General features: G+C 41.4%; 2 protein-coding genes across 5 annotated transcripts; one reads left to right on the plus strand and one right to left on the minus strand.

The window, feature by feature from the left end:
• Nucleotides 1-10270: 10270 nt before the first annotated feature.
• On the minus strand, nt 10271-18333 carry RIDA (reactive intermediate imine deaminase A). Its single transcript, XM_081258986.1, has 6 exons — nt 18143-18333; nt 15765-15870; nt 14145-14199; nt 12768-12836; nt 11798-11853; nt 10271-10849 (listed from the first exon to the last, which is right to left on the minus strand). Exons 1-6 carry the CDS (start codon nt 18205-18207, stop codon nt 10787-10789), a joined length of 414 nt encoding a protein of 137 aa, XP_081115112.1. The 5' UTR covers nt 18208-18333; the 3' UTR covers nt 10271-10786.
• Nucleotides 18334-18422: 89 nt separating this feature from the next.
• Nucleotides 18423-55141, plus strand: POP1 (POP1 homolog, ribonuclease P/MRP subunit). Of its 4 annotated transcripts, none has more exons than XM_081258987.1 (16): nt 18423-18506; nt 21866-22006; nt 23709-23876; nt 25234-25409; nt 26864-27112; nt 30800-30887; nt 31710-31897; nt 32587-32843; nt 32968-33079; nt 35245-35356; nt 35891-36010; nt 42914-43029; nt 45079-45270; nt 46369-46523; nt 53047-53388; nt 54345-55141. In XM_081258987.1, exons 2-16 carry the CDS (start codon nt 21868-21870, stop codon nt 54997-54999), a joined length of 3069 nt encoding a protein of 1022 aa, XP_081115113.1. In that variant the 5' UTR covers nt 18423-18506; nt 21866-21867; the 3' UTR covers nt 55000-55141. The 4 variants fall into 4 exon arrangements, with proteins under 4 accessions (XP_081115113.1, XP_081115114.1, XP_081115115.1 ...); XM_081258988.1 differs by having other exon boundaries at nt 32968-33067; XM_081258989.1 differs by having other exon boundaries at nt 32968-33061.
• Nucleotides 55142-56147: the final 1006 nt, after the last annotated feature.

Genomic DNA, 56147 nt, shown 5'->3' on the forward strand with positions numbered 1-56147 from the left:
GTCCAGTGGTTAAGACTCCACACTCCCAATGCAGGGGGCCTGGGTTCGATCCCTGGTCAGGGAAGTAGATCCCACATGCATGCTGCAACTAAGAGTCCACCTGCCACAACTAAGAGCCTGTATGCCTCAGCTAAAAGAGCCCGCACGCTGCAACTAAGACCCAGAACAGCCAAATAAATAAATAAATAAAATTTTAAAAAGGCTATGTGGATATGCTAAAACAGAAGTGTATGCTTATACATCCACATTTTAAAACACAAATGAAGGGCTTCCCTGGTGGCATAGTTGTTAAGAATCTGCCTGCCCATGCAGGGGACACGGGTTCGAGCCCTGGTCTAGGAAGATCCCACATGCCGCGGAGCAGCTAAGCCCATGCACCACAACTACTGAAGCCCACGTGCCACAACTGCTGAAGCCCGCATGCCTAGAGCCCATGCTCCGCAACAAGAGAAGCCACCACAATGAGAAGCCTGCACACTGCAATGACGAGTAACCCCTGCTGGCCACAACTAGAGAACTCCCGCTCAGCAACAAGACCCAACGCAGCCATAAATTAATTAATTAATTAAGAAAAAAAACCACGAATCACTATTTTGTCCTTACATTGTGAAAAAGTGCGTGTAAAACCACGAATCCATCCTTCCCACTGCTAGAATTTTTTTCTTTTGCCTAAAACTGGTATATAGACTTGGCATATCAAAGTGCATTCTAAGTCCCCAGACTCTGAGAGGAGTTTATCAATTTTGCTTCCAGATTCAAAATGCACAAGTTGGATAAGGCTTGAGCTATTTATAATGAATTAATAGAAAAACTACCATCAGGGCTGGATTTTCCACTGGATTTTCTAATTCCAGTGGCCATACAACCACTTTGTAACCCAGTTTTGTGATCTATTAAGATGATTCAGAATTCTCTGTATCTAGCTGGGAAGGAAATGGTGAACAAACGATTCACCAGCTGGTATCCCCATTAGGGAGTGAATGTTGGCATTTACTGACAGAGGGTGCCAGCTGCGAATCTAGGAAATTCCCAATCCAGACTCCAAAACTCTTGGCCAGATGTGCTCTGTACCATCTCCTGATACCAAGCAGGGCCCTGTGGGGCTCCTGGGCACAAAGCCTTTCTGTGTCCCCCATTTCTTTGATTACAGGAAACAGCCTTCATTCAGCCTCCATGACCTTCCCTGAGTTCCAATAGGCAGATTCAAGCAGTTGTTAATCAGGGGAGGGAGAGGATGCAAGACCAGGGAGAAACAAACAGTCAAGAGCAGCCTTGGGGCAAGGCTCTGTTTCCCCATCAACGGATGCACACAACAATATCTTTGAGCTATTTTGCAGATACTGAAACCCCCTCCAGGTGGGAGAAGTTAATGATTAACGAAGGTATGCTGCCCACAAGTATGTAGACCCCAGACCAGTTGGACCTGAATGGCCATGAGCTGATCACGCCGTCTTTGAACAATTACTATAAAACTTCTCACTATCTTCTCCAAGTGAGGACACACAGTATGTTGAGGCAGGAGCCTGCTGTGTCCCCTTTGCCTGGCAAAGTAATAAAGCTATCCTTTTCTACTTCACCCAAAACTCTGCCTCCAAGATTTGATTTGGCACCGGTGAACAGAGAAGCTGAGCTTTCTGCATCACTCCTGGGGGACCCACATGATAGGAGTGTGTGGCCAACATGTGACCTCATTGCTTTTTCCATTTAAACTTTGTAGTAAGAGTCCTAGCATAGCTAATAGCCTTTGAGCAGTCAAAACACCCAGGTCATTATTTAAAAAAAATTTTTTTTGGCCATGCGGCATGGCTTGTGGGATCTTAGTTCCCTGACTAGGGATCAAACCCCGGCCCTCAGCAGTGAAAGCACAGAGGTCTAACCACTGGACCACCAGAGAATTCCCCATCATCATTCTTAACAAATACTTTATTCCACACTTGGCCTTGAGTTAAAAATGGCTTTTAAAGGAAAATGTTTCTTTTCCACATTGAAGTGGAAAATTAAAGTGTTGGGTGGTCATAGTCAAATAATCTGTGCTCTTTTGGTAAATACAATAGCTTCTTATAGCATCTAACATTACAAGCATCTCATTTTTATAAAGCTAATCTGGTGACCCAATTCTGAATTGTTTCACAAAAGTCCGCAATGTGAACATCATAAAGCCATTCATATAGCCCGGTGCATCTGTTGGGTGAAAGGAGAATGATCCTCTAATAGCAAGGCATGGCTGTGTCTGAAAAGTTGAAAGCATTTGCTCACAAGGTATCATTTAATCTAAAACTTTGTCAGCTCCTCTTGTCCCCAGAGCTTATAAAGTTAACGAGTGAGATTGGTTGCAATCTCAAGGTTTTAATTGCAGAATCAGTGTAATCTCAGAGAACTGTTGACAGGTGTGGAATTTCTCTTTTCAGTTCTTGTTACTTTCAGCAAAAGTTAAGGAATTTCGTGTCAGTGTTAACCCATATGGAGTCAAACTGGAAACCTTCAGCTTTACTTCAGAAATACCACCCAGCAAATGTACTGGGCAATAGCTGAGATATTGCAAGCTAACAACCATATCGTTACTTCTGAGCCTAATGAAAGAAGTCTCCAGACATCAGCCAGGCTTTAATAACTTTTGAAGGTCGAAGAGGGGCCAGTCTGTATTATGTTAATCTAAATTACCCTTTCTTTTTAATAATGTGCAACTGACGTGAATAAACATAGAACTCTATCCACTACTGGGACAGAGATCTGCAAGCCTCACCAGTTTCCAGAAAAAGAGTTCTGAGAAACCAGTTAGGGACAATAATTTTGGTTTGAAATCTGCCTCATTTTTTTTTCCTTGTAAAATATAAGTAGTTCTCAAATTTTTCTTAACAAAATAAAAGTAACTGTAGCAAAACATAATTCATGCTATCATATAAATTTATGAAAAAAGTAATGCATATTATACTGAATCAATTTATGTGACCCTGATTCCAAATACTTAAAAAATATATATTCAGGGCTTCCCTGGTGGCACAGTGGTTGGGAGTCTGCCTGCCGATCCAGGGGACACGGGTTCGTGTCCCGGTCCGGGAGGATCCCACATGCCGCGGAGCGGTTGGGCCCATGAGCCATGGCCACTGAGCCTGCGCGTCTGGAGCCTGTGCTCTGCAACGGGAGAGGCCACAAAAGTGAGAGGCCTGCGTACTGCAAAAAAAAAAAAAAAATATATATATATATATATATATATATATATATATTCAGTGATAAAGAGAAGAGACTCTCCACAGCAGCTGTACTGTTGCAGAGGGCTTTGGGCTAGGAGGGAGTTTCAGCCCCAGCACCTCACTAGGAAGACACAAGGCCCAAAGGTGAACTCATAGCAGTCCACTGTGAAAACAAATGAAAAGTTTATTTCAGCTAGTGGTTATTTAGTGGATCAGTATGGATTTGCTTCAAGTTTTCTGGATATCAGAGCTTTGTTAAAAAGTGTTTTTTTTTTTTTTTGGTAAAAACACTGCTTCTAAGTACTTGTATATGACACAGTGATTATTTAGGTAATAATTGTAAGGAAGAACTCCTTTACTATTAAAATAATAATTTTTTCTTAGTAAAAATGAATACATGTTCATGGTAGAAACTTCAGAAAATATAAACTTTAAAAAGAGGAAATCTAACATTACACATAATACAATCAGTCAAAAATCATGTTGATGCATCTGAGGGATTATTATTTTTTTAGTGTTGCAATAGCAAGTTAGCCAAAACACAACTATTAATAGAACTTTATGTCTGTTGAACCGCTGAGCATAGCACTTCTGGATTTTCCTCACTGGAATCTATTGGAGATAGCAGGTTACAGAGAATGTTCCAATAATCCTTGCTATATTAGTAAATATTGATTAGTGTTACAGAGAGAGCAACTATGCCCAAGTATATTAGCACTTAGCTGACCACAATTTATGATAACTAATTTTTTGATATCTTAGGAAAAAACACTGAAACTAAAAATTTTATTTGAAGTTATTGTTAATGCTTTCTAATTGTTGACCAAATGTTAGTGAAAAGATTGTAAGCTCTTTAGAGAGCAGGAAGAGTGCCCTACAGGGCCTACTACAAATTTTGCACTCTAAATGCTTGTTGATGACACGTGCTCTTTATTCTTAAATAATCATGATAATTTCCTCAGAACTGAATATAATTGGCTATAGGGAAAATATGGCCAAAATTTTTATAAAATTATTTTGTACTGCTGGTTCAATATTTACAATTTTGATTGAATGTTATTAGAAATAAAGTGTTTGAAAGCTTTTCTCTGTATTTATGTGAATTTTTGTTATAGAAACATATTACTTTTGACTCATTGTGTCCTTCAGAAAGAAAAGCGTTTTTTAAATTACCCACTCCCTCAAAGGTAAGGAGTATGACAACAGCAGGGAAATATGGGTGACTCTTTAGACATTTTATGATCACTTAGTATCTGATTTCCTGACTACAGTGACTGGTTTAGGAATGCGTCCCTATCCTGGGCTGGACCAATCAGAGGCTTCTCTGAGACTCTCCTGCCAGAGATATCAGGAAATGATGTCTTTCTGCTGGGTTAGTACCTTGGTGGTCTCTCTCTACCTTGGTGGCCCTGCAGCATCTTCCTCTAAGAGACAGATGGAGCCGGGAGGTTTCTGGAACACACATGCTTAAAGCCAGCTGTACTCTGGATTTCTCTGTTACATGAGCCTATGAACTCCTCTTTTTTTCCACTTATACTAGTTGAGTTGGGTTTCTGTCACATCCAAATAAAAGTCTTAATATTAAAAGTAGAAAGAAGTGTCATAAATGAGCTGAAGAAAACATTAAATATAAGAGCAGAAATTAATGCTAAAGAAAAGAAAGGTAATAGAAAGAATCAAAAGAGCCAAAAATGGTCCTGTAAATAGATTAATAAAATTGATAAACTTCTGGGCAAGACTGATTAAAAAACAATAGAAGCACAAATAAACTATATTAGATGAAATGAAGGCACTTGAATACAGGTGCAAGGATTAAAAAGGTGAAATTTAGATGAGGTGTGCAAATTCTACAGCAATGTAAATGACCCCAAACTGAAGTAAAGACTAGAAAATCTGAATGTTCCTGTTACCATGAAACAAATTGAATCAGTAATTTAAAATTTTTTCCCAAAGAAAATACCAAGCCCCAACAGTTTTATAGGTAAACACCATCAAACATTCAAGGATAGATATTTACAACCATAAACTCTTTTATAAAAGACAAAAACCAGTCTCACAGCTGAACATAAATGTAAAGATCCTAAACAACAAAAGAAATACATCATTCTGAATTTCAGTGTATAAAACATACATTATAATATATATGCTGACCAAGTTGAATTTATCTAGGAGTGAAAGGTTGGTTCTACATTATAAAAAAGTCATTACTATAGTTGTATTTTACCATATTAGCAAATTGAATGAAAAAAATCATATCACAACCTCATAGATCACAGGAAAAATTCAACAAATTTCAGCAACCATTTTAAACTCCAATGTCACCTTCTCACTGACCCTATTAAACCTGCAATCCACTATACTCTCCAACTCCCCTTGCTTTGCTTTTCCCTATAGCTCTTAACAATCTAACATAATTTTTTGTGTCTGGTTTTTCTTTCTTAATTTAAAAAATTGTGGTAAAATATAGATAACAAAATTTACCATTTTAACTGTTTTTAAGTGTACAATTCAGTGGCACTAAATACATTCACAATGCTGTGCAACCATCCCAATTATTTCCAAAACTCTTCCATCTCTTCCAACAGAAACTGTAACCCATTAAGCAATAGCTCCTCATAGCTTGCTACTCCCAACCCCTGGTAAGTTCTAATCTATTTTCTGTCCCTATGATATATATTTCCCTAGTATATAATTTACTTGCTTTGTTTGTGTAAATTCCCTGAGGGCAAGAATTTTAGGCTGTTTATTGCGGAAATCACGGCACTCATGACAATATCTGGCTTATTAAGTATTTGTGGAAAGAAGGAAGGAAGGAAAGAAGGAAGGGAGGAAGGGCTTTTAGCAAAGTAGGTCTAGAAGGAAATTTTCTTGATCTAATAAAAGGGATATATAAAAAACAATAGTGGGGCTTCCCTGGTGACACAGTGGTTAAGAATCCGCCTGCCAATGCAGGAAACACGGGTTTGAGCCCTGGTTTGGGAAGATCCCACATGCTGAGGAGCAACTAAGCCCTCGAGCCACAACTACTGAAGCCTGCGCGCCTAGAGCCCGTGCTCTGCAACAAGAGAAGCCACTACAATGAGAAGCCTGCGCACTGCAACGAAGAGTAGGCCTTGCTCCCCGCAACTAGAGAAAGGCCGCACGCAGCAACGAAGACCCAACACAGCCAAAAATAAATAAATAAATTTATTAAAAGAAAACCAATAGGAAGCATCATACTCAATGGTGACATGTCAAAGACATTCCTTTAAAAACAAATAACAATGCAAATATGATTTCATTTTTGTTTCAGCTCAGAGACTTAAAATATTTCAATGATTCAAACATTTGATAACAGAAGAAAGAAGAAATGATAAATGCAAAATTCAGGTTTCCTCTGAGATGGGAGGGAAGGGGACATCCGGATTGGAGCATCATATCTGGTCTTATATAGCAGTAAGAGTGTTCTTTTTCTCAAACTGTGTGGTAGGAATGTGGGTGGTCAACATTCTTTTGTATCTGCTTGGTATTAGATGTTTAACATTTTTTTAAACCATAATATTGAGTGAAAACAAGTCAGACAAATATATTCTGTATTTTACTAATATAAAATTTAAAATCAGGCAAAACTAAATGATCTTCACTTCTTATTTGAATGCATAACTTCTAAATGGCAAAACTATAAAGACAAGCAAGAACAATTCATATAAAATTTAGGACTGTAGTTACCTTTGGCAGAAGTGAGGGTAATGGCTTATGCAGGGCTCCCAGAGTATTGGTGATGTTCCTTTCTTGGGCTGGATTTGGTACGTAGATGTTCATTTTATTATTGTTTAAACCATGGATATAAATTACATAGCTTCTTTGATAAGTGTGAAGTGGTGGATAATAAACCAGTTTTGATGGGTAACATAAACTCAGGTACTGTCCTAGACAAATTTCATCACCTGCCAACATTTTTCCAAGCACACTTTGCGGTGGGTGTTTGTCACCTGCTGATTTTCCCAAGTCTTTTTTTAAAAAAATTATTTATTTATTTATTTATGATTTATTTATTTTTGGCTTCATTGGGTCTTCGTTGCTGCGCGCGGGCTTTTTCTAGTTGCGGTGAGATGGGGCTACGCTTCGTTGCAGTACACGGACTTCGGATTCTTAAACACTGTGCCGCCAGGGAAGCCCTTTCCTAAGTCTTTATATTTTTAGGCAATAGCAGTTAACTATGAGCAACACTTTTTAACTGAAAGGGAAAAGACCTTTCACTTAACAGTCTACCACAGACTGCATTACTACAGTCCTTAAAAAAAAAAGGTTTAGGGCCTCCCTGGTGGCGCAGTGGTTGAGAGTCCGCCTGCCGATGCAGGGGATACGGGTTCGTGCCCCGGTCTGGGAGGATCCCATATGCCGCGGAGCGGCTGGGCCCGTGAGCCATGGCCTCTGGGCCTGCGCGTCTGGAGCCTGTGCTCCGCAACGGGAGAGGCCACAACAGTGAGAGGCCCGCATACCGCAAAAAGAAAAAAAAAAAAAAAAAAAAAAAAAAAAAAGGTTTAAATTTTCTAGGGCATTTGTATGTACAAAGAGTACCCAAATACTCCTCCTCCCCACTGCACAGTTTCCCCAATTATTAACCTCTTTAATTAGTGTGGTACCTTTGTTTCAATTGATGAACACCGACACATTATTATTAACTAAAGCCCCTAGTTTACATGAGGGTTCACTCTTTGAGCTTTACATTCTATGGTTGATAAACGCATGATATGTATCTACCATTACAGTATCATACATAGTAGTTTCACCGCCCTAAACATCTCCTGTGCTTCACCTGTTGATCCCTCCCCTACTTCCTCTGCCACCCTGGCAACCACTGATCTTTTTACTGTCTCCATAGTTTTGCCTTTCCCAGAATGTCACATAGTTGGAATCATACAGTATGTTATCTTCTTAGGTTGGCTTCTTTCATTTAGTAACGTGCATCTAAGGTTCCTCATGTCTTTTTGTGGCTTGATAGCTTATTTTTCTTTTTTGGCTGTGCCACACAGCTTATAGGATCTCAGTTCCCCAACCAGGGACTGAACCCAGTCCATGGCAGTGAAAGTGCCCAATCCTAACCACTAGACCGCCAGGGAATTCCCTCATTTCTTTTTATTGCTAAATAACAGAAAGGTTTCTATCATTATCATCATAGCTATGTGCCAGGCATTATTCTAAGTGCTCTATACATATTAACTTATTTAAACCTTACAACTTTATAAGGTAGGTACTAGTAATATCCCCATTTTACAGATGAAACAAAGGAGATATTTTACAGAAGAAACAGAGCAGAGAGCTTAAGTAACTAGCCCAAAGTTACAAAGCTAATAAGTGGTGGAATAGAATTTGAAATCAACAGTTTGGCTCCAGAGCCTACACCCTTGACTACTGTACTGTACTGCTTCGTGTAAAAATGTCTAAGATAATTTTCAGGGCCTAATCTTGTTTATCAACTAACTCATAGTGCTATACTCCCCAACTCTACCTCCTTGAAGAATCCTCATCCTTATCTTTTATGTCAATAAATTTAAGTATGTAAATAGCAGAAACTTTTCCATCTAGCACATTATTCTATATGATAATTATTAAATACTGATGAATAGTGACAGATTTTTGATCCTTTGCTGTATGCTAGACACTGCTAAGTACTTTCCATATACATTATCTTATTTAATCCTTACAACATCCCTTTGAGAAGGTGCAATTATTATCTCTCAGGAAACTGAGACTTAAAGAGGTTAAATAACTAGCTCAAGATCATACAGCTAATAAGCGGTAGATCTGGGCCTTGAATCCCGTTAGAATTACTCCAAAGTCTGTGCTCTTAAACTTGTTATTGACTGGGCGATTTGTGCAGAAACTAACTCCTATGGCCGGTGATTTGTTATTAAGTGATATTGGTATGTCTCTCTGTCAATAACATTCGGGTAACAAAAGACATTAATACATCTCTAGTCAATGTGTTATAACTGCTCTTCCCAAGTCCTTCTGATATTATCTTTTGGTTTACCAAACTTTTCAAATTAGCATGACATTTCTCAATTAACCTCAAACAAATAGGTATATGTAAAATGTTATGTGTGTATGTAAGAATGTTACAGCAGCATTGATATGATAATTTTGCAAATATGGAATTGTTTGGATCAATGGTTAAATCACCTAAGGTATATTTACACAAAAGATGACTCCGCAACAGCTTTAAAAATGAGGTAGATCAATAGGTAGTTACATGGAAGACCTTCAAGACAAGAAGAAAGCAATCTGTAGAATAATATATACAGTAAAGCTCCATTTATGTAAACAAGCCAAAACCAAACTAGATGATTAAGTATATAACGAATAGAAAACTATCTGCTGGTTACACTCAAAACTCTTAGCAGTGGTCATCTTTGGGGAGGTAAGTGGAATGGCCAGTGAGTGAAGGGGACTTTTACTTTTTTTTAAAAAAATTTATTTATATATTTATTTTTCGCCGCATTGGGTCTTCGTTGCTGCGCGCAGGCTTTCTCTAGTTGCGGCGAGCGGGGGCTGCCCTTTGTTGCGGTGTGCGGGCTTCTTATTGCAGTGGCTTCTCTTGTTGTGGTGCACGGGCTTTAGGTGCATGGGCTCCAGTAGTTGTGGCTCGCGGGCTCAGTAGTTGTGGCTCGGGCTCTAGAGCGCAGGCTCTAGTAGTTGTGATGCACGGGCTTAGTTGCTCCGCAGCATGTGGGATCTTCCCGGACCAGGGATCGAACCCATGTCCCCTGCATTGGGAGGTGGATCCTTAACCACTGTGCCACCAGGGAAGCCCTGGGACTTTTACTTTTTAATCTACATAATTCTGTGTTGGAATTTATTCTACAACAAGGAGGTATTCATGTAGTAGTTTCTAAAAATGTTAAAAGACTTTAAAGAACAAACACAAAATGGTTATACATAGCCTTATTACCAGTGTAAAAATGTAAAGCCAGAAGTAAGCTTTGAGAAAAAAAGTTGGAATTTAAACTTCATATTTCCCCCACCTTTATTTAGGTAATAGGATTTAGTGTATACATTAAACTTTTAAAAAATAAATGAACAGAATCACACAAAGGAAAATTTGCATGTTATTTTATTTCCATTAGAAAAATATTATCTATATAAAATTTGGTCCAGTTTCTTCTCCTTTACCTCTACCATTCAAACTTAAGTGTTTTAATTTTACTCAAGTAAAAGCAGAATCATGTATCTGACATGAGAACTAAATAGTTCACACCATTAAATTAATAGAGTTTAATTGAATTAGGTGTGCTCTTTATTATTTCTCAGGAATAGTAACTCATCTTTTCTACATGCTATTTCCCATTACTTTTATTTTTCTGAGTAACTATGTAATGTGTGTCTCTTTTCCCACATCTAGTAATGAGTGTTACAGAAGTGTAATTTATAACATCAGTAACTAGATTCATCACTAATCTTCAACTCATGTTCAATTCCCCTTATTATATGGTATTTCCATAATAACTTCAGATATTTCAGTCAACCTTACACTTTCCAACAAATACTGTAAAAATTAAGATGTTAATTTAAAAACATTATTAAAATTCCAGACTAAATAACACTGGGCCCACTTAGAGCGAAGCTGTCACGAGAGGTCCTTGGACGGCTACTGCTTCAATCTCAACACGGCCTCCCTGTCAGGAAAATAATGAATAAATTAAGAGAGCACCATAATACCTACTAAAAACATATGCAATTTTTAACATATGCATTTTTTAATATTAAACTTATCAAAGAAGTAAAGGAGGGGGCACATGCACCAAGAGTCTACAGTAGGCCAGGTTATCTGCTCAATGTGTTCGTCTATGTTAGCTCATGGGATTCCCACAGCAGCTCTATTATCAGGGGTTCTCTCAATGCAGGGGATTGATACACTGTAGCTTAGAAAGGTTGTTTAACCCATCCCAGGACACAAAACTAAACAGCAAGGTTCAAACCCATGTCTTATAACTCCAAGTTCGGAGCTCCTTCCATCACATTCTATACCTTAATAAATTTGATGATACTGATCATTCCAAGTAACAAAAAAACCACTCATAGAAGATAAATTTCTTTAGTGGAAAATTGCCAGAAGTCCATAAGAGCTGCTTCTTTATAGGTAGAAATACTGTGTTGCTAAGGGGCATAGGAAGAGCTTCTAGTTCGACTAGAATACCAAAGCAGGAATGGTGAGAAATCTATGAGCCACTGGTTTTCAGATGACTTTTTCTAATAGAAGGTCTACTATTTTTTTGTTTTTTGTTTTTGTTTTGGCCATGCTGTGTGGTTTGCGGGCTTAGTTCCCCAACCAAGGATCAGACCAAGGATCAAACCTGGGCCCTTGGCAGTGAAAGCACAGAGTCCTAACCAGTGGACCGACCGCTAGGGAATTCCCTAGATTTTTTATTATATGATAGAAAAGTAAAATTTTTACTGCAGAACTCACAGACCTGGCTCAATTTATAGTCTCTAAGTAACAGTAAAACAATACAGCTGCTGTTTTACTTTTTCTCACAATTTAAGTACTCTGATTCTGTTGTGTTCATGTCCATGTGTGGCCTTGATTTTTAATTTTCTTAATTTTAAGACAAATGTGTACTTACTTTGGGCAAAGCAGCAACCTGGTAAGCAGCTCTTGCAGGAAAACTACTCTGGAAATCTAAATTTAAAAGAATTTCATTTTAGTTTTCAGATACTATGCTGAAACTCAACACTGCAGGAACAAGAATCTGGTAAGTGCTTCAGATATGTGTCAGTTCTTAGATATAAGCAACGTGGAAAAAAAAGAAGCTCATATTTATATTTGATAAAATATTTTGCCATGATTCCCATGATGTTTAATATTTTAAAAAATACCTTAGTTTTCTGGGGAAAAAAATGAAAATACTCACATACTCTGACACTTTGATCTTGTTTGACATGAAGGAGGTTGTTTTTAAAGTGATAATTATAAGTGATGATGCCTTTTCCGTGTTATACCTTTGTCTTATCTCACCAGGTGGTAGGGATATTCATTTTCCCCACTAGGACAGCAATGTTAATAATAACAGATAACACTTACTGAGTGTTTACAACGTGCCAGCATCTGTTCTAACATGTTTACATGTTGTATTAACTCATTTAAAATTCCAACAACCTTATAAGGTTTTATCCCCATTTTGCATATGAGGAAACCAAGGCACAGAAATATTAACTAACCAGCTAATGATTCTGAGAGAGTAGAACAGAGGTGGTGGCTAGACCTTATCACAGCGATAATAAATACAATCTATGTGTTGAAAAATGATTAGGAGGGCTTAGAAAGCCTGAGGAGGGTAACAAAATTAAGCTTTAGGGAAATGGATTTGTCTGGTTGTAGTATGTTATTCTAGGGAATGCAATAGAAATATCTTGGATGTTTTCATGGGGGGGACACTGTGTATTTCTAATCAGGCTATTAATTCTTTTAGGACAGGATCTATGACCATTTCTTTAGCATCTCCCAACATTCCTAATTCATAATGGACACTTATTAAGGTTAATAGATATATTTCTCTTTAAAATGGAAAATAGTAATAAAGCCAAATTACTTACATTGTTTGTAGATGTCATTGACAGTACTGAAGTCGTTTATGTCAGCCAGCAAAACAGTTGTTTTTACCACTAGGAGATATATACATTGTCATTAGGTTTATTTAGTTATTTGGTCTGATCCAAAACATTACTAAAAAAACAGTACTGATGAAATAAGATTCATATTTTAAGGCAAGACAAGAAAAATTTAAAGATAAAAATTTTTTCTCTGCCCATTTAGTCCTCCTCTCTCCCCTCTAGTGTGCAGTGTGCATCTGCACTGAGCATTAGCCGGACCCCTCCAACAACAGAAATACCTGCCCAACCATAAAGTTCAGTTGTTCTTCTGCTGGTGCCAGCCATGTAACCCCTTAGATCATAACATTACTTACTTATGACCTTATTAATGTCACTAGCTATATTACTTGTGTTCTGCCTATTTTACAAGATTATTGTTTCTTGCATTATCAAATGTGACTGAGCCTCCAATAAAAATAATAACTACAGGACTTGAAATTATTCACCTAAAATATAGTTTACAGGATCAATGATTATAATAGTGTAACTCTAGATATGGGAAGAAGCAACAAGAGAGAATCATTTCCTGGCTTTTGGCTACTATTAACAGAGCTTTAGTCCAGTAATAGCACATTGAGTGGCATATTAATGAAATCCTCGCCTGACCTGGGAATGAGCATCTCTAGGACCACGGGACAAACTGGTCACCAAATGCCTCCCAAACCTTGGCTGAAATTAAGATTGAAAGAGAGGGGATTGTAAAGTAAGACTGTTGCCCACCATCCAGTTCTACAAGAATCAAGTCATTAGCCACTGCAGTCGCTGACCTACAATACACTGAGAAAGGAATTCAGGGAAAAGATCAGGATAAGGCACTTTGTGCTCTGGGAAAACTGGCAGAACCGGCCCTCAGATATTTTCGGGAGAAAATTTTATGAACCCAGTTTTTCACATATTCCCAATACTAAGAGGAGCACTAAAACCATTAACTAAGATATCCGTTCCTTGCGAACAGCAGTAACCTTCTACCAAGATGTGTGCCATTTTCATTGCATGTATCCCTTTGTCAAAATCATATATATTCTGGCCTTTCCCCTTACCTCTTTGGAACAGTCCTCTGATCTTTCTGTAAGTCTGCCAGGTTATAATCCTCAGGCTGGGTCAAATAAAAGTTTCCATTTTTTTCTTAGATTGACTAATGATTAATTTTTCATTGATATTATGTATATGGCTCTGGACTGTCTTGATTAAAATGGGACTGAAATTAAACCAACTTCAAATAACAAAGATATGGCATGACATATTACTGGATGCCATGTGTTCTTCAAAAAGACCAAAGAAATATCAAACAGAACTGTGAAATAATATCAAGTTGCTCACCATTCGTGAAGTCACAGCCTGCTGCTTTCAGAATTTCACCCATGTTTGTAAGAGCCTGTGAACCGAGGTAAGAAAGGCCTAAGGCACTGATGCTACATTGAAGCTTTAATTCAATTCAATTAACCATCTTTACTAATATCTCCTTAAATAGCCTATGTTGCAGCAAAATCTCCCTTTTCTAGGAAATTCTACTCTTTGTAGGCCACCTCTATACAAGTGATTTGTTTCTTGGCTTTCTTTAATGGAAAGAATCTTTCTGAAATACAGTGAGAAGTTGCCTCCTTTTGTGAGGAAAAAGACTGAAGTCTCTTCCTCAGTGCTAGAATGGTGAAATTCTCAGCCAATGTCCACTAAGCTAAAACAGAAATTATTACTGGGGCTCCTAATTCCACATCACTCTGAGGATAAGTATGAGCTAGTAAGCATTAAAACCTGTTTTCTTTAAAGCAATATTTGATTTTAAAAAGGTTTTTTTCCTTTTTCTCAAAAAACAATAGTAGTAAATTGTGTACATGTTTGATATTCTGGGCTTTGGAAAAACATTAGTTTTTCACCCTGTCCTTAATTTATTATTTTTCAATTCATTCTTCCACTTTGATTGGTCACATTATAATAGTTGATGATTAAAAAAAATTAATCTTCTAAATAGGTAATACATAGATATGACAAAAAATTCAAAAGCTATAAAAAATCATATACAGTGAAAAGATGTCGTCCACCCTTACTCCCCCTCCCCAGTTTCCTTCATCAAAGGTAACCACTGTTTCTAGTCTCTTGTATATCCTTCCAGAGACAGTCAATGCTTGTACCAACATAAATGTATGTATCCTTAGACACACACACAGAGGGTAGCTTATTGTGCATGCTGTTCTGCATCTTGGTTTTATTTTATCATATAATAATTTATCTTGGAGATCTTTCCATATGAATTTAGTTGTACAGATGTAGCATGATTTATTTAACTAGTTCCTCATGGATGGACATTTAGATTGTTTTCTATCTTTGGATATTACAAATGACTCAGTGAATGTATTAAATTATAATTTAATTCCATTTATTGGATTAGAATTATATCCCCCATTCTTATTTAAAAAAACGTACTGCATGTAACCTTTGATATTTCTCTTTCTAACAAAATGTTGACTTTTACTTTTGTGGTGGTGGATTTTTTTTTTTTTTTTTTTGCAGGTCATTGGCCCTGATAAAACAATTTCCCAACCCATGTGGAAGTGGCAAGATGTTTTCAATAATTCAGGGTTTTTCCCTCCCATTTTACTGAAATATAATTGACATATAACATTTATTAGTTTTAGGTATATAACATGATGATTTGATACATGTACATACTGTGAAATCATTACCACAATAAGTTTAGTTGATATCCAATAATTCAGGTTTAAGGTCAACTTGGAAAGTAAAATCCTTTTTTTTTTGGGTGTTAAATGATTCATCACATTTCCCACTTTCTACTGACGTAAAACTGTCTTAAGTCAACCAGTAACTTAAAAAGTACTTATCTTATTATCTCTATAATAAACAAATCAGCCAAATGGATTCTTAATACTCCTCAATATTAAGAAGGAGTAGAGAAGGGAACTTCAAATGTGGAAAATGACTCACTTGTTTAGCCTCTTCTGCCACCCCTCCTGGCACAAGCTGTCCACTTGCAGGATCCATGCCTAGCTGTCCTGAAATGTAAATGGTCCTGTCGACTAACACAGCCTGACTGCAATGAACAGAAATCCAGGATATACGTAAAACATAAATATAAACTGTAAAACTCAATGCTAAAAGATTTCTTTGCTAAGACACAAAAAGAGCAAAATGTAAAATTAAAAAATTGATAATTGGACTTCATTGAAATTAAAACCTTTTGCTTACTGAAAGACATCTTTAAGAAAATGAAAGCCCAAGTCACGGATTGGGAGAAAATATCTGCAAAACACATATTTAACAAAGGACTTGTATTCAGAATATATAAAGAACTCTTACAACTCAATAATATAAAGACAACTCAGTAAAAAATCGGCAAGTGATCTGAACAGACACTTCACTAAAGAAGACATACAAAAAGTGAAGGAGTAATGCAAACCAAAGCCACACTTATGATGCCATCACACACAGTAAAGCATCATTGATAGTAACAAGTATTGATGAGGATGTGGAGAAACTGGAACCTTCATACTTTGTTGGTGCGAATGCAAAATAGTACACACACTCTGGAAAACAGTTTGGCAGTTTCTTAAAAATTTAAACAGGGAATTCCCTGGTGGTCCACTGGTTAGGATGCGCTTTCACTGCAGAGGGCCCTGGTTCAGCCCCTGGTGGGGAAACTAAGATCCCGCAAACTGCGAGGCGCAGCCAAAAAAAAAAAAAAACCACCACATACACATAACATACAACCCAGCGACTTCTTTCTTAGACAACTACTCAAAAGAAATATGTCCGAAAACTTCACATGGATATTCAGAACAGCATTATTCATGATAGCAAAAAGGAAAAAAAATAAAATAAAAAACACCCACGGATAGATCCAACTAAAGACTACATATTATTTGATTCTACCTATATAAAATTCTAGAAAAAACAAACAAAAAAAGCAGCAGAAAGTAGATTAGTGGCTGCCTGGGGTCAGGGGTAGGGGTGGGAATTGAACACAAACGGGTATGAGGGATTGTTTTTGCAAGGGGGGGTGGTTTGTGGGGGTGATATAAATGTTCAAAAACTTGATTGTGGCAGTAGGTGCATGACTCGATACATTTACCCAAACTCATGGAACTCTACACTTAAAATGGTGAATTTTGTATGTAACTTATACCTCAATAAAGCTGTAAAACGAGCAAAAGAAAGCAATGCCAAGAGCACTCTTAAGAAAATAAGTAATTAGACAAGGTTAATCACTGCTGAAGGGTCAATTAAGGATCTACCTGTGAGGGTACACTTTTCTGCAAAGTGCTTATTTTCGGAACTGATTATTTCCGTAATGAGGATACTAAATATCAGAATTAGGATAAGGTCTCAAGAAAAAGCGTAAGCTACACTGAGACCTGAAAGAGAGCCAAACACATCAACTTTAAGGGCAATTTATTCGTTTTTGGATAAAGAAAGCCCCGCCATTGTTTCTCTTAACTGTGATAAAAGATATACATCAAACATAAAATTTACCATTTTAGGGACTTCCCTGGTGGCTCAGTGGTTAAGAATCCACCTGTCAATGCAGGGGACACGGGTTCGATCCCTGGTCCGGGAAGATCCCACATGTCGTGGAGCAACTAAGCCCGTGCGCCACAACTACTGAGCCTGCGCTCTAGAGCCCGTGAGCCACAACTAGTGAAGCCCGCGCGTCTAGAGCCCGTGCTCAGCAACAAGAGAAGCCACCGCGATGAGAAGCCCGCGCACCGCAACGAAGAGTAGCCCCTGCTCTCCACAACTAGAGAAAGCCCGCGCGCAGCAACGAAGACCCAACACAGCCATAAATAAATAAATAAATTTATATTAAATTTTTTTTTACCATTTTAACCCTTTTAAGGTACACAATTCAATGGCATTAAATGTTTAAACATTTTTTTTGATAAAGAAAACAATATCAATTTAAATTTAGAAGTAAAATTTGTTTTACCCCATTTCACGGTTATTTAGAAAACAAGATATTCTCATTTCTAAATTTCTAGTTCCCTATAGTTTGTTTTCCAACATGCTCCCAACTTTCCTATCTTTCATTTCATGGCATTTCCCCTGATTTGCAGACCGTTATCTTTTTTCTTTATAATTTTAAATACAAAATTGATAATTTTATAACACGTAGTGGGTCTCTCGGTGGGCTTCCCGCTTTCCCGCGCTCCGTTTCCGGGTGCAGCATGTTGCATGAGGTTGCCCGGTGAACCCCGAAGGCCCCCCGCAGCTCGGAACCGGACTGGCCCAAGCCCCCAACTTCCGACCCCACAACCTCCGACCCCACAGGCCCCGCGTCCTTCTCAGCTCCCACAGGCCTCCTGTACCTGTAGGGACCAATGGCCGCTGGGGCTTTCGCGGTGCTGATCACCTTTCTGATCAAAGACGACATGGCTAATCCTTTTTCCTTGCCGCCCCTCGGAGACAACTACCACGTAGGCTGCTTCTACTCCTGTCTCACGGGTCTGAACAGCTGGGGCTAGAATCCCTGTTTTAAAGAGTCCCTGGTTGGCGGGGGAGGGGGGGTTCGCTCGGCATTCTGGGAGTTGTAGTTTCCGTGAGACTCCGAGCCACGTGGAGGCCGCAGTCACAGTGGCGCATGCGCCCTCCAGCTCTCTTGCTGCGCATGTCGCGCCGGGGACTGTGGTACAGCATTGTCATCCTGACCCGGGACCACGGAGCGTCTGGCAGGTAGGTCGTGAGGGACTGGCGTCCGCCAGCGTTCGCAAGTATGGGGGAGTGTGTGTGGCGGTCCCCACCGGCGCCCCAGTATTGGCCGGGCTCCCCTCCGATTCTCTCCCTCACACCCAGCTGACCTACTCTTCTTCTCTTGCTGCCTGCGCAGGGGCCCCTCTCCCTGCCTGGCACCTCTTTCTGTTACCCAAGAACTGGGTTCACGTCTTGGTGGATGTCAAGACAAACAAAACTAAACAAAACCAAAAAAACCAACCAAGACAAAGATCAGGAGAAGGAAGGATTTATTACTTGCTGCAAGTAAGGAGAACACCGGGAATCTTTCCCAAAGCAGTATCTCCCCAACAGAAAAATTGGGGAAGTTTTAAGCTAAGGATACATGCATATTCATGAAGGGGCTCCAGCAGAAGGGAATTCAGCATTAAATTGTGGCAAAGGTCAACAGAGTCCAAGCTTTAGTTGAAACCTCCAGGGTCATAAGAAAGGTCAACATCATCGTAGGTCTGGTTCTGTTGATCTGGTGATTGAGTGCTCGAGGGGGTTCACATTCTGCAAAACAGCTCAAGAAAGTGCTTCAGGCTAATCTTGTCATGGAAATAGAAATGGGAGTTTACAACTGATTTTTACTATTGTTACTTCTCTTGCCTGATAACTCTGTCGTTTGTTCTTTAGTTCCATTAAGATCACTATTACTGAGACCTGTTTAAAGGCGAGCATTGTGGTCAGGCTTAGATCACAAAATGGCCTGGGCCAAAAATGGCTTCTCTTATGTCAAGAAATTCATGCCTGCTTCTCTTTCTCCGGGGACCCCCTACTTCATCTACTTACATTTCAGCCCCTGTGACCGAGCCCACTGTGTCTGTCATTTCTCTGCATTGCACCTCCGGGCAGAGGCCGTCCTGGGAGCAGGCTTGTACATCCTAAAGGAATAAGATGGGTCACTGAGGGGACCACGCTGAGACCTGGGCATTGTTCACCTACCCCCTCCCATGCTCCCTTCTCTGGGAGAGCTCCCCAAGATTTTCAAGGTGTCTCTGCATTCCCTTTCTATCTCAGCAGAAGCCTAGTGACTGGGATCTGATTTCAGGTAGGAGATTATAGGTCTTGGTCCGGTAAATGGCCCCAGAGCTGTTCTCTTGGCAGATATTCGGTCATGCTGTATCAGAAGCGGTGGCACTTGGCTAAATATTTTTTACTGTTAATATACGCATTATAGGCACGTTTCACTCCATTTATGCGTGCACATGTACATTCAACAAATATATATATTGAGTCCCTGCTTTGTGCAAGGCTACGTCCTGGAGATGCAGCAGTGAAAAAGACTGGCAAAATCCCTGCCCTACTCTGCTTCTGAAACGGAATATAAGAAAATCCTCGTTATTCCCTCTCATTTTGTTCTACATACTGCTAAGGTTTTGGCTTTCCAACTTCTGGCTTTTTCATTGGTTTAGGGTTGTGGCCTGCCCTTGCCTACTCAGTTTTATCCCCTTCTACTGTCTCTTCCCATTCTAGTCTAGTTATCCAGCATCCTCACTTCTGAATTCACAAAGCAGGTTCCTGAATACTTTCTTCCCTAAGTTCCAACTAGTGAAATCCTATTTTCTCATTGACTTTTCCTGCAGATTCACAGATTCACATTTCTTTCCCTTATCCAGTTTCCTATTGTGCTATACTGCAAAATTTAGTCCCTTATTATATGTGGTCTTATTCTTTAAGTTTTTTTTTAAATTTATTTTATTTTTATTTACTTATTTTTGGCTGTGTTGGGTCTGTTGCTGCGCACGGGCTTTCTCTAGTTGTGGCGCATGGGCTTTCTCTAGTTGTGGCTAACAGGGGCTACTCGTCGTTGCGGTGCGCGGGCTTCTCATTGCGGTGGCTTCTCCTGTTGCGGAGCACAGGCTCTAGGCATGTGGGCTTCAGTAGTTGTGGCACATGGCCCCAGTAGTTCTGTCCTGCGGGCTCTAGAGCGCAGGCTCAGTAGTTGTGACGCGTGGGCTTAGTTGCTCCGTGGCATGTAGGATCTTTCTGGACCAGGGCACAAACCCGTGTCCCCTGCATTGGCAGGCGGATTCTTAACCACTGTGCCACCAGGGAAGTCCCTAAGTTTTCTTTGTTTTAAAAATAGTGAATAGAGCCAGACTGCCCGGTTAGAATCCCAATACAACCACAAGCTTCGTGTGACCTCTCTGTGCTACAGTTTCTTCATTTATGAAATGAGGATAGTGCTAGTACTTCCCTCATGGAGTTGTGAGACTAGATGAGTGAGGCATGGGGAATAGTGCCTGACACAGGAAGTTCTCAGTAAGTGTTGGCTGCCCGAGACGACTAATTCTTTAAGGAAGGAGGCCGCACCCGTGTACTACTTTGGTATACGCACAGCCCAAAGCTATTATGCACATCGTAGGTACCCAAAAGCTTGTTAAGTTTGATTAAACTGGATAATTAGGAGGTGTTTTTAACTTACAAAACAGTTCACCGTATGATTCTTTAAATAAGGCGCTTTCTTGGAGCATTACAAATAATTGAGTAAAATATTTCTTGTGAAACAACATACCTGTATTCATAAGGCAGACTTTATATTAAGTCTGAGTCACCAATTTTTTAGATTGAAAGAAATCAGACATAACCCTTTTAATCCCCAGGTTTTCAAACCAGAGTCTACTCTACCAAAGGGTGTGTCTGATCAACCAGGGGATCATATGCTGTATGAGAAAACATGACACGTCCAGTTTGAAGATTTTGGGAGAAAACACTTGTATAAAATCTGACACATATTTAGTGGTCATTAAAATTTTGACTAAATGGATATGAAAACAAATACAAACTGTGACTCTTAGGAGTAGATGTAAAATTCACATGAATGTTAAGGTAAGAGTTAAGATTCCTTCTGGAAGCTATTTTAAACTAAATCCTCAGACTTGATAAGGATGTATTCTATATTCATTCTATTCTGCTGTCAGAACTGTTTGAGGATCATTGCTAGTTCAATCTGCTAATTTTTTTTTTTTTGCGGTACGCGGGCCTCTCACTGTTGTGGCCTCTCCCGTTGCGGAGCACAGGCTCCGGACGCGCAGGCTCAGCGGCCATGGCTCACGGGCCCAGCCGCTCCGCAGCATGTGGGATCTTCCCGGCACAAACCTGTGTCCCCTGCACTGGCAGGCGGACTCTCAACCACTGCGCCACCAGGGAAGCCCCCTGATAACGTTTTGATATCATCAATCCAGTTATAATAAATGGAGATTTATTATATTGAAGAAGCAAATTTTGAGTCACTTGAACATTTATCCATTAAATTTATTTTTATATTTGAAAGGAAGTTCCTTCTCCCTGTACTAAATTTATTACTTTCTTTCCAGAAATGTCTACTGCAAAAGAAAGGAAACATGCTAAGAAAATGAGAAACCAGCCCACCAATGTGACTTTATCCTCTGGCTTTGTGGCTGATAGTGGTGTAAAGTACCATAATGGAGGTGGAAAACCTTTCCAGTCTCAGAAAGGTAAGATAAACATGGTGCTCTCTACACATACTTCCATTTGGATCGGATTGCTCTTGTCAGCTCCTTTTGATAGTCATAATCTAAATGATAAAGGAGTTGAGTTAAAAATAGATACAGTTGACCCTCATTATTTGCAAGTTTTATATTTGCAATTTCACCTTGTTGCTAAGTTTGTAACCCCAAACTTAATACTCATGTCACTTTGGTCATTCGCGGACATGCAAAGAGTGGGGAAAATTTTGAGTCACCTGATGTGGGTATTCCCAGTGGAGGTTCCCAGTGCCTTCCTGCTTCAGCTTCATACAGAGATGACCAGAGGAAGGAGACTGGTGGGACAGGGCAGTGTAGTGCAAGAAGCTCCAGCTCTCACCGGGTGTTTTTTGTGTGTGTGTGTGGTATGCGGGCCTCTCACTCTTGTGGCCTCTCCCGTTGCGGAGCACAGGCTCCAGACGCGCAGGCTCAGCGGCCATGGCTCACGGGCCCAGCCGCTCCGCGGCATGTGGGATCTTCCCGGACCAGGGCACGAACCTGTGTCCCCTGCATCGGCAGGCGGACTCTCAACCACTGCACCACCAGGGAAGCCCCATCACAGAGGTTTGAATTCCGATTGTGGGGCAGCCTCAGGCAGGTCACTTAACACTTCTGAACCTCATTTTCTCTTTGTAAAAGAGAGGAAATAGAATCTACTAGGATGAGTTGTTCTTATAATTTAAGATCATAATCTCTGTAAGAAGTATATATACATACATACATAGATACATACTTGTTTTCTCTAGGAGCAGTGGTTCAGTGTTCACTAGTTCAGTGTTGGCTGTGACTTTCTAGAACATAACTGCTGGGAATAATGAGAATTGGCTGTAGGTATTTTACAGCTGATATATTTTATCTGTACCTTAACAGTTATTAAATGACACTTCTATATTTCCTAAAAGAAATGCAGTGCATTCATCATATCTGCGTTTAACTTGTGTGCTGATTTTAGAACCTTGTAAAGTGATATGAAGGGGATAGCTGTTCATCAGGCAGCAACAGAAAATTGATTCAGATCCAACATTCATGCCCACTGTGCCAAGTGAGACGCCATAGCACACATTATCTCATTTAAACCTCACAGTGACAGACCTTGCAACATGTTTCATGATTATAGGGGCTTAATAATTATCACTGCCATGGAAATAAACAGGAAGGCTGTAAAATTCTCTACTGATCTTTCCCTGTATTCATAGAGATATTGTGTTAAAGTCAGAATGGTTTGAATGCCTAGACATTTGTATAGAGACTCTGCTTTTATTTCTTTCTTAACATAGTGGCTCTCAACTTGAGTGTGCCAGAGAATTATGATGAAAGACTGCATATGCAAAATCATGTGGATTATAGTATTTAAGGGAGCTTAGGTGTAAAAGCCACATTGCACTATTTATATGGAGAAAAGTTCCCTCATATCTGTTACACCCAAGGTTCTTTCATGTGTCACACTGACATGATTAGCTAGTGTGCTGCCTCCTAGCTATGTGACCTTGGGCAAGTCAACTCACCTCCCTGCCTGACATCCCTCCTCCTTAAGGGGAGGACAGTAGTAATAGCCACTTACAGGGTGGTTGCAGGATTAAAAACCTGATCAGTGTTCACCCAACACTCTAATCCTTATTTCTGATAAAAGTGACAGTTTTGCTTTTTGTTTTCTTTTTTGAAAATGTACTAGAGCCTCATTGTGGAACTTCACGACAGCGACAAACCAAAACGACCCACCATTCACTGGCTGAGTCTGATGCGAAGGAGCAGTCTTCCTCAAGGGTAACCTTAAAAAAAAAGGGAGGATGGAAAGCAGGTCCCGAGGGCACTTCTCAGGAGATTCCTAAGTATATAACCGGTAGGTATTTGTACAGAAACCAAGTTTGATTGTACCGGGAGCTCTCCGTTTCTCCTGCAGCCAGATTTCTAGTGCCTTCTCTCCGCCCAGGCCTTGGCCCCGCCTCCCCGTCTCTCTCCTCCCCTCCGTCCACATGGGCGCGTCTCACCTCCAGCCTGGACTCAGACCAGCGCCTCCCTGGGCCTGCTAGCTGTCCCTCCTTTGGGCTCCCTCCTCTCTCTTACTGTCTTCTTAGAGGTTCTGATTTGTGAACTGTTCCTTTTTGTCTTAAAGTCATCTTTGTCACTCCCTCCCCCCTTTTTAAAAAGTATAAAATGCCATCCACACTCCTCAGCACGGCATCTCCAAAGATAAAACCCAATTTAATGCACTCTGAGGGCAACCAAGGCCTGTAAGTACCTGTCTCTAGGCCCTTTCCAGTCTCGTTTCCTAACACCCCCCTTCACTGTCACCCCTCACTACCTGGTAACCCTGTATTCCTTGTACACACCTTAAGCGTGCCTTCTGGTGTTTCTTTATGCCTTCTTGGAGGCATTCACTTAAATTTCTCCAGTGCTCTGTTTATTATTCAGAAAAAATAGTCCATTTTTTCAATAAAGAAAACTAAAAATAGTTATGGTCACATATTTGTAAAAAAACAGGAAATATTAAGGAAGAAAACCCCTAGAGTCAAAATCATTTAAAATTTTGTTTTTTCTTTGTTTTCTTGTGGGATTATTACACTTAAGAATGGTTGTGATTATATTGCATGTAGCTTTCTTTTTTTAATTTTTTAAATAAATTTATATATTTATTTTTGGCTGCATCGGGACTTAGTTGCTGCACGTGGCCTTTCTCTAGTTGCAGCGAGCGGGGACTACTCTTCATTGTGGTGCGCTGGCTTCTCATTGCGGTGGCTTCTCTTGTTGCGGAACACGGGCTGTAGGCATGTGAGCTTCAGTAGTTGTGGCACATGAGCTCAGTAGTTGTGCACAGGCTCAGTAGTTGTGGTGCATGGGCTTAGTTGCTCCACAGCATGTGGGATCTTCCTGGACCAGGGCTCAAACCTGTGTCCCCTGCATTGGCAGGCGGATTCTTAACCACTGTGCCAGCAGGGAAGCCCAGCTCTCTGTTTTAAAAAAACTCTTTTTTACCTTATTTTTTAACTAATTTTTTTCTGATTAGAAAAGTAAAACCGAATCCTTAGTTTCACAATCATGTAACAGAAATAACTACTATTGGTGTTAATCTATTAGGAGTTAGGGTAGTGGGTGAATTGTAAGCTCATGTGCTTCAAATCTGTTTTCCTTCTGAAACCTACCAGGAAAAGTGTCAATTCAAGATGAGTTTTTAATGATGGTGGTGTTTTCTTCGACAGCTTCTACTTTTGCTCAAGCTCGAGCTGCTGAAATCAGTGCCATGTTGAAAGCAGTGGCCCAGAAATCTTCTAATTCACTGGTTTTCCAGACGCTGCCACGGCACATGAGACGAAGAGCCATGAGTCACAATGTCAAACGCCTTCCTCGACGGTTACAGGAGATTGCCCAGAAAGAGGTAAAAGTGTCCCTTAATGTAAATGTTTAGGTTAGTGGTTCTTAAAGGAAATTGAGAAGTATTAACCTAACATAATTTATTAAAATGAAGACTAAAAAACAGTATGCTCATTTTGCATATCTTTTGGTTTAATCATTATCTTCCGCACCTCCACTTCCACTCCCCTCCAAAATTAGCAGGCTGTTGGATATTACAGCTACTTTTTTTTTGTCTTTTTTGCGGTACGCGGGCCTCTCACTGTTGTGGCCTCTCCCGTTGCGGAGCACAAGCTCCGGACGCGCAGGCTCAGCGGCCATGGCTCACGGGCCCAGCCGCTCCGCGGCATGTGGGATCTTCCCGGACCGGGGCACGAACCCGTGTTCCCTGCATCGGCAGGCGGACTCTCAACCACTGCGCCACCAGGGAAGCCCTACAGCTACTTTTTAATACAGCATTTGGAACCTCTCTCTCTTTATGATGTTAAACAGTTGACGTTCCCCTGCCAGATTTAAAATGAAAATTTGATCTTCTTACCAGATAAGTAATTTTAGCTCTGCACTTTGTGGGTGTGACCAGTAGAGAGTTGGAAGGTTAAAAAAGGCAGCATCAATGCCTAGTATTTGCCTTTTGTCTTTTTTTAATGTTGAAAACTTGAACTTGGATTTAATTTTTTGTTCAAGTCCAGTTGTTTTTGGCTTTACCAAAATTCTTGGCTTGGACATTCTTTGATTGTCTAACCACCCTGTGTCTTTACTAATTGATTCAAAATTTCTTTATCAAGTGCCTTCTGTGTACTGGTATTATGCTGGTGGTGGGGTTAGGGTCCATTAAGGTAAAGTCCTTATTCTTAAGGGGCCCACAAACTAATGGAAAAGAGTTTTTTCCCACAAAAGTTTAGCTTAGCTATGGAAGAAGTGAAGAATGAAAACTAAACAGGAATTTTGTTCTCTCTGGATTTAATGTGAAGTCTGTTTCCTAGTGATAGCATTTAGCATTTGTCTATCAGTACCTAAGTGATAGGAAATGTGCAGGTTTTCCCCACTTTTATATCTTTGGTCCTAAGTTTTGGGTTTAGTTGTATTCTTAGATGCTAAAAAACAATAAAAAAAATCAACACAAAGCTAGCATTTGATTTATTCTTTCTTGCTTTCTAATATTAATAGCCACAAATAAGTTTGAGTTACTGTGTTGAACATTTTATAAATACTCTAATCTTCCCAGTCCCCGAAGCTTGCCCAGTTAGTAAGTGATAGAACTGTGTTTCCTTCCTAGGTTTATCTTTTTCTAAAATCTTCACTCTTTCTGTTGCCTCCTCGACTTTCATTGGAGAAATCACCAAGTTAAAAAATTAAGCAAACTAATGGAGTCTGTAAGGTACTCCACTTCACCTAAAATTAGCTGTTTGAATTCCTAACATTTAACTTGGTTTTGAGATGGTTACCAACTAGGATCTGCCTGTCTTCTTGAAACTATAGGCAGAGAAAGCAGTTCATCAGAAAAAAGAACACTCAAAAAATAAGTGCCATAAAGCTCGACGATGTCACATAAACCGGATACTAGAATTTAACCGGAGACAAAAGAAGAACAAATGGCTAGAAACTCACATCTGGCACGCGAAGCGGTTTCACATGGTCAAGAGGTGGGGCTACTGCCTGGGGGAGAGGCCGACAGTCAAGAGCCACAGAGCCTGCTATCGAGCCATGACGAGCCGCTGCCTCCTTCAGGTATGCTTTTCCGATTGCTTTCCCCTTTATTTTCGTTGGGACCCTTCCTGATTTAGACTTTTAGACTAGTTCATGGTATGCCAAAGCCCTATCTAAGATTATTCATTTTAAAAATAATTACTGGGCAAGAGGCATTTTGCCAGATGCTGGAGATGAAGCAGCCTAAAGTTATTGGGGCACGCTGACATTAATCAAATAATTAGCCAAATATACAACTGTAAGGGAATACTATACAATACCGTGACCATTCGTAACAGGAATAGGAGTGCTTCCCCATGGAACTGATGCTTGAGCTGAGCTCTGAGGGATAAGGAAATGGCAGAGTGGGTGAAGGCAGAGGCAGCCAGATAGGAAGGAAAGATTGAAATAAATTCATTGTGACAAAGATGAAGAGAGTGAGAGCAGGGCTAATATAGGGCGAGATTAGTTCTGGAGAATAAGTAGGAACCAGATCCTGCAGGGTCTTGTTGGTCATGCTCGGGGTTCATTCAGCAGTCATTCACCACTACAGATATTTGAGACCCATCTATGCTGGGAAGTTTGTTTTAAACTCTTTAAGAGGACAGTTGGTTTTAGAGCTGCATAATAGCATTTATTTGGCTGTCCTATCTTCTCCTGCGCCTCCCCCCACCCCACCCCGCCCCCGGTCAGTTGCTAATTCAGTAGCTTTCTCTCTCTTCCAGTACATGTTTAGAAATTTGTTCTTTGCAGAGGGCCTATCTTTCAATGGCAGGATGGCCTTGGCCAACTTTTTTTTTTTTTTTTTTTTTTTTGCGGTACGTGGGCCTCTCACTGTTGTGGCCTCTCCCGTTGTGGAGCACAGGCTCCGGACGCGCAGGCTCAGCGGCCATGGCACACGGGCCTAGCCGCTCCGCGGCATGTGGGATCTTCCCGGACTGGGGCACGAACCTGTGTCCCCTGCATCGGCAGGCGGACTCTCAACCACTGCGCCACCAGGGAAGCCCCTTGGCCAACTTTTGAAAGCCGTTAGTATTAGCATCCTCTGCTACCTCTTGAGAGCAACGTAGCAGAACAATCAATACAAGAACCTTAAAAAAATTTTTGGTAAATTAGACATAACAACAGATTTGTCATTTTAACCTTTTTCACGTATACAGTTCCGTGGCATTAAGTATATTCACATTGTTGTGTAACTGTCATCACCATCCATCTCTAGAGCTTTTTCATCTCCGAGACCAAAGCTCTGCATCCATTAAATACTAACTTCCCATTCTTCTCTCCACCAGTCGCTGTCAGCCACCATTCTACTTCGCATCTTTATGAATCTGACTACTCTAGGTACCTCGTATAAAAAAGCCAGCTCCTTTTGAGACTGGCTTATTTCACTTAGCATGATGTCTTCAAGATTAATCCATGTTGCATCATTCGTCAGTTTCCCTCATTTTAAAAAATTTATTTATTTATTTATTTATTTATTTATTTATTTATTTTGGCTGGATTGGGTCTTCCTTGCTGTACACGGGCTTTCTCTAGTTGCGGTGAGTGGGGGCCACTCTTTGTTGTGGTGCACAGGCTTCTCATTGTGGTGGCTTCTCTTGTTGTGGAGCACGGGCTCTAGGCGCCTGGGCTTCAGTAGTTGTGGCACACGGGCTCAGTAGTTGTGGCTCACGGCCTCCAGAGCACAGGCTCAGTAGTTGTGGCACATGGGCTTAGTTGCTCTGCGGCATGTGGAATCTTCCTGGACCAGGGCTTGAACCCGTGTCCCCTGCACTGGCAGTTGGATTCTTAACCACTGCGCCACCAGGGAAGTCCTCCCTCATTTTTAAGGCAGAATAATATTTCATTATATGTATATACCACATTTTGTTTATTCATTCATCTGTCAATGGGCACTTGAGCTGCTTCTACCGTTTGGCTGTTGTGAATAATGCTGCTATGAATATGGGTGTACAAATATCTCTTCAGTTCCTTGCTCTCAGTTCTTTTGGGTATATACCCAGGAGAGGAATTGCTGGATTATGTGGTAGTTCTATGTTTAATTTTTTTGAGGAACCATCATACTTTTTTCCATTGAGGCTACACTATTTTACATTCCCATCAGCAGTACACAAGGGCTTCCGTTTCTCCATGTCCTAGCAACACTTGTTGTTTTCTGTTTTTTTGATCATTGCCATCCTAATGGGTGTAAAGTAAGTACAAGAACCTTTTAAGAGCCTTTGATTTGAAGACTCAGCAGCAGAAATCATGGATTATAGTCAAATTCTTCATTTTGACTGTTGAGGAGCCTGGGATCCAGAGAGGTGAAGTGACTTGCCTAGGGCTGCACAGCTTGTTGGTGGCCTACGTAGCAAGATAGGCCCTCCCCAGTGCTACGTCGGGAGCTGATTCCCCTGGCCCCTGCTTTTTCCACTGTACTCTGTCATTTCTCCAATTTTAAGGCAGACATATAGTTACTTCTCATTTTGGACAGAATTTTTTGCTGAGGTTATCAAGTATTTTCTTTACATTTGATTGGTCCTAAGTAATAAAAATAATAGCTCGTAAGAACAAATATTTTTGAGTACTTAATTTATGTCTGTGTTTACATGTGTTTACTTTACATGTGTTTTTACATGTGTTTACTCAATCCTTAGTCCTTTACATGTGTTTACTCAATTAATCCTTACAGCAACAGTATGGGGTAAGTTTTACCATTAGTTCCATTTTACAAATGAGAAAACTGAGACGTTGGGCAGTTTATCCCCGGTCATACAGCCAATGAGTGGTGAAGTTGGGATTTGAGCCCAGGTGGTCTGGTTCCAGAGTTCCACGCTCTTAACCATTATTCTCTGCTGTCACCCAGTGGTACACACTCTGGTGGGGTTCGTCTGCCACTGACAGCTGAGAGTGGATCGCTATTGCTGGGAAGATTTCTGTGTGTGAGTGATAGCATTGATTAATGTGAGTTTGTCAGAGCCTTACCTATCAGTTTAGTTTCAGTTGCTGCGTGTACTGAAATTGCATAAAGGAGCTATGGCGGAGGGGTTGGTTCGGGGGTCGGTGAGCCTGACTTGAACGCTAGCTTCTCCACTTACTGATGATATGGCTGGCTCTGTTCAAGTAACAGTCTCTGTCTCAGTGTCCTCATCTGTCAAATAAGATTACCATAGTACCTGGTTCATCAGGTCTTGGGAAGATTGAATGGCAGTCCATGTAAGGAGTTAGCCCAGCGCTGGCACTCAGTAACCTTGCAGTATCCATTAACCATTATTATAGTTCTTTAATGTAATTGATTTTATTCGCTCAGTCTGAGCTCTCTTCATCTTATTTAAATTGGTACGGCCTTACTCCGATTGCTCTCAGTTTTCCTTATACATTGCTTAGTCAAATTTGGATATCATGGTCAAGACTGAGCAGTGGAGAAATATGGGATAAACTGCCACGTGTGTCTTGAGGCTCAGTGTTCCGTAATCCTGAGGTCCTGAATTAGGTAACCAAAGTGAGCAACCTTAACATAATATTGCTGAATTTATTCCTGTCTTGCTTATTCTACTCTGATTTTTTTACTTTAGTTGGGTTTTGGAGAGGGATAACCCGTTACTTAGAGGCAGTGGTTTTTACACCCTACTTCGAACTTATCTGTGAGTCTGGGATAAAACACATATTTTCTTTCTAAAAAGTAGGATACTGCCGCTTACATTTTCAATGGAAATTCAAGTTTTTGATTGTATCTCCCTCGTTTTGCAGGATTTATCCTACTACTGTTGTTTGGAGTTGAAGGGCAAAGAGGAAGAAATACTGAAGGCACTTTCTCCAATGTGTAGCATAGACACAGGTAAACTTGTTTCCGAGCTGAGTCCCATTTTATTTTATTCTATTTTTGATGCATTTATTTATTTTTCTTTATTTTATTTTTGGCTGCGTTGGGTCTTCATTGCTTTCTGCGGGCTTTCTCTAGTTGCGGCGAGCGGGGGCTACTCTGCCTTGCAGTGCATGGGCTTCTCATTGCGGTGGCTTCTCTTGTTGAGGAGCACAGGCTCTAGGTGCGCGGGCTTCAGTAGTTGTGGTACATGGGCTCACTAGTTGGGGCTCTCGGGCTCTAGAGCTCAGGCTCAGTAGTTGTGGCGTATGGGCTTAGTTGCTCCGTGGCATGTGAGATCTTCCCAGACCAGAGCTCGAACCCGTGTCCCCTGCATTGGCAGGCGGATTCTTAACCTCTGCGCCACCAGGGAAGCCCAGAGTCCTATTTTAGTCTTTATATATGTATTCATTTCATGAACAAGTGTCTGCTGTAAGCATTTTGGAATTTAAACATGCTTTACTGAGACAGTTCTTGTTACCAATGACTATGTTCATATAAGGAAAGCTTGGGGTGGCTTTTAAGCCATTTCAAATATTGTTGAGTGTAAAGTGAGAGAACCGTTATTCTGGTGGAGTGAATTTAGGCAGGAGGAAACTCAGAACTCATTAAATCATTTACTCAAATATTTATTGAGAACTTCTTGGGTGGTTTTGATCACTTCTTGATCTAAGCAGTGATCAAAACCAACACCTCATCCATCATGGAGATAGACAATAAATAACAGTATGTCTATCAGGAACTAATAATGCAGTCTCAGCGCTTGAAATCTTAGACTTTTGTTTTTGTTTATGTCAGGATTGACTTTTGCAGCAGTTCACTGTTTGTCTGGAAAGCGCCAAGGTAGTCTCATGCTTTACCGGGCAAATAAATATCCTAGAGAAATGCTGGGTCCTGTGACATTTATTTGGAAGGCTGAGAAGACCCCTGGTGACACTTCTGAGAGCAGGCAGTTGTGGATCTGGCTTCATCCAAGTCTTAAACAGGTATAATCCTTGACAGTATTTCCTCATCACTCTGTTACTGTATTCTTGATTACTGTTGGAAATCAGTGCTATAGAAATTTGAATAGTCTAAAAGTTTGATTAATAGCGTGGCATTTGAATATAGGGAGGATAGTTATGTGAATATTAAGTGGAGCAAATCTTGACCTGACTTTTAGTAAGCCCTAAGTAGAAGGAGAGATGAAAACCAATCTTATTATGCAAAGGGCTTGAAATGGTGCACTGGGACCAATACTTCCATCAGCCTGAATTGGTTCATTGGTATTCAGGTGCTTGTGAGAGCCTGTTTGATGATGAGAATCTGTTTTGAGTAATTCTGATGATTTTTTAATACTGCATTTAGCTTAGCTTTCCTTTTTTATCATACTCACTGCTTTTATATAGTAGACTGTAAATTTTCTCCAAATTCCTTTTTAAACTAGTTTTAAAAAAAACTGGTCAGAGTATTCATGTTGTTTTCATTAATCTTTGACATTTCAGAGTTCTTTTTTTTGTTCTAAGTGCAGAGGAATCAAAAAACCTTTTTGATGATGATAAATTTAGTTTAATTTGTGAAGAATAAAAATGTACATTTTTAAAGGTAGAAAAAATAACATAAACTAAACCAACTTAAATTCGAAACGTATTTAAATTCCAGAGTTTAAAAGTAAAATGTTTAAACGTATCCTTAGGATATCTTAGAGGAAATAAAAGCAGTGTGCCAGTGTATGGAGCCCACCGAGTCAACTGTCTGCCTCCCTGATCCCCTTCTGACACCATCCCAAGGAAAAAGCCAAACTGACCTGCCCAAAGAGAAAATTGGCAAGAAAAGAAAATGGAAAGATGATGAGGAAAATGCTAAACCAATTAAAAAAGTCATCGGTGATGGAACTAGAGATCCACTTCAACCGTATTCTTGGATCTCTCCAACCACAGGCATTGTAATCAGGTATGGGTTGAATTTGCTCTGAACCTACTGACTGTTTTCAGTGAAGATGTGCTCTGTTTTTGCTGGTGAAACAGACATCATATACGATGGAAGTTTCCATTTTAAGACCTTTTCTTTCTTTCAGTGATTTGACGATGGAGATGAACAGATTCCGGCTGATTGGTCCACTTTCCCACTGCATCCTAACTGAAGCACTCAAGGCTGCTTCTGTCCACACTGTGAGAGTAAACGTGCTTGTAATGTTTTATTCTGGTCACCTCCTTCTTAGCAAATTTGTGAAACCTAACGTAATTTGGTAACATTTTGGGCCATGGCTTCTAAATGTTTGTTTCCCTACTTATGCTTATTATCAAAGACTTTTATCTTTCACTTTTCCTAGAAGAGCAAATTGAAGTGAATGTAATAAGTAAACTGACTTGTTCTTATTTAAATACAGACTGCCACTGCAGCTTCTGAGTCTTGTAGAAGGTTCTTAACTTCTCCATAGGCAGCTAACAGGGAGCCCGTAAAATCCTGGAAAGTATATGCTAGTTTTTTTTTGTTTGTACTTGTGTGATGCATATTTTCTGGGGCTAGTTTAAGGGTGATGTCTAACAGGTTGAGAACAGTGTGTTGAGTGCATCTCTGTCCAATAGAACGTTCTGTGAGGGTGATGTTTCTTTGTGCCGTCCATTACGGAGCCACCAGCCACAGGTAGCTACCGAGTTGCTAGCGTGACTGAGGAAGTGAATTGGTTCCTTTATTTAATTTTAATTAACTAACAGTTAAATTCAAACTGTTCTCTGTGGCTAGTGGCTGCCATGTTGACAGTGCAGGTCTGGAGAATAGAGACTAGATTAGGAATCAGACATTCTGGGTTCAGATTCGGTTTGTTTTTCTGTATTTGTGCAATTAACCTCTCAGTGCCTGTGCCTCTCGCAGATTGGACACGTTGAATATGGTGATAGATCTGAACAGAGTTTGAGCTGTTAGAAGACAGATACTTTAAAAAAAAAAAAAAAGACGACTTCTCTCTCCCTCTTCCCTGTTTCCACAGTAGTCTCAACCACTGTTGTCTCTTTCCTGGATCCTGAAGCAGCTTCTTAACTTTCCTTCATTGCTCTCACTTTTCACTCTGTTCTCCACGCAGGAGGCAAAGTGATATTTTGACAGTTTATTCACATCACGCTACTTCCTGATTAAAAGCTTTTGGATAGCTTCTCATTGTATTTGAGATAAATTCCAAAGCCCTTAATTTGACTGGTAACCTTATACCTTCATGTCTGTCTGGCCTCATCGCTCCTTGCCTTTGGCACTTCAGCCACCCTGGCCTTCTTCCAGGTTCTAGAATATGTCAGATCTCACCTCCCTTAGAGCCTGTCTGAATGTCCCACCTCTATCGCTCTTCTTGGCTAAGCCGTCCTCATTCTTTAAGTTTCAGCATCTGTATCATTTTCCTCTAGAATCCTTTTCTGATCCCCTAAGTTAAATTATATCCCCCCTGTTGTTTTCATCCCCTCTTGCACATTTCCTCTACTTACGTCTAGATTTGTTTGCCTATTTGTTCGATGTTCGTGTCTCATTAGAGTCTTGAGCTTCGTGATGGCAAGGACGGGGCAGTCCCATTCTTTACTCTGTCCCCTGGGCTTAGCACAGTGCCTGGTGCAGAGTTGTTACTCCATGCTAGCTCATAAGTTGCAGAGGGGAGGATTTGAACCTAGGAAGTTTGGTTCCAGGGCCTGTACTTTGAACCCCTAGTTTGTGCCACCTGAGTTTGTGTGAGGTAAAGGGCGCATGTATTACAGGTTAGAATCTGTAGGGGCACATCCTACTTCAGTGAACTTTGGTATGAATCATGGCTGTAGGTTCTCTTCCTGGGCATGCTTATGGTACTTGAGCTGCTGTTTGAAAGCTTTGCCAATTCCTAGTTCTGTTCAGAAAAAAGGCAGGTAAAATACTTGTGTAACTTTCTGGAAATTTCTAGAAATACTGTAGTACTAATAAATCCTTTTGCTGAAGATTTCTTCAAAAGGTATTGGTTTGGTTTTTCTTTGGTGAGGAAAATTTTATTGCTTCATTCTGTGGTGATGCAGCTGGTAGCGTGGGAGAAGAACAAGGCATCTCTTGTTGGCTCTGTGCTGCAGAGACCACAGGTGTGCAACCAGTTAGGTAGGTCGTCTCTCAGAAAACCATGCATGATTCTCTTAGTCTGTGAAATCTTGAGAGAAGTCTAGTCCTGTGTCCTTGTCTGTAATTAGAAGAATCATTAGTCCGATGTGAGAGTTTCCCTGGTTCCCCTCATAAAAGATTCGTTCCCACAAACAGGGAAAACAGGAAGGGGGCCAATAGCACAACCACTTTAACCAAAATTATTAAGTCTGATCCATGATTTGTCTGGTGAACAGGAGTTGTTGTTTTCCAGGAGGGAGAGGACACAGAGAAGACACCTCACTGTTGGTGGATTGAAACCTGCAGGGATCCTGATAGCGTTTCCCTTCATCACAGACAGGAAACCATTTTTGAATTGTTGGGAGGTATAACAGGGGGGATACTGGGTTGTACTGGGGAAGAAGGGAAGAGTGGGAAATGGGTTAAAAGAGCATCTTGCAGTTGAGCTACCTAAATGTAGTAGCTTTTTAACTTGTAACTGTTTGTGAAAATACAGCAAGAAAGCACAAATGAGGTGTTAGTATTCTAAACAATTGGCATTCCGTTGCTATAGATAAATGCATGTGCCCGCTACTAAACTAAAATCTTACTTTCCTTCGCATGATTGCATTTGTGTGTGAAGCTCCTGTAGTTATGGACAGGAACATACATACATGTTCATGTCGTCAAATAACCTGTTATGTTAATTTAATGCTTTTTGGAAGAAACTTCACTCTGTATGAACGTTAATTTATTCTCTGAAAGTATCTTTGGGGAAAAAAATGGGGAATACGTGTCTTTACGTAATTAGCCCAAGATGAAAGTTCCATTAGAAAAATTTGAAAATAAAAGCAAATATATATGTATTTGTGAATAACTTTCTGTTTGCCTTTGGTTTTGTTTTGTTTTTTTTGCTAAAGGAATAACATCACCAGCAGAAATTCCAGCAGGTACTATTCTGGGACTGACAGTTGGTGATCCACGAATAAATTTGCCTCAAAAGAGGTCCAAAGTTTTGCCCAATCCTGAAAAATGCCAAGGTAAAGTTCTTGAGACAACCTGGTTTTCCTTACTATTTACAGCAGTCAGTCCCATTAGAAGAGTTCTGTCTGTGACACTTCTGCAGTAACTTTATCTGTAGAAGAATTAAGGCAGTCTTTACCTGCCTACCTTTCAAGGTGATTATGCTCAAAGGAGATGTGTATGAGGAAGTATCTTTTAGCTGTAAACATGTAGCCTGATCCTTATGTTCATTTTTTCCCCTGAGTTCTCTATTTTTAGTATCTAAGTAAAACCTGTCTCTGCAAACTTGGTTCTCTGAAAATGCCTGGCTTTTCAGAATTTTAATTGTGAGGAAGGGATCGGCACCCGCAGCTGGTCTTGTGCTCTTTGGAAGCCTCTGTCTGACCATACAGATGATCCAGGTTCGAATCCTGGCAAGGCCATCCCAGGTGCTGAAGGGTAAGATGTCTTGGTTTAGACTCAGTAGAGTGGCCTGCAGGAGTTCTTTGGGGTGACACGGTGGGGGATGGGTAGGGGCTGGCTAAAATTTTAGTCTAAAATTGCGATTTGCAGCAATTGTGATCATGTCTCGTACTTACTGTCATTTAAACACGGTTAATTGGAAGAATAGTTAAAATCGGCTTATGAATTTTTGGAGAAAGGACACAGGTGTGTGTAGAAACAACTTCAGAATTTTTTTTTTTTACCTTCACATGTAGTTAGCTTATTAAGGGGGCAATAAAGTACTCTGCCAGAACTTTACATGAAAGGTGGATTGGATGAGGGAGGAGTTTAAGATGTATAGGTAAGGTAGTTGATTAGGGAGCCTAACACTTTAATCAATTCATTGTTGCCTTTTTCTTTTTTAATAGCAATATGGTCTGGCACAACCATAAAAGTTAACAGCGTCTACTACACCAATAAATGTTTACTGTCGTAATCATCTCAAAACTGTAGTTAAACTCTGCTTAGTTTCTCTTGCTGCCTCAAACCCATTTTTGGAATAAGGCAGTATTAAATTCTTCCTAAGGCTTTTGTCTTAATGTAAATCAGTCCAAGGAAAATTAAAGTCTATCTTGAAAAACATGATTTAATTTCTACGATTAAAGCTTACCATCTTATGTCATTGTATTTTTTAATAATCAAAGTATAATTGATTTACAATATTATATTAGTTTCAAGTGTATAACATAGTGGTTCAACATTTTTATACATTACCAGATGATCACCAAGATAAGTCTAGCTACCACCTGTCATCATACAAAGTTATTTCAATATCACTGACCATATTCCCCATGCTGTACATTACATCCCCATGACTTACTTATTTTATAACTGGAAGTTTGTATCTCTTAATCTCCCGCATCTCCCCTCTCACAACCTCCAGTTTGTTCTCTGTATCTAGGACTCTTCTGTTTTGTTATGTTTGTTCATTTGTTTCTTTTTTAGATTCCGCATATTAGTGATATCGTGTGCTATTTGTCTTTCTCTGAGTTATTTCACTTAGTGTAATATCCTCCAAGTCCATCCATGTTGTTGGAAATGGCAAAATGTCATTCTTTTTACGTCTGAGTAGTATTCCATTGTATATATATCACATATTCTTTATCCATTCAGCTGTTGATGGACACTTCCATACCTCGGCTGTTATAAATAATGTTGCAGTGGACATAGGGGTGCATGTATCTTTTCGAATTAGTGTTTTCATTTTCTTTGGAAATATACCCAGAAGTGGAATTGCTGGACTGTATGGTAGTTCTATTTTTAGTTTTTTGAGGAACCTCTATTCTGTTTTCCATAGTGGCTGTACCAATTTACATTCCCACCAGCAGTGTATGAGGGTTCCCTTTTCTCCACATGCTCGCCAGATCTGTGTCCCCAGGAGGACTCCCAATTGCCTTCTGCCTCTCTGGGAAACTCTCTAAGATCAGCAAGTGGCTCTTTTCAAATTACTGCCTCTGTGCTGGGACTTGGAACATGTAGATTTTACGTGTACCCTTTAAGAGTGGAGTCTGTGTTTCCTGTAGCCCTCCAGCTCTCCTGTTCTCAAGCCCAGCTGGCCTTCAAAGCCAGACGTTCTACAGGCTCATCCTCTCTATGCAGCACCCCCAGGCTGGGGTACCTGATGTGGAGCTTGGTCCCCCTCCTCCCTCGGGGAAACTCTGCAATTAAGATTCTCCTCCTGTTTGTGGGTCGCCTACCCAGGGGTGTGTGTCTTGACTCTACCATGTCTCCACCTCTCCTATCTGGCTCCTTCTTTATTATCTTTAGTCGTGGAGAGCCTGTTCTGCTAGTCTTCAAGACGTTCTCATAGATAGTTGCTCTGTAAACAGTTGTAATTTTGGTGTGCCCATGTGAGGAGGTACGTTCAGAGTCTTACTTTACCATCGTGGCCACCAATCTTATTGTTGTATTTTATTAAAACCTGTTTTAAGTAATTTCTTTGAAGAAGTATCGGCATGTGAGCTATATAAAAAAGTAAACTTTTTAAGGAGTTAGTATTACACAAATATTATTAACAAATGTAACATACCATCTGGGATGACAATTCAAAACTAATTTTAGAAATATACCTTGATGAGCTGGGTCAATTAATAAAAGATTAATCCTTAGAAGAATCTTAAGGTCATGATGGTCTTAATTCACTGACATAACTTCCAGTCTGTCTTTCCATATCTGAAGTCATTCTTTGTTTTGAAGGTCATGATGGTCTTAATTCTCTGACATAGCTTCCAGTCTGTCTTTCCACATCTGAAGTCATTCTTTGTTTTGACTTGGACAAAACAGATCAATTCTGGTGCTACTTAAACCATAGGAAGGGTTTGCCTGACTTGCATAACATAAACAATTTATCTTCTTACGTGTGCTGGGAATTATAGAGCGCTTGGAAAAGAGAAGATACAGCAATGTGATACTGTGAAGTAATAAGAAATACATGTTTTGGTGTTTGTCCATGGTTCCTGGCACCTTGCTTCTAAAACTCTTGTAATTTCCTAAGTGACAAGAGCCTTAAAGGCTAAAAGGAGAGCCTTTTCTTATTCCTAACAAGCCCCTTTCAACCACACCTGAGTTTATGTTAATGAGGTGTCTTTTGGTAAAGCCCCGAAGGTTGGGGGCTGGTTGCCAGGGGAACCAACCAAAATGTTGGAACTTTCAGGCCCCACCCCTTCTCTCCCTAAGAAGGGAGAGGGGCTGGAGATTAAGCTTAATCGCTAATGGCCAATCAATCGTACCTACCTGATGAAACCTCCATAAAAATCCTAGAGTGGAGTTTGGAGAGCTTCCTGTTTGCTGAAGGAGGTGCTGGGTGGTGGGGTGCCCAGAGAGGGCATGGAAGCTCTACACCCCTTCCCTTTTACCTTGCCCCGTGCATCTCTTGCATCTGGCTGTTTCTGAGCTGTATCCTTTTATTAAAAAATCACTCAGTAATGTAGTTAAGTAAACTGTTTTCCTGAGTTCTGGGAGCCATTCTAGCAAACTACTGGACCTGGCCAATTTATAGCCAGTTGGTCAGGACTTAAAACTGGCGTCTGAAGTGGGAGCTGTCTGTGGGACTGAGCCCTTAACCTGTGGGATCTGATGCTATCTCTAGGTAGGTAGCGTCAGGATTGAGTTAAATTGTAGGACACTCAGCTGGTGTCAGAGAATTGTTTGCTGTGGGAAAAACACCCACGCACTTGAGCGTCAGAAATATTGAGAGTAGAATAGAGTACAGAGATGGAAATGGTTTTCTCTTTCAGTGAAGACCCTGAAGTGATGATGCATATCCTCAGGTGCTTTGAAAAAGTTTACTTGATCATTTCTTTCTTTTTCTTTTTTAAATAAATAAATCTATTTATTTATTTATTTATGGCTGCGTTGGGTCTTTGTTGCTACACGCGGGCTTTCTCTAGTTGCGGCGAGCGTGGGCCACTCTACCTTTCTGTGCGCGGGCTTCTCATTGTGGTGGCTTCTCTTGTTGTGGAGCACAGGCTCCAGGCACACGGGCTCAGTCACTGTGGCTCGTGGGCTCTAGAGCGCAGGCTCAGTAGTTGTGGTGCACGGGCTTAGTTGCTCCGTGGCATGTGGGATCTTCCTGGACCAGGGATCAAACCCGTGTCCCCTGCATTGGCAGGTGGATTCTTAACCACTGCGCCACCAGAGAAGTCCTATCATTTATTTCTTGAGTTTGATAAATATTAACAATATGTTTTTGCGAATCTTTTCAACTTCATTAACACAGCATTTCACTGTGTAAAGACCTGGTTTTCTGGGTGAAATTTAAAAATACAAGTTCTGCTCTACTATCTGTTCTTTTAGTATTTGCTCTCCTTAACATCTGGTTTGCTTTGTAAGGTTATTTTAACTAGTCTTTGTCTTACAGAGATGAATTTGCTTTAGAAAATACTGACCTTACATTGTGCTCATGGGCTCTTTTTAGTCTTTCTCTTTACACCCTCTCTATTACCGTGTACCCCAAACTGTTGACTTTCTCAAGTTCCCAGTTATTGGTCATTATTGCCGTGACTTCTCAGTTTCTGCTCTTGGGAGAAAAAATATCTGATAGCTTCAGCTGGGCCTTTTTAACTGTTCTGCAAATTTAATTTAAAATAGAGTGAATTTGAAGGCTGTAACTTTGGTTCATTTGAATCCCAAATGATTAAAGCTTTTATTCATTTCCTTTGCTTCTCTAAGAAACACTTAAGAAAATTTTAAAATCTGGTGATCTTCAAATACATTTAAGAAAGGAGAAGATAAGCTATTCAACCTTTAAGTCACAATTCTGGAGTTATGTAGTCAATTAGCTTTGGTCCGAGATGAAAGAGAATGTGTTTTATGTGAACCTTGGGGGAAGGACTTAGAATTACGCTCGGAATTGACAGTCATTCTGGGCACGCTGAGGGTCGTGCTGACTCAGCTGATGATATTTTTTTCTCCGTAGTGAAGACTGTTGACTTAAAAGGTCTTCTTTGGGGCTTCCCTGGTGGCGCAGTGGTTGAGAGTCCGCCTGCCGATGCAGGGGACACGGGTTCGTGCCCCGGTCTGGGAGGATCCCGCGTGCCGCGGAGCGGCTGGGCCCGTGAGCCACGGCCGCTGAGCCTGCGCGTCCGGAGCCTGTGCTCCGCAACGGGAGAGGCCACAACAGTGAGAGGCCCGCGTACCGCAAAAAAAAAAAAAAAAAAAAAAAAGGCCTCCTTTGCCTGCAGACGTGCTCTGCTTTGTCATTCTAGTATCACACAGAATAGTGTCACTGTCCTAAGTCAGCTGCGCTGTCTATTCATCCCTTTCTCACTGCTTCCAACCCCTGATCCTTCAACAGTCTCTATGGTTTTGCCTTTTCCAGAATTCACATAGTTGGAATCATACAGTATGTAGCCTTTTCAGATTGGTTTCTTTCACATAGTAATATGCCTTTAAGGTTCTTTCTTGTCTTTTCATGGCTTGATAGCTCATTTCTTTTTAGTGCTGAATAATATTCCGTTGTCTGGATGTACCATCTACTTTGTTTCATCTATTTACTTATTATTTTTTAGAATATTTGAAGATGAAGTTGTGCTTTCCTATGCCTTTACACCCCAAGTATTAGCCATCTCTTTTTTTTTTTTTTTTTTTTTTTTGCGGTACGCGGGCCTCTCACTGCTGTGGCCTCTCCCGTTGCGGAGCACAGGCTCCGGACGTGCAGGCTCAGCGGCCATGGCTCACGGGCCCAGCCGCTTCGCGGCATGTGGGATCTTCCCGGACCGGGGCACGAACCCGTGTCCCCTGCATCGGCAGGTGGACTCTCAAACCACTGCGCCACCAGGGAAGCCCTAGCCATCTCTTTTGTCTGCAGCCAAATCTGAATAAAATCCCAGCTCTGTCACTCAGATCTATGGCAGCACTCCACAAGAAAGCCTTCTCGGCAGACAGCTGTTTGATGGGGCTTTTTTGCTCCTAGAGAGGCTGTGTGAATTTTTACAGTACACGCCTTGTCACTTGAGATGCTGCTGGTTATTCTCTCCAGCAGCACTAGAAGCAGTTGCTGCTTTTAAGGAGCTTTCATCTCAGATCTTTTCATCAGTTTCGTTTTTTCTAACTTGTTTATCCCTGATATCTGTCACATTATGGCCAAGTCACTTCCAACTTACTTTTTTCAGCCATCAGACCCATGCAGGTTGAGTGACCTTTCTATGTTGCATTTTAGGACCTTAGCCTAAACTCATGAGTTGTCTGACTTTTTACTTTTAATTCTTCAGTCCAACAAGATAAGATTTGAAAGACTTTTTTCCCCTAGTGTTTAAGTAATTGCATGTAGGAAGTCTCTTCTATCAATATATATGTTTATAACTGAAAAAATTCCTCCTCCTTCCCCACTAGAGTACTTTTTGGCATGGTGTAGCTCATTTAAAGGGATGAAACAACATATTTCACAACAAATATATTCATTTTAAAGGACTGAGAAAAATACGTTTTACAGAAAGGAATAAATTCAATTCAATAAAAAAGGGTTATCAGAGACTTGAAGTAATAGGACAGAAGAAAAGGATGGTATCTGTTGGCTCAAGACCATTGGGTCAGGGATGATATAAAGAGCCCTGAAGCCAATAGTTAAAATACGATTTGTGCCGTCAGAGCCTATAGTCAAGAAATGGTTCGCCTCTGCAGTGATGCCTAGAACGTGATTATCTTAAACGTGGAATCAGGCAGATATTTAGAGGCAATTTAATGTAATATTTGCATCTTACAGACTAAAAATAAATGTCAAAGAAATAAGTTTAGGAGCCTTTGTTGTTTCACAGATTTTGAAACCAACTGTAAGAATAACAGTTTCTACTCAAGTAAATAAATTCCTCTAGAGAAGTTAGGCTTCTAGAGGAGCCTATAGAATAGTTTCTTGTAACAAAAGGTCACCTGGCTTTGTTTAGAATTTGACCTCACTGGTCTAAGGAATGTGGTTTAAGGCTATTTCTTTTCCCTCTTAGATAATGAGAAAGTTAGACAGCTGCTTCTGGAGGGTGTGCCTGTGGAGTGTTCGCATAGCTTTCTTTGGAACCAAGATATCTGTAAGAGTGTCACAGAGAATAAAATCTCGGATCAGGTAACTAATGGTAAAGTCGTGAAAACAGGCTGAAATTCATCACTCTAGAGACCATGAACGTTATTTCATACTTTATAGAATCCCATAGACTTCCTTTTATTTTCAATTTTTGGGTCCCTTACGATATATACCATGCTATTTTCCGTTCTTAGAGAAGAATAATCTCTAGAAAAGGTTAATACAAAGACTTTTTCTTGAAATGATAATCTTATGGTTTAAAATTTTTTTTCTTTTATTATTTTTCCCCTTAAATGTTCTCTGTCATTAATTTCACAATGATTGAGCTCCTGTCAGCACCAGGTATTGCATTAGATAATGAGGTAGATGACTAGGATCAGGTTGAACAAGTACAGAGTACAAAGGAAGCCCAAAGAAGGGGCACTGAGCCCGGACTAGGGAAACTGGGGAAAGCTTCCTGGGTGGAGGAGCTGGTATTTGAGCTAGCTCTTAGGTGTGTGGTCAGAAGTAACCAGGCTTCTTGCGGCCAGGGGCCCGGAGCCAAGGCTACAGTGGAGAAAGGATTGTCAGAGTTGAGAACGAGGGCAAGGGCCCAGGCCAACAACAGGATGGCATGTTCAGGAATCTCCACGTAGATCATATCTTGGAGTTAAGGGTAGGGTAGGAGATGGAACTGAGCAGATCAAAAGGGGCTATAGCATAAAAGACCTTGAGGCAGTTTCGGATTTGGACTGAAGATGCAGGGGCCATTGAAGATTTTAAGTTGGGCCATGACATGATCAGATTTCACTCTGGCAGTGCTATGGTGACTAGGGCTGGGGATAAGGGGGCGGAAGAGCTGGAGAAAGGGCTTGTGGTTGGAGAGGGCTTAGAAGAGACCCTTGAAGTAGTCCAGATGGCATGATGGGGGCCTGAAGTGTGGCAGTATGGCTGGAGTGGAGGGGCTGGGGTTTAATACATGTACCTGGAAGGTAAAACTGACTAGCCTCAGTGGTTGATTGGAAGATGGTTAGTGAGAAAGGAGGAGGCCTGTGGGTTAGCTCCTAATGGTCTAGCTTGGCTTTAGGAGCTCAGCTAAAAGAGGGGCAGAGCAGGTCTGGCTTGTCACTGCTGTCTTCCCACGTTCTAGCTAAGTGCCTGGCGTATACCAGGTGCTTAGGAAATACGTGAATGAGCAAGTAAATGAATGAAGACTAAATATTTGAAAGGATGAATGAATGAGCTAATGAACTGTGAGAACTGTAGGTCACTCAGCCAGCCGGGGCACACAGGAAGAGAGTGACGCAGCGGGGAAGATGAGTTTAGTCTCAGATAAACGGAGGGGCCTCAGGACGTCCCAGGAGCAGATGTCCAGGAGACAGGTTTCTATCCCAGGAGGAAAAGTTGGGACTAAAGAGATAGATGTTTTGGAATTACCAATATGTAGAAGGTAGTGGAAACTTGACCAAAGGTAAAAAAAGGAGACTCGGGACGTGGTCATGCATGAAGGGTATTCATGAGTTAGACTTTGTAGCGTGGAGGTGGTCTCCTGTGTAGTCTTCTCAACTGAGCGGCAGGCCTGTCTCCAGCTGGCAAGAAAAATCTGCAAGGATGTTGTTGTCCACTCCCTGCAGTCCACTTAATAGATAATTTATAGCAGCTTCTCTTTTAAGACCTGCTGAGAAATTGTCTTAAAAGCTGGAGTATTTTCCCACGTGCCCCTCCTTGAGAAGTTCTTGTTTATAGCCCTTTTACTTCATGACCACCAATCTTAACCAAAATAAATGTAGGGCCAGAGTATCAAAATGTAAGATTAATCCTGATAGATAAGGACTTAGCAGAATGAATGTTTATTATTTTATTACTTTGAATCACCTAGGATATTCTAATTTAAGACAATTTGGCATTTTCTACCAAAGCACTTGTATAGAGGAAAATCATCCTGGGAGGAATACCTTGTACTTAAGATGGCTCACATTTATTTATTGAGAACACCATTTTCTTGCTTTTTAAAAGAGCATTTAACTTTCTAAAGCTGCCTATAGGGAGACCCAGTAGGATCTCCTGGAAGACTAGGGTTCTTTGTCTTGAATTAATTTTCTTCCACTTCAGGATTTAAACCGGAAGAGGAGTGAATTGCTGGTGCCCGGGTCACAGCTTTTTTTAGGTCCCCATGAATCCAAGGTTCCTATACTTTTGATTCAACAGCCAGGAAAAGTGACTGGTGATGACCAGCGAGGCTGGGGAAGTGGCTGGGATGTCCTCCTCCCAAAGGGCTGGGGCATGGCTTTCTGGATTCCATTTGTAAGTTACTCTTCGATTCTGACCAACAGTTACCACATTTAAAATACATTCCTAGTGAATGCCAAGCACTGAAAATGTTCCTGACTTTACGCACGACCTAGAAATTGAGTGCTAGTTTTCTGCCCTTTGAGCTATAATCCTGGATATGAGATACTTCATAGAGTCCCTGGAGCCCGGTTTTCATTACTAAGAGTTGTGCTGACATTTTTTGAATTTTTGAGGTTTTAAAAGTGGCCTGATTTCTGAATAGTAGTGGCAACAAAATGTTGAGGTTTCTTTACTTGAAATTTGTTAACAGTTTAAAAGCCAAAAGACTTAGTTTTTATAGATGTATAGAATGCAGTTTTTTTTTTTAAAGTGCTGTTCCATATATTCCTCTTTTGTTAACTGCAGCTAAAAATTTTATTAAAAATCTAATGTGTGTGTTTTTTTTTCCTGGTTAAATAATTACTTTGAGCTAGAGAGCATAAAGGACATGACATGTAAGACTGTTAGATTCAGGCAGATAATTAATTTTAGTGATTATGCATAGTGCAAAGGACATTCAGTTAATCATTTAGGAGTGGGAATATTTTTAAATCTAACTTTAAAATTATGAACTGTTTTAAGCATACAGAAGGTATACCTGTGTACCTTTCACCCGCCATCCAGCTTAAGAAATAAGACATTACAGGTTCATTGGAAGCGCTCTGTGTATCCCTCTCCAATCCCATTTCCCTCTCTCCTTCTAAAGGAATCACTAGTCCTATTTTTGGTGTTTGTCACTATCATGCATGTTTTTATAGCTTTCTTAAGTGTGCGTATATATCCTAAAATAAAATAGCCATATTTGACATGTTTTTAAACTTTATTCCTTGTATAAATGCTTTTGCAACTTGCAATATTCACTCAACATTGATTTTTCCATGTTGATTGGTGAAGCTCTATTTCATTCATTTTTACTATTGTATGGTAACCCATTATGGGGTAGTTCCCCAGTGTATTTATCCATCCTATTTTTGATGGGTATTTAGGTTTCCCGTTTTTCTCCATACAAAGAATTTAGCAGTTTCACTTTAAGTTGGTGTAACGACAGGATCTTTCTGGCATTTCTTTTAGATCTATCGAGGTGCAAGAGTTGGAGGATTAAAAGAGACTGTAATGCATTCTCAGTATAAAAGGTCACCTAATGTCCCAGGTGATTTCCCAGACTGCCCTGCTGGGATTCTCTTTGCTGAAGAGCAAGCTAAGAATCTTCTTGAGAAGTACAAAAGGTAAGAAACTGGCTTCTCTAGTTTGATGTCTTTTTTTTTTTTTTTTTTTAGATAAATTTATTTATTTTTTGCTGCGTTGGGTCTTCATTGCTGAGTGTGGGCTTTGTCTAGTTGCGGCAAGCAGGGGCTACTCTTCATTGAGGTGCGCGGTCTTCTTACTGCAGTGGCTTCTATTGTTGCAGAGCATGAGCTCTAGGCGCACGGGCTTCGGTAGTTGTGGCTTGTGGGCTCTAGAGCACAGGCTCAGTAGTTGTGGCGCACGGGCTTAGTTGCTCCGCAGCATGTGGGATCTTCCCAGACCAGGGCTCAAACCCGTGTCCCCTACATTGTCAGGCAGATTCTTTTTTTTTTAAATAAACTTATTTATTTATTTATTTGGTTTTGGCTGAGTTGGGTCTTTGTTGCTGAGTGCGGGCTTTCTCTAGTTGCAGTGAGTTGGGGCTACTCTTCATTGTGGTGTGCGGGCTTCTCATTCCGTTGCCTTCTCTTGTTGCAGAGCACGGGCTCTAGGCGTGCAGGCTTCAGTAGTTGTGGCTCACGGGCTCTAGAGAGCAGGCTCAGTAGTTGTGGTGCACGGGCTTAGTTGCTCCGCAGCATGTGGGATCTTCCTGGACCAGGGCTCGAACCCGTGTCCCCTGCATTGGCAGGCGGATTCTTAACCACTGCGCCACCAGGGAAGTCCCTAGTTTGATGTCTTAAGGGGAAGACACATTGAACTATCATGTTTGTCCTGGCTTCAGGGACTCTTACTATATAATGTGGAGTTCCTAGACTCGTCAACATTCCCAAGACATAATTAAGAAGATACCACTTAGGTCAGGAGATTGCCCTGTATCTAGATTTTATAGCCCATGCAGGTTACAAACCTTTCCCTTGGTTATTTGCTTCACTGGTGATGGTGTACACCTAAGCTGTGGACCTGCGTTCCAGGCGCTTGTTACTTGATTCCCGCTGCTGAGCCCTGCTTCGTCAAAATGGAAATTGTGTTTTTCGTAATGGTTATAGATGGAGTACATACTTAGGAATTTTAATGAAAGTATGGAAACATACAAAAATACTTTATAAACTGGTGTATCCCTTTTATCCAGAGAGATAAGCACTGTTTTTACATTTTGGTATCTATCCATCTAGACTTTTTTCTTTTTCCATTGGAGGAGTGGCCCGTGAGGGGCTTTATTTCCTTTATACTCTGGAAAGGAAACATAGGGCACCTGTATTTCCTACTGAACTGTAGACTTCTGGCAGCACAAAAACTCTCTTGTTTGTTGTGGCACCTGCAGTATCTAGCCAGTGCCTAGTGCACAGTGGGCCTTAATACCTTTTTTTTTGTTGACTGATGAACGGGTGACTAATTGAATGTTGTATTTCCTTGACGGTGAGCTCCACAGCTGTGCTCTCCTGTGCACTGCTGCAACCCCAGAGACAGGCCCTGCTTGGCTTTCCAGCTATTGTTTGAATGATGGATGAATGAGTGAGTGAGTGAACGGGGATACGTTCCTGGATTGCTGGTTTACAAGCCCTTTGAGGGCAGCCGTTGTGTGTTGTACATCCTATGCCTCCCATAGTGTGCAGGGGCTTCTCCATGCTTGTTAAATAATAATTGACAGTAATACTTATTTCTCACCCTTTAGATTTTTTTATAGACACAAATTTTTTTTAAGGCATTGTATTACATATACTATTTTGAAACCTGCTTTTTTCATTTAGCTGTACATTATGGAAAGTTTTCCCATATCAATAAATGTGACTCTAAACCAAGAGTTGGCAAACTTTTTCTGTAAAGGGCCAGATGATAACTATTTCTGGCTTTGTGGGCCCTTTGGTCTCCATGGCAGCTGCTCAACTCTGCCATGTGGCACAAAAGCAGCCTCAGAGGATGCATAAATGAGTGAGCACGGCTGTGTTCCAGGCTCACGCTATGGACAGTCCTATTTGAATTTCATAGCATTTTCATGTGCCACAAGATATTATTCTCTTGTGTTTTTTTCTTTTTCTTGGCTGCACCACGCGGCTTGTGGGATCTTAGTTCCCCAACCAGGAATGAAACCCGGGCCCCCTGCAGTGGAAGCGCGGAGTCCTAACCACTGGACCTTCAGGGAATTCCCTCTTGTGTTTTTTTCAACCATTGAAAAATGTAAAAACCATTCCTAGCTCGTGGGTCATACAAAAACAGGCAGGGGGCCAGGTTTGCCCAGTGAGTTGTAGTTTGCCAATGCAGTATGGCTGTTGTGTGATTTATCAGTGGCCCATTAGGTTCTTTCTGACTTTTTGCTCTGTGCTCCTGTGAACAGCTTTCCATTTGTATCTCTACATATTTGTCTGATTTATTCATTAGCACGTGTTTACTTAGAACTTGCCGTGTGTCACAAAACCTTTCTAGGCACTGGGGCTGCAGCAGGGGACAGGACGGGCAGAGTCTGCTCTGCCCTTGTGGAGCTTCTTCTTTTTTTTTTTTTTTTTTTTTTGCGGTACGCGGTCCCCTCACTGCCGTGGCCTCTCCTGCCACGGAGCACAGGCTCCGGACGCGCAGGCTCAGCAACCATGGCTCACGGGCCCAGCCGCTCCGCAGCATGTGGGATCCTCCCAGACCGGGGCACGAACCCGTGTCCCCGGCATCGGCAGGCGGACTCTCAACCACTGCGCCACCAGGGAAGCCTGGAGCCTATTCCTGATGGAAGTACATGTTTCCACACTAGTGGGAGGGATCCAGGCAAGGGGAGGGAGGCTAAAATGGCAAGAGCAAAGCCCTTGAGTGAGGAAGACGGGGTAGCGTCCAGGGCATAAGGGGAGGAGTGGCGTTCCTTAGGATCAGGCTTAGCTGTCTTATTTTAGTAAGCTGGAAGGCTGACTCTGAAAATATGCATACAGATTTAGGTAGGCTAGACTCTGCGCAGAGGTTGGGTAGTAGTCTGATCGTGACCGTCTTCTCAATGAAAAATAGGCAAGGTTATCATCTAGGAATAAGGGGGAGAGAGGCTGTTGGAGATTTGAAGAGAGAGGAATTGATACAAACACTGTCCTGGGAGAGTGGAAGATAGAATCGACCGGAGAAACGTATCAGATTTGTAAGAAATGTAAGAGTCCACTTAAGTTGTGTTGAGAGTGAGACCCTTCAGGGCTACTGCATGTTCTTCTCCAGCCATGTTCTGCCAGTCAGGTGCTGGCGTGGGGTAGTGGAGGGTTGAATGTAACCAGGAGGGCCTTTGCCGGGGGAGGGACTTGGGGGTGTGTGTAAAGGGAGTGCCTCTCTTAGGAACTGTGGCATCTAGGCTTCCAAGAAGAGAGATGTGAGGACGGTAGTGAGCAGCGATGAAGTGGTAAACGAATACAGTAAGTCTCCTACATACGAACCTTCAAGTTGCGAACTTTCAACGATGCGAATATGTGTTCCTTCAACATCAGGTATGAGTGACATTGCAGCCTGCCCTCCATCTCCTAGTGCTGAGGATCCTTCAGCTCTACCATCTCCACCTCCTCTCCCTCCTCCAGTCAGTAACTCTCCTTGCCTGTTCACTTGATGCCAGCCCCTCTATGCCAGCTGTTGTAGTGTACTGCTGTACTTTTCAAGGTGCCGTACTGTAAGATTAAAAATGTTTTCTTTATTTTTTGTGTCTGTTTTCTATGTATTATTTGTGTGAAAAGTATCGGTATTATAAACCTATTACAGCACTGTACAGCCGATTGTGTTAGTTGGGTACCTAGGCTAACTTTGTTGGACTTAACGAACAAATTGGACTTAGGAATTCGCTCTTGGAACGGAACTCATTCGTATGTAGGGGACTTACCGTAGTAAGTTCCAGTGGTTGAGGAATTGTTGCCGTGGAGAGGTAAATGGGCAGGCAAAATAGGAGGCATCATTCTGAGTGAAGGATACTTGAAATTGAGATTTTTAAGGTGGAGCAAGCGTTGGCAGTGACCAAAAGGTCCAGGTGTGACCAGGAGACTGGGTGGTTGAGATGGGGTGAAGTAAAAGGTGTGAGAAGTTTCTGGTGGGCCAGGGTACTAGAAGGATGATATACGTAGCTGCTGAAGCCATGGAGAATGGGTCGGGATGGAGGGGAAGGCAGAGTGGCGGGGAATGGGGTGCCTGGGGAGTTGACTGAGGCCCTGGCTGAGCAGGGAGAGCCAGTGGTTTATCTGATGGCTTGTGCTTCAGGGGAGCAGGAAGGAGAAGAAAAGCAGTCTGGGGGCATCAGGAGGAATGTGCCCACCCCTAGGCCTGTGGAGTGTGAAAAAGAAAGAGCTACCACTTGAGAGGAGCTGTAGGGGAAAGAAGGCAAAGAAGGACCTTAGGCTCAATCTCATAAATAAGATTTCTGGTTAAAAAAAAAAAAAAAAGCTGCACGCTTTGAGGATTTGATGTACTATTGACAAATTGCTATTTGTATTAGTGTAGAATTTTACCTCTAGTTCTGAGGGTGCCTGTTTTCCCTCACGTCTCGATAACATGGGCTATTACCAATCTTTTATTTTTTAATTAATTTTAAAATATTTATTTATTTATTTATTTATTTATTTTTGGCTGCGTTGGGTCTTTGTCGCTGCATGCGGGCTTTCTCTAGTTATGGTGGTGGCTTCTCTTTGTTGTGGAGCACAGGCTCTAGGCGCGCAGGCTTCAGTAGTTGTGGCTCACGGGCTCTAGAGCGCAGGCTCAGTAGTTGTGACACATGGGCTTAGTTGCTCCACAGCATGTGGGATCTTCCCGGACCAGGGCTCAAACCCGTGTCCCCTTCATTGGCAGGCGGATTCTTAACCACTGCACCACCAGGGAAGTCCTTACCAATCTTTTAATACTGACAAAACAGGTGAAAAAATGGCATCTTACCGTTTTCATTTTTTGTTTGTTTGCTTACAAGTGAGGTTGGGTACTCTTAAGTGTTTTCACCATTTTTTGTCTCTCTTTTTGTAAACTGTCCATGTCTCTTTTTAGAAGTTTCCGGGTGAGGCAAGTACCCTGAGAGGGTTTTTCACCAGCTGCCCCTCTCAGGAGGCCAGAACACACTTGGTTCAATCTCCAGAATATAGGCTCAAACTGAACCTCTGATTAAGCATACAGGTTCATTTCCATTTGAGGTCCTAGTGCATAGCACACAGTAAGAAACAAAGGGGGGAAGGAATGTCTGGGCCTGTCCCCGAGGAGACCATCAGCCTGAGGGTGCAGGCTGGGACTCCCACAGAGTACCCCAGCCCAGAAGGGCCCATGGCCAGGCTGCTCCCTACCTCTTGGGGTCATTACATACCAGAGCAGGCCCTGGTTCCCACTAGTTTGTGGTTTTTTGAAGGTTCTCCCTCACTTACATGTTGCTGGAAAGATCATTTGGTATCACCCATGTGGAGGGCAGTTTGGAGATAGATATCTGTCAAAATTGCAAGTGCTAATAATACTCGTTGCCTTAGCACTTCCACTCCCAGGACTTTATCCTGTGGATATACTTGTACTTGTACAACATGTTCAAGGTCATTCATGGCAGCATCGTTTATAGAAGCAAAAGCTTGAAAATAACCAAAATGTCCTGCAGGAGAGGACTGTCTAAATAACTTAAGGTATAACCATCCAGTGGGATAGGACTTGTGCAAAAGAGTGAGGGATGTCTTGATATGCTAATATAAAATGACCTCCAAGATATTTTGTTAAATGAATAAAGTTAAGCAAAAGAGTACAGAATCGGTTCGCCACCATTTGTGTAAAATGGGTAAAAAAAGAAATATGTACATATCTGCTTGTAAGTTTATAAAATGTCTCTAGAAGGATATATAAGAAACAGATGGTGATATTGTCTCTGTGGAGGACAGCTGGGTCACCAGAGGTCAAGGGTGAGAGAGAAACTTCACCATCACCCCTTTTGTACCTTGTTAAAAAATTTTTTTTCTAAATTTTTGGCTGCATCGGGTCTTAGTTGCAGCACGTGGGATCTTGTGTTGCAGCGTGTGGGCTTCTCTCTAGTTGTGGTGCACGGGCTTCTCTCTAGTTGTGGTGCACAGGCTCAGTAGTTGCAGCATGCAGGCTCTCTAGTTGCGGTGCGTAGGCTTTCTAGTTGGGGCACGCGGGCTCCAGAGTGCGTGGGCTCAGAGTTGCTTAGTTGCCCCATGGCATGTGGGATCTTAGTTTCCTGACCAGGGATCGAACCCGCGTCCCCTGCATTGGAAGGCAGATTCTTAACCACTGGACCACCAGGGAAGTCCCCCTTTTGGACCTTTTGAACTTCAAACCCTGTGAGTATTCAGGGGCATCACTGCACAGCTCCAGGAGCACCTTTTACCTGCAGTTCTTCAGGAGTGGCACTCCCCGGAGTGATGCACATAGGGCGACTTTGTGGGTGCGTTATCTATTACAGTAAAAACCGAAGAAAACAAAAAAGCTCAGCCAGTGGAGTTGGTTATTATTATTTTTTAAAATCCTATTTCTTAGAAAACTTTTTTGTATGTTTGTTTTTAAAATAGAGATGCAGTACAGTGGCCATGGTTATTTTGATAATCCATCCTAAATTGTTCAAAATTAGTTCTCCTCTTTGATTTCCATTAGACGCCCTCCGGCAAAACGGCCCAACTACATTAAGCTTGGCACCCTGGCACCTTTCTGCTGTCCCTGGGAGCAGTTAACTCGAGACTGGGAATCAAGAGTCCAGGCCCAAGACAAATCACCTGCAGCTTCCTCTCCAGGTGGTGAGGAGAGTAGCCTGAGGAGAGATGTGGTGCCTTGTGCTCCCATGCCTGGAAGGACTCGTCAGCTCTCTGATGACGAGGGCACACCCCTAAACGACTCCAGCGAGCCCAAGGGAGTGATGGACACAGATGATCCAGCCTGGGCGGGCACTGAGGGGGGAGTGGGCCAGGGTGCCACCGGCAGTCTCCTCTGCGTTCTGAGGTAAGTGCACACGACTTCCGGGTACGTTTTTGGATTGTCTGTTTTTTGATACTGACCAGGCTACAGGAAGTAAAAGTTATCATTGTTCCTTTACACAAAGCCCAAGTGAATTTATGGACCTTCTGGAAGGGAAAGCCAGTGAATCATAGAGGGCCCAGGGAAAAGGCTAAATCACATACATTTGATTTGGGGCATGATGCTAACTGATGAAATGATTTAAAATATCGCATCCATAGACCTGAACCAAGGCAGTTTATGACCTGTTTTATTTAGTCTTTGCTCACAAAGCAGTCCCCTCACGATTGTGATCTTAAGTAATGAAGAACCCCTGCAAGTATTCTTTACATCGTTGAATTAGATTTCTTCCCATTGCTTTTGAATGATCTGCATTTGTGGCCGACTAGATTCCCATTCGTTGTGATATTGTCATATCACAGAGGTTACTGTGTAAAATGTGCTCTTCTCTCAGTGCTGCTGCAGGCTATTCGATTCTGCTTATCATTGACCCTTTCTTCTGTGCTCTGATTTTAAAAGAGTGCCACCCCTTTGCTTTATACTTACTTTTCGGTACAGTAACTTCATATCCTTCCTTCTTACTTTTCAGATAAGTGTCCCTTACAGTTTCTTTTTTCATCAAAACATCAGTTCCTTTTTACTCGAATCCTCTCACTATGAATATAGCCATAGATTCTACTCCACTGTCTTATTTTTCTCTGCCTTCAACTTTAAACCTTTAATCCTTGAGTCTCAGAGTAGTAGACACATAAAAAGAAAAGTATCATTACACAAGTGTGTAAATGTGTATTTTTGATTTTTAAAAAAATCGAAGTTTTGATCCTTTCCCCCCATAGAGTATTAAAAAATCAAATGAACTCTAAGCAATGTCCAGTCTTCTAACTGCATATTTTCTCCTTGAACAAAATATCCTCAAAACGTGTGTCTCCCACTTCATGCAGGAGTAGAAAATTACTGAGGCAGCTGTCAGCCTGGTGTGGACCCAGTTCTGGGGACAGTCGGGCAGCCCCACGAGCTCCTGGCACAAGACAGCAAGAATTGAGCAGAGAGGCCTGCCTGTCCCTCCTGGACCGCTTCCCCAAGGCCCTGGTGTGGGTCAGGCTGTCCCTGCTCCGGAAGGGCAGCCCCGAGCCGCACACCATGATCTGTGTTCCAGCTGAGGAGGACCTCCTCCAGCTCAGCCAGGATCGGCTGTACTGTGGGCCCCAGGAGCCCAAGCACAGTGACCCATTCAAGAGCCAGATCCGGAAGCAGAAGGAGAAGAAGAAACTAGAGGAGAGGCAGAAGCGAGGCTGTGCTGCATCTGAGGGCCTGGCAGAGGGGGACCCTGCCGCTGGGCACCAGCCTCTGACCCTGGGCTTGTGGTCAGGCCCTCTCCCGGTTGTGACTTCTCACTGCTCCAGAGTTCTCCTTGGCTTTGTCACCCAGGGAGATTTTTCCATGGCTGTCGGCTGTGGGGAAGCCCTGGGGTTTGTTAGTTTGACGGGCTTGCTGGATATGCTGTCCAGCCAGCCAGGAGTGGAGAGGGGTCTCGTGTTGCTGAGGCCGCCTGCCTCTCTGCAGTATCGATTTGCGAGAATTGCTATTGAGGTGTGAGGTCGGTTTACATCCTGGCACAGATAATATCTGTGTTTGCCAAGTCCCACAACTGGAGAGTTGTTTTTGCTGTCTTCCGTTTCAATATATCATGTTAAATTCCTTGGAAACGAGAATTAAAAAAAATATGTATTTATGCAAATGGATGAAATGTTTACCTCATTCCAGTAATGTCCTTGATTTCCATCTTTCCCTGTCCTTGCTGTAATACTTAAAAATTTTTTGGCATATATAGCCAAAAGCTTTTGTATTTTGATTTCTTGGTCTGTGTAATTTTCTTGCTGAAAATAATTAGAAGCTCTGTTGTTTTCTTGTGTCCTATCAAGAACAAAGGGCTGTCAAGGCTCTTTGAAAAATCTTGTAGTCATGTGATAAGCGACGACGGTTGTTTAATGATTTGATTGTTACAGAAGAAAAAAAGACTAGAAACATCTGGTCTCTGTGCATGAAGTATGGGCCCCTGTGGGCCACGTTCAGTTCTGTACTGTGATCAGCATGCCCAACGCTTTACACCATAAAGAAGGAAATCGTGGAAAATGTATTGTTGCCTCTTTTCAGGCAGGTTCAGTTTATGGCAAAAGTGTTGAGATGGAACTAGAGTGGTGGTCTGTGGTTTTATGACCACTTGTCCTCTGTGTTGTTGACCAACGCATGATTCCAGGAGTTACTTAATTTTTCTGTGCTTTGTTTCTGCAAAGAATTTTTCAAAGCCATAGAGGAGCATTTCTCAAAATATATTCTATGAAGTATGTTATCTAAGGAAAAGAGTCCAAAAAGAGTGGGAAATTCTGGGTTATATACAGTTAAGCGGGACTTCCTTGGTGGCACAGCGGTTAAGAATCCACCTGCCAATGCAGGGGACATGGGTTTGAGCCCTGGTCCAGGAAGATCCCACATGCCGCAGAACAACTAAGCCTGTGCGCCACAAACTACTGAGCCTGCGCTCTAGAGCCTGCGAGCCACAGCTACTGAGCCTGCATGCCACAAGTGCTGGGGCCTGCGCGCCTAGAGCCCGTGCTCCGCAACAAGAGAAGCCACCGTAATGAGAAGCCTGCGCACCGCAATGAAGAGTAGCCCTCGCTCCCCGCAACTAGAGAAAGCCTGCACTCAGCAAGAAAGACCCAATGCAGCCCAAAATAAGTAAATAA

The sequence above is a fragment of the Mesoplodon bidens genome, assembly GCF_964165515.1.
Source record: "Mesoplodon bidens genome assembly, chromosome: 16".
NCBI lineage: Eukaryota > Metazoa > Chordata > Mammalia > Artiodactyla > Ziphiidae > Mesoplodon > Mesoplodon bidens.

Coding starts and splice junctions, on each gene's coding strand:
- RIDA (XM_081258986.1), bottom strand. CDS start 18,207: ATGTCGTCTTTGATCAGAAAGGTGATCAGCACCGCGAAAGCCCCAGCG. Junction 15,871..18,142: donor GCGGCCATTGGTCCCTACAG/GTACAGGAGGCC, acceptor TGTTCATTGCAG/TCAGGCTGTGTTAGTCGACA. Junction 10,850..11,797: donor AGGTTGCTGCTTTGCCCAAA/GTAAGTACACAT, acceptor TTTTCCTGACAG/GGAGGCCGTGTTGAGATTGA.
- POP1 (XM_081258987.1), top strand. CDS start 21,868: ATGTCTACTGCAAAAGAAAGGAAACATGCTAAGAAAATGAGAAACCAG. Junction 27,113..30,799: donor CGAGCCGCTGCCTCCTTCAG/GTATGCTTTTCC, acceptor CTCGTTTTGCAG/GATTTATCCTACTACTGTTG. Junction 33,080..35,244: donor CTGTGAGAGTAAACGTGCTT/GTAATGTTTTAT, acceptor GTTGTTTTCCAG/GAGGGAGAGGACACAGAGAA.